At 44.5% G+C, this 72,089-nt stretch overlaps 3 long non-coding RNA genes across 4 annotated transcripts; 1 reads left to right on the top strand and 2 right to left on the bottom strand.

Moving 5' to 3' along the window:
* The first annotated feature begins 35,013 nt into the window (after nucleotides 1–35,013).
* On the top strand, nucleotides 35,014–43,346 carry LOC116238053 (uncharacterized). Of its 2 annotated transcripts, none has more exons than XR_004168864.2 (4): nucleotides 35,014–35,068; nucleotides 35,528–35,614; nucleotides 37,277–37,434; nucleotides 39,967–43,346. It is a non-coding gene; the product is annotated as an uncharacterized LOC116238053 (long non-coding RNA). The 2 variants fall into 2 exon arrangements; XR_004168865.2 differs by having other exon boundaries at nucleotides 35,528–35,643.
* LOC116238059 (uncharacterized) lies at nucleotides 41,881–44,746 on the bottom strand. The gene is made up of 2 exons (XR_004168868.2): nucleotides 44,677–44,746; nucleotides 41,881–44,470 (listed from the first exon to the last, which is right to left on the bottom strand). It is a non-coding gene; the product is annotated as an uncharacterized LOC116238059 (long non-coding RNA).
* Nucleotides 44,747–61,160: 16,414 nt separating this feature from the next.
* Nucleotides 61,161–69,629, bottom strand: LOC149916439 (uncharacterized). Its single transcript, XR_016469920.1, has 3 exons — nucleotides 69,449–69,629; nucleotides 62,896–63,125; nucleotides 61,161–61,353 (listed from the first exon to the last, which is right to left on the bottom strand). It is a non-coding gene; the product is annotated as an uncharacterized LOC149916439 (long non-coding RNA).
* Between the last annotated feature and the right edge of the window lie 2,460 nt (nucleotides 69,630–72,089).

Genomic DNA, 72,089 nt, shown 5'->3' with positions numbered 1-72,089 from the left:
CACAGAAAAGGAAAAATAAAACCAAAATGCTTCTTTTAAGGTATTCACACCCACTGACTCTAGTGAAGCGATATTAAAGAGGCAAAGAAAAGCCAATAAAGTAAAAAATAAAAGTACATTAAAATCACATTTGCTTTTGTACATAGCACTTATTTGCAGGAGGTGAATAGTCAGAGCCAAAGACTATAATCCTATGGCATGCACAGTTCTATGATGAGAGGACACCAATCCTGTCCCAGTGTCAGAGTGACAAATAGCAACTATTGTTAAGGCAGCAGAGTTCCCTTCTGGGAGGGAACAGCCTTTCTCCAGTGCTGGCTTTTCATGGCAGCTTCTTCTACCTGCTGCCCTTAGGAACTGGTCCTTGCTGTTGGTCAGGTGCTGAATGCAAAGTGTTCTCAAAATTCACCTTGTCTCTACTATCTCCCTCAGCATCCATGCTGCTTGCTTCTTGCTCAGATAGTCGTGGTCTTGGGTACCTCAATTCAGTGGTTGTGCAGTGACCCATCACTCATCATAGGGCCAGAGAGATTCTTCCCCCCCTAGAAGCCCTCTGGATGATTTGCTTACTGATATTTAAATCCCGTTTATACCACAGGAGCAGTTCAGGAAGGACTCAACAAGGGTCAGGGCTGAGCTACTGAATATTTGTAGCTCCGGGCTCTTTAGCCAGAGCTGAGTCCAGGATGCAGCTAAACTGTGATGCTCTAAAACACCTCTTGGCTGTTTCAGGCCTCAGGAGGGCTATTTAGGTTGTCTTCAGCTGTCTGCTCTGACAGTGATGAGGTGTCAGCAGCCATTTCAGAACTGATCTGGTGGCAAGAAAGGGGCTAATTGCTGACCCTCACTTACTTAAGACCTTCTTTCACTGCTAAACAAAATGTCTATGTGTCTCAAAGTGGCACAGCCCCTTTTTCTCCACCTGTTCTTCACTGCATGAGGGCAGGTTTTAGGGAAATTGACTTCCAGCAATGTGGAAAAATGACAGCTCCTTTTTCTTGTGCTGAAACACTCCCTGCCATTTTGGTTTTTTTTCCTTTAAAGACATAGGATTGAAATTTTCTACCAAACCTTGTGCAAGAAAGGCCCCCTTAGGCAGTGGTCCTTCTGAAGGCCATTCCTTGAGAGCACCACAGGAAATGGAGCACATTCCTGTGGTGGTGAAGGACTGCCATCCGTAAAATCATTAAGGTTGTAAAAGACTATTAAGATCACCAAGTCCAACGCCAACCCATCCCCACCGTGCCCATTAACCATGTCCTTCAGTGCCACGTCTTCACATTTCTTGAACATCTCCAGGGATGGTGTCTATACATCTTTCCTGGGCAGCCTGTGGCAGAGCCTCCTTCATCTCTGCTCCCTTCCTACCTCCATCCTACAAGTGCTGGAAATACAGAACTGATCAGTAAGGAACTTTTTGGTTGAAGAGATTAAACTAAGAGCTCATTTCATTGCCTCCTGCCCCATGTGGTGTCTCTAAGGATGTCTGCAGCCTTCAACAAGATTTTCCAAGGATTTTTTTTGCCTCAGGGCGCAGGCTTAGGGGACCCTTGCCCAAACTAAGCTCTTGACATGGCTGCATGGTGGTCCTGGCCCTACCTTCCGCTCCTTGCACCACCTGAGGATGCCTCTGGTCTTGTTCACTCCTTTTCTCATTCATCACTCCCTAGAGGACAATAGCACTTCAGAAATGGATTTAGGGATTCTCCACAAGGAGAAAACAAGGAAACCCAGCGACAACAACAACCTAATCAGCAAACAGCTGAGCCAGGGATAAATTCACATGGAAAGCCTGTGTTTGTTTATTACTAATGGGTAACGGAGATGATAACCTTTTAATCCAAAACCATAATGAAATATGCATATTTGTTAATGTGCAACTATAAAATGCAAATCTAGCAAACACAATGAGGAAGGGCAAAGAAAGCACTCGGCACCAATCCTAATTTATTCCTTTGGCTTCAGACGTTTATCCAAATTGAGTTGTGTATGTAATATAAAGTCAAATGAATATGTAATTGTAATGTATATGTATAACCATTTTCATCTCAAATATGCCAACTGTTTTTCATAATAGGAAGTAATACATATTTTGCCAAATAAAAGGTTACCTATTAAAATATTTTTATACCCTTTCCACCCCAAGCTTTTGTGCTCTTTGTAAAAGCCCTATTTACATGGAAACAATTTGTGATTTTTTTTTTTCCCTTTTCCAGCCACGCTACCCAAATTCAAAAGATCTAAAAGATTAACAAAGTAGAATAAGGAAGATTTTTACAGAAAGTTCTTTTCTTTGTCACTCTCCTCCTTTTCAAACAGCGCAGAGATTGCACTCCTAAATATCAATTTAAGACAACAGCTAAAAAGCCAGGCTATTTCCCCCTTTTATTTCCAGTCCCCAAAGAAACAGCTTTCCCCTCTTGCTGTCAGAGCAATTGCATATTCATCTACATATTCGTGCAGTAGCAACTAATCTTTATTGCTAGTCCTGGTCACCACTGCTTTTGTAAATCATCTCTGGCAGACTGAGAACCAGAACCGCCTTCACACCGTGTGTGTGAGAAGATCTGCATCAGTCTGTGAATACTGAGATTTGGGAAGAGACCAGGAAAGTAAAGATTCAAGACAAATCTTCTTTTCTGAAGCTCACCTGCAATTGAACCACTTCCTGCATTGGAGAAGTTCAGGTAGTTTTTCTTCTTTTTTTTAGTGGGACCATCAGCCTTCTGATTCCCAGGCTATTGTGTGATGAGGCGCATGCTTGACTGAAATTTATTATGGCTTAATTGCCTGAAATATCAATGCACTGCCAGGAAGTCAGTAGTGATGTTTCCATTGGCTTCAGTGAGCAGCAGACCGGGGAGTTGAGGCAAAGCGCAAAGGATTTTGTAATCAACCTTCACCCACTGCTTCTTATGTCCCTTCTGACTCCTTTATTCATTTTTACTAATGCTACCTTAACTTTAACCTGTGTTTATTTAGTCCTGCCCAAAGAATTTGTCAGTCTTCGTCCATCTTCTAAACAAAGCACTCACACCTCTTTGTGTTTTCTGACCCTCCTGAGGACTTGAGCACTGTACTGATGACCAAAAGAGCAGAGCAAATCCCATTTCTTAAAGCCACAAATTCTAGAAATTTAGGAGCTTTGGAGAAACATCCAAAGTTCTGGTGACATTAAAGCCAAATAGTTCTCTGTTAGCAGAATTGTTTGAGTTGAAAGAGACCCTTAAAGACCATCTGGTTCAACAGCCCTGCAATGAACAGGGACACCCACAGCTCCATCAGGTGCTCAGAACCCGTCATGTCTGACCTTGGCTGTCTCCAGGATTGGGCACCACCACCTCTCTGGGCAGTCTGTGCCAGTACTTCATCACACTTACTGTAAATAATTTCTTTCTTATATCCTGTCTAAATCTCCCTCTTTTAGTTTGAAACTACTTCCACTTGTCCTATCCCAACAGACCCTGCAAAGAGCCTGTCCCTTTCTTCCTTACAGGCCCTTTTAGATGCTGATTCTCTTTTAGCATACTCCTGAAATGTAAAGGAAAAAAATAATTTTGATATAGGGTTATAAGAGTCCCATGAAATAAGTATGGGGAGCCTGCAGAACTGCTCTTTTCCCTTTTCCCCTAAGCTGGGCTAAAGTAGCCTTACAGCAACACACCCCAAAACGTCATGTACCCATGGGCTTGTGGCTGCATCTCCTTGGCCTGAATCCAACAGCAATTGGAGGCAGAACACAGCCACAGACCTTACAGAGGAGCTACCAGAGGTCTTTGGAATGCAGCCCTGCTTCTCCCGAGCATTTATCTGCTTCTCAAATCATTAATGAGGAAAGCAGCCAGGAAGCACCATGCTTAACCTCGTTCTCCCCACCGGGACGATCCAGAGAGATGATGCTCTGCAGAAGGGCAGAGTGGGAGCAGAGACCCATTCGCTCATGAAGAAGGCAAGTGAAGGGGCAGGGGAAGAAAGGCAGCAGGCCAAATGAGAAACGCTCCTCTAGACGTCTTCCATCATTTCAGACTCATAAATCACAATGCAGATTAATGAGAAATTAATGCAGTGCAGAAATTACTGCGGGTGAAGAGCTGTCGGTCAGCGGTGGGAGTGACTGCATGTGAGACAAAGCAGGGAAGATCTCCAAAAAGAGAGAGGGCTTGGCAGCCCGGACGTGTTCTTTAATGAGGGAAGACAGAGAGGTCAGCGTGGGAACAAGATAGCACACGGCTGCATCTGGGAGACAAGGGGCACTATTTAAAAATCCTGTCAAAAGGCTCTCTGGACTGATTTGTATTAAAGCCTCTTTCACATCTACTAATGAAAAATCCTCCTGCATCAAATCATAATGTATAAGCTTTAAAAGAGTGTGTGTGTGTGTGTGTGTATTGCGCACAAGAGAGAGAGAGGAAAAAATCAAAGGGGAAGAGGTTAATTTCAGTATGCACCTCCTCTGTTTGGGGAAAAAAAATTAACACAGATGAGGAAAATAGCCTTCTTTACCTCCCATTCTTTCCTCTTCGATCCTCCTATGGCATTATTTTAAGCATTTAACTTTCTGATCGCGGTTAGTCTGGTTACATTTCCTCTCCATTTAGTGGTGGGCTTTGAGCACATCGTTTAGTTCTGCAGTGAGAGCGATGGAGCAGGCACATGATGGATGGTTCCCTCTGCTTGGGGCTAACAGGTAGCTCGGTGCGTTGTTGGTTCGAGTGCTTGGAAGCTCTCTGCAAAGCAGAGCATGCAAAGATAGAGAGTGAAAGCTGACCTTCCTCCTCATTATTTTATACTGAAGGAGGTGAGTGCTGTTATCTTCTAAGGTAAATTTTCTCTCTCTTCTCCACTATAAAAAGTGTTCTCACTGTGAATTCAAGCCAAGAAAGTATAAACTGAGCCCTGATGTCCCAGCCCATCCATGTAAATTTGCAGCAGCGGTGACAGAAACTCGTGGGAGTCATTTTGGAGAATGTGGACGCTCCTCAGCAGGTAGGGAGTCTTTATGCAAATGCCACAGTGGTACTTTCATTTATGGCTCCTGTTGATCCCACCACCCTCAGGATGCCTGTAACCATAGCAATGGGCTCAGATAGGAAGGTTCTCTATTGTGCAAAGAATAGACAGTGGCAGCTGATGGTATCAGCAGAAAGAAGTATCCAGACAGAGCCACTGTGGATGATGAGCAGATAATGGGAGAGCACACTCATAGCCGAGGCAGATGATAATCCGCAACAATTGTGGCCAGTCAGGTAGACAGCAGTGCTCAGACACCATGGGGATGGGCATAAGGAAGGAACAGAAAGGGAAGTGAGGAGAAATAAGGAGAAATATTCAGCTAGCTCAAATGTGAATACATCCAGCTGTCACTATGCACCATAGCTAATAGACCTATATGCACGTAGCCCTAACTCTTGCTCAGGGCGTGCAGGTCTTTCAGCTCAGCAGTGAGGTTGGGGCAATGACAACCTGGTTCTATCTTTTAAGGTATTTTGGGAGTGCGGTGAATGAAATCCTTGGTGTTCTCAAGAGACCTGAATGGTCCCAAGATACAGACAGACAGGAGATGTTGCCTTTCTTTGCACAGGCACCTGAGGACATGGCAAACTGTACGCCAAAGCATACAGATTTTATCATAGGCATTTTCTAATGCAGTATGACATTCCTACCAACAAATGTCTCATAACATCTCCTATATACTCCAGCTCTTAAATCCTCAGAGGTGTGGTGACCTTAGAGTAAAATCAACTTTCTTCGTGCCTAAGTGCACCACGTGTCCCTTAGACACGAGTGTGTTCATGCAGATATCCCCTCTGGTAGCTTCTTTGGCTCTTAAGACGTGTAGTCTTTAATATTGCACCATTTGGTGGAATTTATTTTTTTTTTTAATCTGCTCACGTGTGCACACAAAGGATAAAATACAAGTGGAGAAAAAAGAAATCATGAAAAGGACCCTATTTATCAAAAAAACAATGGCTCGGTAGTGGCGGTGAAATAGAGATGTTGTTACTTAGCGATAATAAGGGAAAAAAGCTATTGTCAAAATGATAAGGCCATTTCTGTTGTCTCCCCAAGTGATAATATCTCTGCTAACACTAGTGCCTGACTATTGTCACGATGTTTCATGGCAAATGTTGGACAGAATAAGTTATGTGCTAAGCCCACAGCTAATTCCAGAGCCCCCAACCTCACCTCCCCCGTATCCCTGTTGATACAACAGACTCTTCTTTAATACCATAGCAGCGGTGGTTTCTATTCCCCGTGGCTTTTCTTCATCTTCCTTTTAAATATAACACTGCTCCTGAGTCGGTTGACAAGGTACCTTTCACTGATAAGCAGCCCAACTTTGTCTTGTGATAGGCCATCAGAAAACCAGACTATCACATCTTGAAAAACGTAGGAAATGCTGTTCAAAATGCCAGCCAAATGAGTTGGGGTAAGGTTAAAAAAAGGGGAAAAAACGTAATAACACTGAAACAAGAATACAGAGATCTTCTGAAGATCTCTGGCAAAAGCCCTGATGTTCTTACAGACTCTAGAGATAAAATTTACCCATCTGCTCAGAGGTAGATGCTTTCCTATTGCTGGGGTTTGACATGAGTATGCCTTCAGCAGGACAAAGTGTCATTGCAAGAGGAAGAGCCAGTCCTATGGTGACCCCAAGCTCACATCATCTCCAACCCCACAGCAAGTTAAACATAATTTCCTTTTCTTTATATATATATATATATATATATATATATATATATATATATAATCATATATCATATATATTGAATATCTCTTTATATCATCATTCTGCTCTTGTTCTGGAGCAACCATGGTGCCACAGGCTGTGTCTTGGAGGAATGGGACAGGAGAACTCTGGTGTTCCAGATAGGAGGCACACGGATTGTCTCTTGGGCCATTCCTAAAGTCTGGGATGGTAAAGTATCCAGGAGACTTCTTTCCAACACCGGGAAAAGGTCTGTTCTCCACAGTTGTCCACCATAAGATACATGGCAACTTGCCAAACTTTTAAGTGCACCCTATAGTCAGTAAGGAAAAACCCAAATCCTATTCAAACTGTCAGGTTTTGACAGTCAACGTTTAGCATTTCACCAAGAAGCAGCAATTCAAATATGGAGTCATTCTCCCAACTTTTTTCTCCTCTGCTTGAAGCTACAGAAACAGAGCTCCTGGTGCACTTTCTGTGCATCTCACTTCCAAAAGCCATTGCTGAAGGTGGATCCTTGCCCTGTCCTCTACACAAACACGAACAGCCCCAGGCAAGTAAAATGCAGATATCAGTGGGATGGCCAGAGTGCAGCCAGCAATGGCATGGGACGTGGCTGTCCATCAGTCCCCAGCACGTGGCCAAAGCACTGTGTCTGGGCACACATGGCATTTATGAATTATTTCCTCAAATGTCTTTCCCCCTTCTTTGGAAGCTGCAAGAGTGACGCTGCCAGAAAGAAATACATAAACAAACAGAACAGCATCCCACGAGTTCCCCGTGGAAAGTGATGTGAGAAGTTTCAGCAATGAGGGCTGTGGAGAAAATAGGTTGGGGAAGGTTTGTGGGTTTTTTTTTTTTTTTTCCTTTTTAAAATAAATATTTGAGGCACACTGCGGGAGCTGAGCAGCAGTGTGGTAAGTATATCAAACACAGAGAATCCCCAGATTATCCGCTCAGAAGGCATTAGCTGGCTGCTGAACACAGCCATCTTGAACCTGCGGAGTGAAGGTGCAAAAATATGGAAAAGTAAACAAATAGAGTGTGAAGCAGCACCAGGAATTAAGCCATCCCAGGCAAGCCATCTGAATAAACAGGGTAAGGGAAATCAGTATTTCTGCTGCTGTCTGTCCGTCTCTCTTCTGCGGTCCTTTTCTCTCCTCCCTTTCCTGTGCCTTTACCTGCTTTAAAAGCAAGGTGATGGAGAGCTACGGTGCTAATCAGGGTGGGGGCAGCTTCTTTCTTCAAACAATTTCTTCAGCGCTTCACTGAAGTCATCCATCTCCTCTTTGTCTCTGCTTTGTTTCTTCAGAAGGCCTTTAAAGAACGGGGTGTACCATGTGGAGCTGAGCAGTTGGCAAACGCTGATTTTAAGTGCGTTTGTACTTTTGCTGATTGATTCTGGAATGATCAAAGATAAATAATCTCCCTGGTGCTCCTCTGTAAAAACTAATGAAACCTGGGGGGAAAGAGGGAGGGGGCTAGTGAGAGGCAGGGTTCACGTTTCTGGGGGTTTTTTTGATCACTTCACTGTAATTACTGCAATTTTTCCCACCCATTCTCCCTTCCTGCCACCCTCATCTCCACTAAATACATTTACTAATAATTAGACACTCTGCAAGTATCCTTACCAAGCGGCCTAACCTCAAGTGTTCCCTCACTGCAGCACTCCCTGCTCTGACTATCTGCGTCCATCTCATGAGCACAGGTGACCTTTAGGAGAGCAAAAGATTTGTTTGCCCTCCCTCCGATGCTCCCCATACCCAGGGACATAGGCAGGAGCAAGCAGAGAAAGGGAAGCCCCTAGAGCAGCCTTTGCTGCCCATCAGTGTGATCACAGTGTGTGCCAGTGCTGTTTGCATTGGATACATTCAGCACAGTCCCTGGATATTAAATAAAACCACAAAATTCATGGTGCTATTAATGCCATCTGTGGGATGAATAAAAGGTCTGAAGGGAACCTTTGGTTGGCTGTTTTAGCCTGCAGCCCTTCCTGACATCTCTGGGTTACCTATCCTGTTCATATAGCACTGGTAATGAGCATCATTTCTAGTTTGGCCATAAGGGGCACTGAAGTATATCTTCTCAAAGTTCGTGCTACTCTCTTAGCTTTGCTAATTCATTAAGCAGAAGGCAGACAGAAATATTGCTTGGAGAACAACTATGAAAGATTACAAACCTGTGAATTTAAAAGGTTTCTGCTCCAAACTTGTAGCAATTTTGTAGTGCTCATAGGCTCTGCGTGTCCAAACAGACTCTATGCTCACATATATATCTATATAAAATGCATTTAAAAGGTTTTGCTCTGCCTTTCATAGAAGGAAGGGACTCATAGGACAAGAAGTATAGGCCTTAAGTTGCATCGGGGAAGTTCAGGTTAAATACTGAGAATATTTCTCCAAAAGAGTGGTCAGGCTCTTGGAGCAGTCTGCCCAGGAGGTGGTTGAGTCACCATCCCTGGAGGTGTTCAAGGAAAGGGTAGATGTGGCACTGAGAGACATGGTCTACAGTGGTTGTAGGCACGGGTTGATGGTTGGACTAGATGATCCTATTGCTCTTTTCAACCCTTTTCAATTCTATGAGTCTGTAAAAAGGAAATTTGCAACCAGAGCACTCTCAATCATCCTCAGTCTCTGTTCTCCGTCAGCATCTGGAGCTACCACAACAATGTAAGAACCAAACCCCAGCAGCAGCACAGCACACTCATTTTCCCTGTGAGCTGCTCCCAACTGCTAAGAGCACATCACAGTTCCAGCTTCACAGAGATGAATGAAGACTTGAAGCTGGCACGTGAGCTCACCATCATGTCCATTCATTATCACATTACCATTTCCATGACATAAAGAATTCACGTTAGTGCCTTTCTCGCCAAAGGAGCAGCAGATGCAACCCAAAGTGTCTGATCCTGTGGATTGTGATAACTGTTCGGACTCTACAAACATGCCCAGCACTTCGGTCTCTGTTGGATTTGGTAGATGTTATCCAAACTCCAGAAATCATTCCTGAATATTGATAGGGAGGTTTTAGTGGGAGCATTCAGCTAAAAACAAGCCAGCAGAAGACAGGAAAGAAAACATAAGAAAGGGTCACGGCTGGATTTGCTGAACAAATGAGCTCTCTTGTGACTAAGAGATTTCATCATACTCCTCTCAATTTTGTTGTAGGAAGCAGCAAAAGACAATGCATGAGACCTTCAAATACAGGGTGGGAATATGCAGGCTAACTCTCAACAAGAAAACCCACCTAAAAGGGCATAATCAGACTTCCCCACAGGAGATCTTTTCCTACATTGCTGTTTAATCCCTCCTACCGTACAGCCGTGTGCTCTTTTAAAACAGATCGATCACGCATGGAAAACAAACCAAAATGGACCAAAACAACAACGAAAAATACAAGAGGGTATTATGGTTTTGTCTGTAACATGAAATCAGCTGGAGTGGAGGAGAGGATCAGAAGCACTCAGCTGGCCTACAAAATCCTTAAACTCTCTGGTTGCAGGCGATAGGTGCAATAAGCTGCGGATATATGTGAACCTGCGTGCTGAGTGTCCTACCAGCCTGGCCCTTCTCATTGCACTGACATTGCTTGGATAGAAACAGCACATCAAGGCCATGAGGACTGAAGGCTGCATGTGAGCAGAGAGGGATGTGATCCCCTCCCCCAGGGTTTTGCCATCAAATCCAACAGGGCAAGTGATGGTGAGAAGGTGAACATCAGCTGAGCTCTGGAGAGAGAGAGAATAGTAGATTGGAATGGCATGGCATGGCATGGCATAGGCAGATGAATCATTCCCATGAAAGAGTTTTGCAGAAGAGCTCACAAATGAAACCCAATTTACCCCAGTTTACTCCAGACTCCAAACCACAAGGTGACAATTATCTAAGATACGTGATTTCCTCCAAGCTCAGGAATGACCAACCCTTTTAAACACTTAGAACACTGGATCCTAACCTCTAGCCCCTGTGTCTCAGCCCAAAGCCTTTCATCCAGATCCCTTAAAGTTTAATTTTCACCCCGACTTCCCAGTGAGGAGGAGAACTGTGGCAGGAGGAGCTTGTGGGCTGGGCCTCTCTCAAACCTCTTTTATCAATCGCATTCACCTCTGACATAAAAATGATAAGGCAATGAACAATTAAAAATTAAATCTCAGGCTTGTCAGTGCAGGATCAGACAGAAACACTGTCTAACTTTACTCAGTGTGGTTTATAGCTTTTTTTTCTTGTTGTCTCCCTGCAAGCAGGTCCCTGGGCTATTTGATTTATACTTTGCCATCTGAAATGCATAAAAGATGAGGCACTTTCACTCCCCCATGAATCTTCCACATTTTTGTTCAAAATTTTACTGAAGGTGACATGACAAATTACCGCCAGAGTCAATTTGTGCTGGAGGAGGGCATCATTAAAAAAACAGAAGAATAGGGACAAAAAAAAAAAAAGGGTAAAGGGAGAACGGGGGAAAGAATGAGCTTGTGACCCCTTTGAATATGTCGTGCTCCAAAGTAGCACTACCAGAATGAGACTGGCAGACTAATTATCCACACGGCAGATTCATGGATTCAGGAGAAAGGGAGAACTCAAAAAGCTCATTTGACCCATTCACTGGGGCTCCTCTGCTTCTTGTCATCTATTTTGGAGGGGATGTGGGGGAAGAAAGAGGCAGGACGCTGCACAGAGTCACTCAGCACTCATCCTCTCCAAGCTTTTTGTGTCCCCATCACAGTGTCTATGCCCCTATCCCCTCTGCTGGCAATCTTCTCATAGTCCCATTTGACGTTAACTCCCAGCTCAACAGGCAGGTAAGAGACCATTTGTTTGTGGCAGGTGTTTCATTGTTTGCATTGTGTGAAGAAGGCTTTCGTCTTTGGTTCAGCTCAGAGCAGTCAAGTAGCAACAGGTAATTTGATACATCAAAATAAATGTGCAACACCTTGAGGTTTTCTGGTTTGTTTCAGTTTTGTTTGGGTTGTTGTTGTTGTTGTTTTTCTTTTTCCCAAGGAAAAGCACTGTAGTAAGCAGTATTATAATGAATCGTGATGCCATGTGTTACTTCTCCCACATCTTCACAAAGGTGTTGGAAGGGGAGTTTGTTTGTGCAGTGAATGGTGTCTCTGGTGTTTACTTCTGTATGTTATTTCAACACTTCTGCAGGCAGAAAACTTGTCTCCTTTTTGCAGATCTGGGGACATTTTTCTTTGCAAACAACCATTTTCACCACAAATGCCAAGGTATCAGCTGGGATCAAATTCTGAAGTACTTGTGAAAGTACCTGTTTTCACACATGGCTGCAAGCAATGTAAATATTCATGAGGTTATGCACAGCTCTGGGTAAGAGTGGATCTGGTATGCTTGGTCTCTATTGGTTCTGCAGGAATTTCACCCTATTTATTTTTCTACATCCACAGCTTTTTGATTCCTCACCTAGAGCCAATTCATTTCAGGGGTGACTTTATCCTTTCCCTTTCATTTCCTGAGAATATCTGTCACAGATGCTACTTTAGCACACAGATTACATTACAACAATTAAAAGATCCCGGGTATTATTTCTGTTTATACTTGCCTAACTGGCAAAAGCAAATGCAAAAGAACACATGGGTTTCAGCAGAAGCAAAGTCTAGTGATTTTCATAAATCTCTGCACCAGGCTTAGCAGATGCATCCTGCCTAGATGCACCTGGAGAGCTGCTGAATTTACAATACAAAGTATGTCTGGCTTTAAAAAGTCTTTTATTATTGTAGGTGTGCTGACTGCAGGACACAGTTGCCATATGCAAACATATACACTGCATCTTAATGGACATGGTCTGTTCTGCAACCAGCCTCTGGCCAGGTATGAGACAGCCAGGTTCACATCCATGCATCCAAGCAACATGATGTTAAACTGCAGCACTCAGCCAGGTGATATCCACGGAGGCTTCCTCTGAAAAGCTGTGCAAAGTGCAGCAGATCCCAAAAACTTCTGGATATCATGGGATCTAACAGCACTCCCAGTTAGATATCCTTGGGCCTTTTTAGCTGATTGCTGATTTTTAAAGGAATTTATTTGGAAAGGACTTTCCGAACCACCGAGTCTCCTGTTACTGAAGCAGCAAGATGTTCAGCACCTCTGTCAGACTTTGGTCTCAGTATATCTTTTGAAAAGAAGGTGATACCATAACATGGTGATAAAATGATCAGAACCTCCTAGCTGCCATCCTACATCTGTCTGTAGGTGGTTGATAACCTATTTTCCCCTTTGAAAGACATTTCTAGGAGTTTTGGGTTTGTTTTTTTTTTGTCTTTACTTGAGCCATTTGATTCCCCTTTGTGACGTACATCTCTTAGATATCATCTCCTGTAAGAAAAGAATTGCCCAGAAAATGAAGTAGTAAGTCGCAGTGGAATCAAAGCTAATGCCAATTGCAAAACAGCAGGCAGGAATTTGATGGAAAATCTAGGATCTATGGGGAGAGGACTTCATCCTGCTTTTTGCAGCTGGAAAGAGGCTGCTCTGGAATCCTGGGCTGAGACGAGCTCTGTCTGGGGGCTCAGGCTGGCACTGTCCAAGCCTGTCCACCATGGGCTAGAGGCTGTCTCCTCCACACACCTTCATCTGACCCCCTTCCTGATTGCTGCCCCTCCATCTCTGCCTTGCAGCCAAATGTGACACACAACCACTGCCCCCCTTCATCACACTGAGTACCCTCTGCTCTTGAATTCCTTTTTCTGTGAGCAGCATTTGTGGATGCAGATTGACTGAAAGCTGCGATACCAAAATAGATTCTGAATGACCCACCAGGAGCCTAGTACCCACTGAAGGATTGGAAACACTTTTCTCACTTTTTTCAAGGAAAAAGAAGCCACCTGCTTTTGTACTCTCACAGCAAGCACTGTCTGACAGGGCAGCAACCTGCCTTGCTGCAAAACTTCTGATCTATCTGTCTTCAAAGCTGTTAGACCCACGATGTGTCCACCTCTAACTGCTGATGGTGTGCATATCCCTTACCATCTTGGATGTCATCTCTTTTCCACCATGTCACTGGAATGGGCTATAGTCTTCCAGGGCTCTGTTGTTTGAGTGGAAGTAATATTCCTCATCTTTTTCAGGCTCCTCCTACCTTGTGTTATCTATTCTATATACATGCTGCTCTCTAATAACTGCAGTGTAAGCCCAGTAGTAGAGAGCTGTAGATAAGATATCAAGTGCAAAGGGCAACAAAACTGTGTATTTGGGATTTTTGGTGATTTTCCACTGCTCACCTTCCATGCAGGCTTCTAGAAATGAAGTCCTGTCAACACATCTCACTTCACTTTATCATAAAGATAAGAGATGCTGAACAAGTCATCCACTCCTTATTTCATTTCTCTACTTCACTAAGGATGCATGCATTACAAAGAACTTTGAGGACAGAGAGGTGTCCAGATAGGCTCCTTTCCTTTAGGTTTATACCTACAGCATCTTCTAAAGGAACCTCAGCTGTGCAGCTGGGACCCATCAAGCCTGCCAAGAAAGAAAAAGCAATTGGCAGAGCCCACTGCACAGTCCAGATGATCCCATTTTCCTGGGCTCAAATACATGCCCCCTCTCCAGAAGTTCAAGGGTATTGAGATCAGATGTTTTGCCTGACCTCATTATACATAGAGGGACCATCTGCCAAAGCTCAGATCTGGCTCAAGCTTCTTCCAAGTCCAAGTCTGGGATTCCGACTTGAACTTCTGCCTGACTTATTCAACCTCTGCCAGGACACAATGAAAGCATGGTGCAAGATACCAAGAATCCTTTCATTAGTAGAAGTGCTGGACCAGATTTTCAGCAAAGCTCAGATCCTACTCTGAACTCCAATTTCTGGACTGCCTTCAGATGTGGCCAACATCCTACAGATCTCTTGCAAACCCCAGCCTCTCCTTTCTTTCCTATTTCACACCCATCTGCCATGTTATGGAACCCATCCAAACACCTATTAGAATATAAACCTGACATGCAGTGCCTGGTAATGTATACATTGACCATCTCCACTTGCGAAGGTGTGTTGCAAGTGATCCCTTCCCAAGGGAATGTGGTCATCAACAGATCAACAGATTCTGCACACTCCCAGATTCCCTGTAGGTCTTACACAGGCAAAAGATTTCATAAACACTGAGCTGCCTTGACAAGACGCCTTTTCTCTTTCTTTTCCTTATGAAAAAAGAAATACATGTTTGAGATCTCATTGACAGCCATTCTCCCTTAACAATCTGCTTGACTCAACACAGGCCATGCTCTTGAGGCTTGTTAAGGGAGGGTTGGGGAAGGCATCTCTACACTGTTCTCTTCTTTCCTCCTTTCTTTAATCAAAGAAAGAAAACAGGGAAAGAAAAAAAAAAAAAGAAAAAGAGGAGGAGGAGGTGGGGGGTGGGAGAAACCAATAATGCCCTCCTCCCTATTCCTTGGTTTTCTTCTGTCTTCCCAGCTGTCAGATGCTCCAACATTCCTTGCACGTAAGTGTTTTGCTTCAAAAGTTAGAAGAAGAGAGCGAGAAAGAGAAACTGCATTGCACAGTCCCTGTTGATAAGGTTCAAAGCAGACAGAGACGCCTCAGAAGCACATGCAGCCTCTCCCTCTCTCCCTGCTACAAGGAAAGAAAAAAAAAAGAGCTAAATTCCATGGCAGAATTTGCTTTCTCCTGCTGCTGTTATCTTTCCTTGCACACAGGCTGGAGGTAGGGAGAAGATAGATGCTGTCCTGTTTACCTTGCAATTTCTCTCCACCCCCAGCCCCCTTTGAAATGCCAGCTCTAAGCTGCTTTTGCACTCCCCATTTGTAATGGCATTTTAAAAAAGAAAGATGTCCGGACACATTTGTGTGCTGAGTTGCATTTTTTTCTTGCTGTTGTTTTAAAACTTTCAAGAAGCCAGGCTGAGCCCAGATGAGGTTACTCAAAGCAAAACCCTGCCAAAAGTCTTCCTTGCTGCTAATATTTCCCCAGCCTTGTCATTATCTGAATTTCCCCTTCCTCTGCTCCTTGATATATCCCTCTAATTTTGTCTTCCCGCTCAGCACTGGAGCAGCGAGGAAACACCAGTAAGTTATCGCCATATTATTCATCTGAGAAACCCAGCCAAGAATTCTTGGGCCTAGCAGAACAGTCACAGCCATCTGTCTGTCTGTTGTGCTAGAGAAGAAACAAGCACGCAAAACGTAACCAAGAAACGCACACTGACATTTACTATATAGAAAGAAACCCAAGAGCCATGAAAGTCAGAAACTAGCCACTGGAACCAGCAGTCGCAGGGAATATTAAGATAGAGTTTCAGTCATTTCACTGAGACATTTCAGATGAGCCTGGTGCGCTAAAAGCCCTCCCTTTATTGCCTTCAGAAGGGAATTAAAATAGCTAAGAGGTTGGTATAGGGAAGTCAGTAAAAGTTAAAGAGCTCATCAGACTGTCCCCTCACTTCCCATCTGCCTAATAGGAGCATCAATCTGCTCAAGGCACAGTGTCCCCACAAGGGCACCCTAGGACAGGTCCAGCTGGCAAATGAGGTTAATTGATGCTTTCTCATTGAGGTGGTTAGGACTCAGGTGTCGCGTGGGTTCCTCCTTCCCTCTTCTCAAGCAATGCAAAGTCTTCTGGCAGCAGCTTGGTTCTTGCTGGCCGCAAGCAGTTTATACCAAACGCCAAATGCGTGCAGTCAGGAATTAATGCTAGAAATGGAGTTCCTTGCAATGCAGCGCAGTGCTCCAAGAGGGCAATGGGGGCTGCAGGCTGCTTGGAGGAAAGCAGGGAGGGAGGGTTATCAACTGAAAGCATTGAAATAGTCCTTACTGCTCCTACCTGGAGTTAGTCCCAGCACATTGAAAAGCTCTTCTCTCCCTTCCTTGGTGTTTTCGAGCCAAAAGACAAAAAACTGAAAACTCTAAGAGGTGAAGATCTATTCCAGCTTTTACTTGGCCTGAGTGCCTGAAGAGATAAGAGACCTAAGCTCTCCTCTGTTTATAGATAAAGGGCGTCATTACTGTTGAGCTCTCTCCAAGTTCATGGGTTTCATCTATGTGAAAAAGGGTATCACATGTGGTGGATATCATTTAATGTTTCCCTAGCCCAGATTGCCCCAGGGGTGCTGCTGAGGAATGACTTTACACTGAAAACAGCATCATATTTCTTCATCGGAAGATTCTGTTGTGGAGAGCACTGGGTGGTTTTCTCAACAGGCCAACTCATGCTTCATGAAAATATTCACAAATGCTTGTGGTGTCGAGGTTTATTCAGTTATGGCCATCAAAAGTCATTTCCTCATGAGAAAGAGGAACAGATGGAAAAAGAGAGACTAGGATGTGCTGGAGATGGCTCTCCAATGCTTGTGGTGCATCAGAGGAAGGGCACTGCACAGCCAGCAGAGATAGCCTTCCCCAAGGCATAGCTGACACACCCCTTGCCTGGGAGACCTGGCAAGTGAGTCTGACATCATTTCATAGCTACCTGCATGCCTCTCCTTATTAATTCACAGGCATAAGAGTTCAGGAGGAAACTCCAAAGCTGTAATGCACACTGTAATGCACAATGTGGGAACACATGGATAAAAGCCACAATTCAGAATCTAGTTCCACATGTGCCCATCTCAGACTCTCTGCTGGAAAAGAAGCATTGGGGGCAGTAGAAGTTACTTGAGAATAATGGAAGGAACAGACTTATACTTTGACTCACTGAAAAAATTGAGTTTCCTTACCAAACAGTGGAATAGCAATAAACTTCCCAGTAGGTAAAAGCAAACCCATGCTGGTTACCACTGTATTTTCACAGCTGGCCTCACCTACCCTATCTTGCCTGTGGGCATGAGATCAATTTGTTCCACGAGTCACCTAGCTCTTGGTGCCAAAAAACTAAAGTTCCTGCCCATCTCATCTGAGGCAGACATTTCAAAGTTAAACACCTAGTCTGTTTTCAATTTTTCCTTCAAATACCAGAAGAGATTGTACCACATTATGGGCTAATCGCCTGTCAAATTTAATTTCTTAAGCTGAGGCTGCGTTAGAGCCAAGTGAATGAAAAGGAAAAAATATCCTGTCCAAATCCACTAAATTATTATTTTTTATGCCTGTGTAGTTACCTAGAAAAAGGAGCTTTTTCTTAACCTTTTTTTGTTTAACTTTATGACAAATATGTTACTGACAGACTAGGGCATTACATGCAAAATTTGGTCTTCTGATAGGTCTTCATGTCCAAATTGTGATGAACTGAATTTCATGAAAGTAACTCTAGGTCCAGCTAGGAGCAAAGTCCTCCTCTGTAATTATTACTGAAGATCAAACACAGACCTTCGACTTTGCTCTGTTGGAGCAAGACTTCTCACTTCACACATATCACCATCCACCTAAGGATCACATAGTGACATAAAGGTTTAATGCTGATCAGTCCTAGGAAAGGGTCTTGCTGATTTATCTGCTTGTTGTCCATCACAGCATGATAAATGTCATTAACACAGAGAGAACCAGGGCCTGAGGTGTATTTTGTTGCAAACCTAAAACTATGGCCAAACCCAAGTTCTCATTCCTCAAGATTTTGGTGGGTAGGTTTCAAATTTTGACAGGAGGATGATGGAAGTACATGTGGATATAAATCCACACATAATTGAAGAAGATTAAGAGTTTCTGTGTACCAGTCTTGGGTGGGAATGTCTTGTAGCTCAGTTGTTAAAATATCTAAAAAATGGGTCAGAGCATGGCTTAGCCTCTTGGTCCTGAGACTGTAAGAGCAAGAAGGACAAGAAATGGAGAAAATGGAAAATTGAGACCAGAGCTGTTGAGAAACTGGAATGAGAAGGGAAATCTAAGGCTTCCTGAGGAAACTTTAATTGAAACAGAAGTAAAATCAGAGGCTTCCAGTAAAGATAGTAACCATACAGCTATCAATAACTATGATAGCTTTGGGGAAGGGATTATGTCAGCGAATCTAAAATTTCCAATTTTCCAATCCAGGTAGATATCAATGGCATTACTTTTTTTTTTTTTCTTTTTAACTTGTTGAAGAAAACACAATACAAAAGCTAGACAAATTACTTGGGAGGAAACATCTCTATGAAAAAGGAATTTACTTTGGAGAAATGCCAAAAAAAAAAGAGGAAAACAAAAATTAAGATTGCCTGCAAACCAGCTGAAAACCTTTGATGTAAGTGTAATTATTTTTGATATATTATCAGAGAGACCAAGTCCAGCTCTGATTTGCTAGTGTTTTTCATCTGAAGATCCCAACGTGCTTTATAGCCTCCCACTGCCTTCTTTCTTGTAGGAAAGCAGACGAGAAATTTGTGACAGCTGAGTGCCTCGAGTCATACAGCCAACCAGTGACTGACAGAGCTACCAAGTGTTCTACCTCCCAGATGCAGTCTAAGTTATTAATTTTCTCATGTGAGTGTAGGCTGTAGCTAATGAGAACTATGAAAAAAAATTGATTCCCAGCTCCCACCGCCTTCCAGAAGTGTCCCCCCCATTCTGTCAGTGGTCATCTGCCCCAAAGTCTCTCTCATTTCCACCCTGCATATCTTGGTTGGCTCAGTCCTCTCTGCTCACTGCTGATTTAACTGCCTTCCATTGCACTGAGCATTGTAGCAACACTTTGCGTAGCCAGAGGTAGAAGTATTTAATGGGGAATGAGGTGGGTGTTTTTGAAATGATAAGAATAATTGTAAAATCTGCAGTTATTTTTTTGAAACTATCACTGGTAAACAGGCTACCAGCCAAGAGCATGAGACCTAAATAAACCATGCAGACATGGCCTGAAAGAAAGGCTTGAGGGAATCTTACCACATTCTTCAAACATTTTAAGAGATAACAGGCCACACCTGAACACAGTGGTTTCACACATGTTAACCTGAGCACAGAGAGATAAAGTTTTACTCTCATGTTTGTATAGAAGAGCAATACTGCCGAAGTCTCTACCAAACCCACATTCCTCCTGCACCCACTCTGCTTTCATGTGCAGCTCACCCACACTAGGAAGGAAAAGCACCAAACATTCCCTTCTGGTCAGCTGGAGAGAGACTGCCAAAATGGTTGGACCTTGTTCAGCAGCTGTCCCTGATAGATTCATTCTGCTGCTGTACATTCATCCTTCCATTCAGATCTACTGCCTCTGTCGAAGCAGGTCTTACAGTGTAGTTTTTTGAAGGAATTGGTTATGCTGCTTAAGGCTTTGAGCAGCTCAGCGCAGCAGGATTTTGGTGAGCAGCTTTGTGGCAGGAAGGGCAGTGGTGTCAGGTGAAACACAAAGCTCACCAAACAAGCCTGGAAATACGACTGTCCTCCTCCCCTGTTCTCCCCCCTTTCCTATTTCAACACACAGAAACGCCAGTTTTAACAGAGCCGACTTAGAAAGGCAGCAAGCATAGCAAGCATGAAGGTCTGAGTATTAATCTGGAAATAAGATGAATAAATAGCCTTGGGATAATGCTTGCCTGCTATCTCTCCAGCCACAGCTCCTCACCTCTCTGGGGAATTGCTGCACCACGTACAAATCAGTTACTCTACTGAAATTATTTCCCTTCTCCATGGGCACAGTTTCCAGGACCCATGAAATCCACCTCCTGAATCCACATCCCGAGCCAGACCTGAAGAAGGAACCTGGGTTCCAGGCAGCACAGGGCCACCCTTCCCTCCAGTATGTCCCCAGAGTGGACAGCCAAGGACATAGGTCCCACTGCAGGATCTCAGTGTTCCCACCCCAACGTGGACACAGCCAGTGCCTATTTTCTCTTTAGTCTCTGTTTTCCTTTTGACTCCTCTGAGAGGTTCATCAAGTGGCTGAGGGTCAGGCTGGAAGACAGACAATAGGAGAACAACCTTCAAGCCAGTGCCTTAAAAGAAAGGTTTGAGCTTCTGAGAATTAGGGTAATGGAAATACCTGCAATCAGACAGCTCCAGAGAGGAGCTGCTCAAGAGAAATCAAGGCTCAGAGGATGGACTGGTGTCAACAGTCCTATTATCAACAAGAGAATCCTTCTGAAACCTCATTCACTTCTGCAGGAAAACTGGTCCTCCAAAGGTTAGTGTGAAAGGAAAAGGAGGGTGGGGATGCTCTATATGTGAACCCAGGCATCCTTCCTGAGTGTGAGAGAAACACCGATTCACTTCAAAGCCAGCCTTGTTTGCATCTTCCTTTGAGAGGAGAGAGCCCCAAGGAAGCATCTTTAATTAGAGTGCTTCAGAGAGACATTCTATGCTGAGCGGAGAGGAGCAACAGGCCAGGAACCAGGGACTGGTTGCTAATGCCAGCATTACAATTAGGCATAGCGGGTCTTGTATGGTACCAGAACCAATTGAGAAGGGACTGGGAAAAGTTACCATAAATACTTTGTAATGAACAATCTCCTGCCAGCCCCCAGGGAACCAAGGGGAGGTGGGAAACAAGTTGATCCCTAATAGGTTTTTTCCATCTCTGATTTCTGTGATGTGCCATACACAAAGCAAGGAGCAGCAGCTAAAATCAATGCACAGCCCAAGCTGAGCAGAGAGGTTTTAATCAATCTCAGAAGCTATTTATTGTGAGGATCCAACAAAGCGACAGATATTATCGCTATTACACATGAAACTGGAACATGGAAAACAAAAAAAGGAGCATTGAGCTCTTGCTTTGAGGGGGCTGGAAAGCGTACCTGTTTCTCTCTTAGACTTAATAGTAGCAGAGCAAGAGATGATAAATCAAGGAGGGGAGATTGGGGATGATTCAGTCCCAACTACTCATCAATGCCGAGTTTAGAACAGGAATGAATTTGCTTCCCTAAGCTTAGGAAGAGAAGACAGTGCAGCCCTTAAGGTGAGTGATGTTTTCCATTGAGAGACCTGGGTGAAATATGAAGGAGCTGCAAGCAGGTTGGCTTCTGGCTGGAAGGACAGTATATGAGGGCAGATATTTGGGGCATGGAAGGACGAGTAAATAAATATCTTATGTATCCATCTGAGCTGCAAGAGAGAACTGGCCATTATCTTTCCCTCAGTGAGGTTTTGAGAGACTGGAGCTTCAAGATATTTGCTACAAATGCACTTCTTCCAGAGAAAGATGCCCACTGTGTTTCTGTCCCATCCTGTGGGGGATTTGCCTGTCCCATTTGGACACTGGCCTCGCAACAGCAAAACATCTTCTGATTACTTTGACCCAACCAACCTAGAATTTCAGTGATCAGCATTCCTTGCACCAAGTGCCAGAAACAAGTTAAGACTCTCATTGTCAGTGTTCCATCTTATAACAGCAGTACTTGCAGGTTGGAGAAATAAAGAAAGGCTGCGTTGTCCTGTTGAGCCCTCATATTCACTTCAGCTTGTCACATCAGAATGGGCAGCTGCATATAGAGGACAGAAATATATGGAAGACTGACCTTAACCCTAACCCTAACCTTGCTGGTAGACATGTGGGCAGGAAGGAGAAGAGAGGTGCTATAGAGGCTCACCTGGACATGCTTGGGGAAGATCCATCTCCTGTCTTTTTGGTCTGCTTTGGTGCCAAGCAGGACCTAAATGTTCCTTATACAAATTATGTAGGGAAAGTCATGTCTGGATCTCCTTTCATTAGAGACTGACAATGCGGTGCAACAGGAGCTGCTGCCTTGCTGCCTTTCTGCCCTGTCCTGACTCCTGTCAGCATATATGTATTTTCTGTCCTCATTTTCACTCCAAATCTTTCTCCAAAACCGTGGCTGTGAGAAGTGAGCAGACTGAACAAGCACATAAGAACTGCAGAAAACCCAAACACAACAAAACAGTCATTAATCTCTCTTTAAGGTATCTCTTCCTCCATACCCTCCCCAAAACAGGAGCAAGGAGGAGGGAAGATCCCAGAAGAACAGCCTAACGATAAAAATATAAGTGCGGTTGCTAAAAGCCCAATCTATTTTCAAATGATGTGCTCTAATGGAATGTTGCTGTACATCTTTTGATGAGACAGGAGTCTATTTAAAAAGACAGGCGCTTTCGTATGTGCTTTTAAACCCCGTCTGTCAATTAGAACAACATCAAGGGTTCAGTGGTTGGGAAAAAAGATGACAGTAATGAAAAGCAGGGAGGGCAGCAGAAGAAAAGAAAGATAAAGACAAAAAAAAAAAAAAAGTAGAAAAAAGAAGACAGGAGGAAAAGAAAGAAATCTGTATTAAAGAAAAAAAAAGGTAATGAAAGCAGAGCAGAATGAAGATTCACAAAGATTAGGGCAGAATAAAGATCCATAGAACAAGATTGCACTCATTTGTTCCCCTCAAATTATATATTCATTCATAACCAAAAAGGATGCTGAACACAGGGAAAGCAGCAAACACAATGCCTCTCAAAATCTGATTCTCCGCATTACTCAGCATCTGAAGAGCAGGGGAAGAAAATGGTGCTCAGCCCCTCCCTAGATGGATCCTGTGCTGGAGGCTCTCCCTGCAGCCCCACTAAAGATGCACGCAAATGTAAGGGGATAATTTAATCTCTGAGAGGCACTCGGACACCAAGGTGAGGAGCACTGTAGGGAAAAAGCACATGAGCAAATTTATAACTGGTATTAAGTGTAGGAGTGAGAGAGCAGTAAATAAGGCACTGGGCCACAAACTGAGCACAAGAGGAAACAAACTGGGATGGTGCTCCTTGGAGAAGAGGTCAGGCAATGCAGTGCTGTGGGTGGGCAGAGTGTTGGAGGTGGCTGCAGTGCACAGACACCTCTGGGCATAAAGAGCAGCTCCTGCCATGCTAATGGTGCTTCTAAAATAGTTGTGAACATAGCAGTTCCATCATTAAAAAATAAAAATAAAAAAAAATAGTAAATCCCAGAAATTCCATCATTTAACACCATTTTGCCCCCCCCCCTCCCAGTCTTGGGTCACTGGCGTGTTGAAAGCCCTTCGATCCAACACACTGACCTCTGTCATTTGGGCTAATGACAGAGATGGATAGCAGTAATAAGCTGCTCAGTCTGCCTGGGTAAGGACCACGGGGAGGTGGGACATACGTGCTCCTTTAACCCAACTGCTGGCAGCTGTTCCCAGTGGGCTCCCTGAGCTCCAGCACCCCAGCACCCCAGTGCAGTACGATGGAATCCATCTTACCTGCATGTTCTCAGGGCCATGGCCATATTGGTGGCTCTGTCCTCCTCCTTGAGCTATTGGTGGCTATGAGATGTCTTCAGGGTGGTCACTGAGGTCATGCACTGGCTGCTTGAGCTGTGCAAAGCACCAAACCCCATGCAGCACAGTGCATACACATCACAGGTTTGGGATTGCACGCTGCTGCCTCTCATACACACCTGAGGCAATCTGTCTTGCAAGAAAAACAGAGTTTTCAGTAGAACAAGTTGAGTTTTTCACCTTTTGCATTGCAACAAAAGAAAAGCACTTGGCAATGAGCAGTCCTGAGCTTTCACTCCTCTGTCTGGGATTTAGAGATTTCTGTTTAGTTAGTTTCTATGACTATACATTGTTTATCACCACAGTTGCAGTGAGCCTTTAAAAAGTCACAACATTTAACACACCCACTTTCTCGAGAATATAAATAAGTCTGTCTTCCCTCTTCCACTTCGCTGCCAGTGGAGCTATTCCCAAAAGCCAGGGCACTGTTTCTCCGGGTTTAATCGCAGCAGACCACAATGGCCCCGCAGGAAGCCATAAAGACACAGTAACCCAAAGGCTTGGGGAGGACACAAGGCACAGTGCAGAGGTGGAGATTAAGCCATTCAATCAGCATGATGAGGGAACCTCTCCCGGATTGGACTGAACTGGACAAGCACACCTTGTTGAGCAAGGCTGGGGGCTTTGCATGGCTTTACTCACACAGCATCTAGAGAAAGGCACTTACAGTCTCTCTTTTGTGTGCTACCCCACAGTTCCGATGTAATTAGCCTGCAGGGAGAGAGGTAATAAAAGGAATATGCTAATGTGAAATACTTTGTATTTTTATGCAGAATTGGCTGATGCATGGTAACTTGTTACCTTTCCTTGTATCTTTCTTATATACTGTAATCCTCTTTCTGCATAAAACTCTGCTTGTTCACCATGTGTCTTCTTAAAAAAATGCTTTGCAAGTACTAGCCTTGCAAAGATATTACTGGTGTTAAATATTACGGTTGGGGTTTTCCAAGCCAGGCATGGGAACCAAGAGCCCCAAAGGCCCTTGTAACTAATTCCTTTACATCTAGCTCCATATACATAACAAAAACATCACCAGGAAACCATTAATGGCAGAGCTGGCTGCTGCAGAAAGCTCACAGCCTCAGCAGCAAGAACCTTTTCTTAGACCTTAGCACCTGAAGGAAATCTTTCATGTTCACCAACGGCTGCCCAGTCAGCCCTTATGTTCCAAGGTGCCCATTGCACCTGCAGAAAAATGAGCATGGCTTCATGTATGGAGGCCATTCCCCACTTGCTGTCCCCATGACAGAGGCCACTGTCCCCATCCCTTGAGAACTTGGCTCTGTCTGCATAAGAGCTCAGGCTCATTGTGCTGGGGAGAAGGGGACCACATGGGGTTGGTTATGCCAGTGTGGGATGCAGGATCCCACCAGTGTGTAGGGGTGATGGGCTTGGGATGCCCGGAGGAACGGGGCCCTTCTGTCCTTGAGCTTTCCTTCCCACACAGACCAGGGGCACCCACTCTCCTACTGCAAAGCTGAGATTTCTTCTCCCTGCTTGGAGATAAATGCGACACAGGCCATGAGGTGCTCAGACACTCTGTCAGAGAGGACCACGTAAGTACCTCGGTAGAGTGGGTATGTTTAAGCAGCCACAGCTCAGATCTTCAGTCATCATTACCCAGAGAAACCAGCTGTTCTTCTGCTATTTATGATCCCCCCCTTAAATCTACCCTCCCTATGACTCAACCCACAGCCTTTAAAGTGTGCAGTGTATTGACATTTATATAGTACATTTCATACACTTCCTCTCAAAGCTTTTTACAAAGCCATGAATTACATACCTGTCACCCACTGAATTCATTCATCCAAAAAAGAAGCAGTCATTACACACTCGGCAATATGCCTCATAACACCACCCGCCATTGAGTTTGTGTATGTGTGCACCAAAGAGATAAAGTTACTTTAATGCCATCTCTGCTACTAATGCAACAGAGGGCAAGGAAAGGGAAGGGTGGGAGGGGGAGGGGAGATGTGATGGGTGGGAAGGCCTGGGTCTTTCTCCGCACCTAGATGTGGAGATGTGGAATATATTTACTTCTTAAGAGGCTGCAGCTGCAGGGAAGTAATTATGTGAGAGGCAAGGTGCCTTCATTCTAGTCTATGGGGGTGATAATAAAACAATACTTTGCATTTGTTTTTCTCCATTCATTCTGGGATCCCAAAGCGCTTTTTAGACATTAATTAATTCTCATTTACAAAAAGAAAAAAGAAAAGCAATACCACACTACTACTCCAGAGCAGATCTCATTTTGGAGATGGAGGCACTGCTAGGATGAAGGTTAACGTTGAGGTAAAAGTTAGCTTAGGAATAACATACCACAGGGCTTACTCTTTTAGGGGGAAACTCAGGACATGGTCAAACATGGGGCCATTTGCAGGTGTTACCTGTTCTATAGTAATGGAAGCTTGGAGCAACTCAAAGTATTGAGAGGTTAATGATTCTCGTGTGACCAGTTCTGATTTTTTTTTTTTTTTTTTAATCTAAGACCTTTAAGACATTTATCTTCTCAAATTCTCCTGAGATTTCTACCTCTAATTGGCACAATCATCTCTGCTCATTGCAAGCAATGGCTTGTGCAAGAGTCACCACACCACGCTTGCATCAGAGTCTCTGTCTTCTACTGACTTCCAACTCCAAACTTCCAAATACGATCATCCTTCTTTAGAGGACAATATGTCTCTTTATCTGAGAGAGCTGAGCAATCAACACACAGTGCTAAGTGAGAAAACATTTTGATTGTCAAAATCCAGTCCCATCCCTCAGTGGAAAGGGGCTAACACTGTCTAGAGCATGTGAAAAAGTTAGGGATGGAGAGCAGCATATATATTCAGCTCCATTCAGCGAGGCAACTGATCAATGTACCAAACCAAGTCTTAAGAATTTGATTTGATTGAGGAACTAAAACTGAACTGTAGTAATGTGATAGTCCTGGTCTCATTCAGCCTCTCCAGTATCAAAAAGATCCTAAAGCCAGTCAGTTAAACTAAGGAACATAGTTTAATGTTTTCATCCTCATTTTCCTTCTCCTTGTGTGGTTATTGTAATAAGAACTCTCACTAGGCTAAGTACCCGCACATTCAACCCCCAGGCATACTCAAGGACATGAAAAATGTTGCTCCAGAAGATGAAAGAGTAGAAAATAAACTATAGGAAAAGCAATCTGCCTCCATCCTCACCTATCCTATTTAAAGAGATGGTAAGAGGAAAAGTGATGTTTTTTTTGCCTGGTATCACCATTGGTTAGGTATTACAGATGAGCAGAACAGCTTTACATTGCAAGACAGTCAGTCCTTAGAAATCCTGAGAAATCCATTGTAGAAATACCATCAGCTCAAGATTTCCAGTCCATTTCCTAGACTGTTTTGTCAGCGGTTGTCAGCGTATCCACAATGGCTTCTCAGGAGAGCTGTGCTTTTGCTTGAGGACAGCCCAGGCCTCTTACCAATTTCTTCAGTCAACAATAATGAAAGGCATCCAGATCATGAAATGTTGAACATTTCTGGTAAGCAATGACGGCACCAAAATAGCAAGCCATCTTTGCATTTTCTGAATGTCTCCTTGCTTGGAACACAACCTGCCAAGCACTCTCCTGGCTCTGGTATCTTCCATGTGACATCACCACTCAGCCTAAATCAAAGCACCTATGAGGATTGATTAGACAGACCATCCAGGAGAAGGTTTGTTGTACAGACAGGTAAATGAGAATATGCAGAGCCTTATTAACATCCCATCCTCTGTATCATTGCCTGCAGTGTGGCATCATCATTCATTTCTAAGGGATTTCTGCTCTGTGCCAGCTAGATGAAGCAACTATAGTTCATTCAAGGTCTTGCTGTGTTATACACTGATAGAGATTGTGTATAGTTACAGTGATGACAAGCCCCTTGTAGAGAAGTATCCCGTCTTGTTGGGTATGACTCAGGCCCAGGATTTGTAAATTCATTTGCAAACACTGTGTGGTTTCTCAACAAAAGCCTCTTTCAAAATTCAAGTCATCAATTTATTAGCATTAGTACCATTTAAGCCCTCCTCCCTATCTTCCTCCAGGCTCTGACCAAAGTTGAATGGTGCAACACTAACATACACAGTATGTTTAAAAGGCTGCAAAACTCATCTGGGAATCAAACACACCGGTCTCCAAATGCCATCTTCTCCCATTCTCAACCCAAAGACCCCCAGGGAACAAGCAGGATTCAAATTGCTGACCCTCACGTACATTCCAAAGCAGCAACAGTCTGTCTGTAGAAGTAGCTTTCCTCTGCCTGCATCCACAGAAAAGCACAAATGTGGAAATTCTTTTGCCTCTGTGCACCACTTCTCAGTGGTGTTTTGGAGACTAAATACTTTCAAAATCTCTCAACAAATGGCAAAATAGAACATGGAACAACAAAGATGGCATTGCTTTAAATCTAGCTAGATTGCAGTTATTACAAAAAAATATATTTTACATTTCTTTACAGCAAAGCATTCAGCAGACTACTGCTGAGATTTTAAAAGCAATATGTTGGATTATATGCCTTATATATATATTATAATACCCACTAATTTAAATGAAAAATAGAGATAGGCATTTAAATCTCCTATATATTCCATCTCTCCCCAGCACAGACAGGCACAGACTCTCACATGCACACAGAAATCCCTTTGGCCACGTGGTGGTTTCTGTAGTGGAACTGCTGAGCTGGTTTTTTGGAAAGATCAAAGCATCATTGCCAACTGGCAGTCAAGAAGCATGAGTTCTCTAACTGGAAATGCAGGAAAAAAAGGAGAACACCTATGCCCTAAAAAGGATACTACAGTTTCTTTGGGAGTTAAGATTTTGGGGTTGTTTGGACAGTTAACTCCTTGAGAGAAGGATTCACCATCCCATGTTTGGTCAGCCCACATCTCAGCCATGACCACAATTTCAGCCTTCACATCTGTAGTGGTGCCACTGGGGATTCCCAAAAGCCCATCTCACAGTTCAGACCAGGCTAATTCCACCTGTAAGCACATTGCACGTCGAGTGCCGTGCAAAGGAAAAAGCTGCTGCGTGAGGCATGGTGTGTTGTAGATGAGGGCAGAGGGGGCTGAAAATTGTAGGAAATTTAAACCTGGTTCCAGTTCACAGTGATGTCAAACCACAGGAAATGAAAGCAGAAAGTGGAGATTTATGAAAAAAGTGGCAGGAGTCATTATTATGTGTGCTGTATTGATTGAAGAAGATCGTGTTGCCCCCAAATCGAAATGGCTTTTACGTGTTTGGGCCCATCCTGACAAAAACACTTTCTTCTCTGTTGATGAGGCCATGTTGCCATGGCGATGCAGGGCTGGATGCTTGGCAAAAGCACGTTTCGATAAGGCAGGTCTAATGGATATATTTTCACAACATTCACAGTTCCTTTCTGCTCATTTTCTCCTGAGCAGACTCGTCCACATCTTCCATTTTGCCACTTGATGAAAAAATATCTTTTTAATCTTTTAATTTAGCTTAGATTTCCCTCCCTCCAGCATCAGAGCTTGGCAATTAAACTACTTATCTGAGATGCTCCACACCAAGGCCAAGTGCCTGCTTTTCATTATCAGGTTGGGTGGCTTGTTTTCGCTTTCCATCCTCCATGTCTGGACCTCCTTGCTGCTCGCAGTATGGTACAGATGCTGAGATACAGGGAGTGTAAAGTGTCATGCCCTTGCTACTGGAAGAGGCCTTGAGTTCATCTCTTCTCCAGGAGAGCTTTTTAGAAATGCTTGGGCCATAAAGCAAAATTATATTGGCTGGAGCACACGCCAGACCCTGTGTTTTCCAAAACCACAGGTTCTGATGCAGTGCTAGCAAGAACAGAGCAAGAGTTAAACATTTTTTATATACGAATACATACATTGCCCCACAAAAACAAGTTATTTCATATCCTTGGTTACCCAAAGCGTGACAGATAAATGGTGAGGAGGGGGCTTTTGCCTCTGTGACTTGGGTGCCTGTTGCATTTCCATTTGAACATCTTTTCCCCATTCTTTCTATTTCAATATCTCTTGACTAACTTCAGGAATCTGAGTTTCCTTTGCAGGAATAGCCAACAGGAACATTTGCTAGAAATAACGTTTACAGAAACATCCTATTTGAATGTGAATAACATTTTGAAAAGATACTTTCAAATACTGAATTAAAAAAAAAAAACACTCTATATTTATCCCACGTAATCTATTTATGCCATGTGGCCTCTGTGACCAATTAAAACTAGTCAGCCCTCTTTGAATTGGCAATACTATTAATGAAGTTCTGCTGAAGAAAAGAGCAGACCAAGGAATATTTGCATCAGCAAAGAATTTCAAACAACCAATTAGCTGGAGAAATCAACACTGCAAGCATAAAAAATTCACAAACATTAAAAGAGGCAAAATTCATCCAATAAATTATTCATTATGAATTATTTGTCCAGTTTCCCTTAGATTTGGTTTCAGTTATTACTAATTAGTTACGGGTCCCTTTACTTACTAGGTCAGACTTGGTTGGGAAGTGGTGGAAAACCATTATCTCAAGCAGTGATTTAATGGCAGCTCCTGGGAGCTGGAACTCAAAGCTTGAATCACCAAGTGACTCTTACGAGCTCTCTTGTTCCAGCTGTCACCAACACAGCATGATTTTCAGTGGTGACAGTCATCAAACACTGCATTCATCTTTCCCTTCCCAAGTCACGACCGAGATGCTGTTGGGTCAATATTTTGGAGTTGTCATTGTTCAATGCATTCAGTGAGTGCCCCAGGGACTGCAGCCTCTAGGGCTGTCAGTCAGACTTGCTGCAAAGCTTGGGATGTTTCTTTGTGCTTTTGTACATGCTAGTGGTCTTGGAAAAAGAAAACACAAAACGAGATTAAGTATCATAGGGTTTCTTGTTTCTTTGGCTTTGCCTCTATCTGGGCAGTATGTTGTATAAAAGGGCTTTGGCCCAGGACGTGGGCTGTGAGATGTGAGGCAAATCCAGTAAAGGAATAATCATCCAATAAGCAAATTCATTTCATCTCCTCATGCTTCAATTTTCCCATCCACAAGACACTGCTAATGATACTTCCCCTGCTCTAAGATCTTTGGATGAAGGGAGCTACATATGAGAAAAAAATAGAAGAAAAGAAAAAAAAAAAAAACCCACAGCATTAACTCTTTAACAAGGCTAATCCTCTTTGTCTGCTCTAACCACAGAAGCATGCAAAGCCTGGTGTTAGATGTGCTTCTGCGGTGCAGAAGAACTATAATTGGGAGCTCAGAAAGGTACAGGGGAGCAGAAGCAAAGACAGCCAGCAGCAGGAAATAGCTATAGTAGGAGGAGAGATGAGGTGGAATCCCATGGATCAGAACGCCCATCCCAAAGGCAGGATGTCTTGAGGTCTACAGGACCATGGGTGGTGTAAAGGCAGTGGAGCAGGAGCACTTATTCCCCATGTTGCATGATATAGAATGATTTGGTGGCAGATTCAAGACATGGGGAGGATTCTCACTTTGGGGAGAATTACAGGCTATACCTGCTTCAATCCATCCTTAAGATAAATGACATGTTTTGCTTGGTTTTGAAGACTCGTGCACAGCTCTCTCCTAAGTAGCAGAAGCTTGCAGCTACATATATATGCCTTGCAGAGAGATAATACCAAAATTGAGAAGACATCCTGTTAACAGACCATTTGCATTTTCATACAGCCACATACAACCAGGGCTAAACACACCATTTATTTTGGTTACTTTGCTGATTACAGGACGGGAGCCTGAAAAGAAGGTCTGAGTAGAATGAAGCCTTCCTTGTAGATTTTCTCTGTGGAGTTTCCACGTGGTCGCGCTTCATTGACAAAATGAGTCCCAGGAAGGTTTATTCATTTTGCTGCTTATTGTTTTCTCTAACAGGTGCGATCGCTATAATTAGATCTGTACAGCAGCATTTTCTTGTTACTCGAATTCCTTCTGTCTCTCTCGGATGCTCCTGGCTATAGCACTACTGTGGCTGCTGCTTAGAGAAGGAGTGAAAATGAGTTGTTTTCTTTCCCTCCTTTTTCTTCATTCATCCACATTAAGCCAGGAGAAACATAGCCTCTGCCTCTCACAGATCATTTGCTCCTTTCCCTCCTTGGGCTCAAAAGAAGCTTTGGTGGCCAAGGTGGTGATGGGTGGATGGCTGGACTGGATGAGCTTAGTGGACCTTTCCAACCTTAACGATTCTATGATTCTAAGGTGCCACCAAATGCCCTCACTCATAGCTGAGACAGGCATCTCCCTTGGAAGCGCAGTGTGGACCAACAGGAGGTACACTCACAAGTGCATAAGAGCAGAGCTGGGGTGAGGCTGATGTCCAGCAGCTCAAGGGGTACTCACTAGATCTTTTGCTCATTTAGAGACTGCTTGTCTGTCTTTGCAATATAACCCATCAAACAAGTGTTATAGGTAGTGCCCATGTCAAATATTTGGAAATGTATGGTGCAATCAGTTTAACCAGCAACAATCAATCCTTTCCCAAGGCCTTCACCAAGCATCTTCCCCCCTCAAAAGAAGTAAGTCTGCCCAGAAAACAGGAGAACACACAGCTTTTTTGGCACCATACTGAAGTGAGATATTTGCTGTCATTTTCCACCTCTATTATATGTGTAAATTCACATGATGCTACAGAGTGGGGTCTTTCTGGGAACAACAGGGTTGCATTTTGGCAGCAGCCTCGAGGCCAGATCAGTTTGAGGCTATGAGAAGCAACAACGCGCTGAGAAAATGAGGCTCTCAAGATAACAAGCGAGGGGCATGCGCTGCTTTCAGTCAATCAAGACCAAATTCAGCCACGGAGCAATCAAGCTCAATTCAAACGACTTCTGCATTATTATTGTTATTATTTATCACTTGAATTATTGGAGCACCTTGAGGAGGCAGCTGAAATGAGAGTGGAGAGGACTGGCGCTGTATTAAGGTATAATGAGAACATGCAGCCCAGGCAAGTACACAGGCTGCAGAGATGGGGCCAGAGACCAGAAGAGAGGTGGGGCTGCAATTGGGCATTAGCAAGATCAGCCTTGGCATGTTTTGAGTAGGCTACTCAGTATCCAGCAAGTTCAAGTCTCCCTCCGTAGATGGTAGAGATAGAAATATAGCAGAGCTGGAGTCCAATATAGGTCCTCTGTGGAGTTGACTTTTCCTCGCTGGTGAGCAGCATGGGGATTTCAACCTCCTGGAGGGCCAGACAACAAACACAGAATCATAGAATCATAAAATTTGGAAGCCATCAACCCATCCCCACCATGCCCATCAACCATGGCCCTCAGCATCTCCACGGTTCTTAAACACCTTCAAGGTGACTCTACCACCTCCCTGAGCAGCCTGTTCTAATGTATCATCATTCTTTCTGAGGATTAGTTTTTTCCTCATATCCAACCTGACCCTCCCCTGGCACAACTTGAGGACATTACCTCTCATCCTATCACCGTCACTTTGGAGAAGAGGCCAATCTCCCACCTCATCATCACCTCCTTACAGGGAGCTGTAGAGAGTGATAAAGTCTCCCCTGAGCCTCCTCTTCTCCAGACAGAATCGTTCCAGTTCTCTCAGCCACTCCCCATAAGATTTGTGCTCCATATCCTTCACAGCTCTCTTGCCCTTCTCTGGACATGCTCTAAGGCCTCAATTTCTTCCTTGTAGTGAGGGGCCCAAAACTGAACACAGTACACCATCCCAAGCTCGGTGCAAGCCAGTAGCCTTCATAGCCCTTATGCACAAACCACTCGTTTCCATCCAATATCCTACATGCACAGACACACATTCCTATCATGCTCCAACAGCCCTTCATCTTTGCCATTGTACGGCTACAGACTGACACATCTCAATAAACTCATTGTCTGCTGTGTGCCTGACCCAGAGCTTTCCCCAGCACCCACCCCTCTCAGTGCTGAAGCCAAGGATCCCATGGCACATGTACTAGGGTCAGTCCAAACGAGCAGGAGACAAGTCCCTTCCATCTACCTGGCTGTCTTGTGCACACCAGCTGTCATCTGTAAGTAATATGCTAGACATGTTTCTTTTTTCAGTTAAAAAAAAAAAGAAAAAAAAAAAAAGTAATTTATTTTCTAATTACAAAAGAATATAGGGAAAAAAAGAAAGAAAGAAAAGAAAAGAAATTATGACTACCAGATGGCAAATCACCATTTAGCAGGAGCAGGCAAAAAGAAGACTCAGTCAATCACGGGGTAAGTGATAAGACACCAGACTGAACCACAGAAAAGAAAGGCAGCTCATTACACAAAGCACTAAATTATTCTTCCTGGGACTTCTCCTTCTTTCCCCCTTCTATTTTTTATTCTGAGCCATAAAGCAAGTAATTCCACTGAGACCCTCTTTTAAATGATTAACATTTCCATTTTAACTTTTGTTTTTGATTGTGTCCCTGCCATTAATCTTTCTGTCTTTTCATGCACCCTGCTGTTCAACCTCATCTTCTACCTTTCCCTTTTTCTGGCCCATCTCCCCCCACCACCGAAATTAGCCTTTTGCTGGGGGGGGATCAGGCCAAGGCTGGGGCTCCACTCCACGAGACATCATCTGAGACCTGGCAGCACTGCAGCCAGCAGTAGATGCTCCATCCCTCCAACAAGGCATCTAGCTGAGATGAGCACCTTGTATGTGCTTATGTATCTGTTTGGAGGCAATTTAAAAATCCCAGGTAAAGTGATAATCCTGAGATAAACCTGGCCAGCAATCCCTGCCTGTCTGTGATGGGAGCTGATGATATCCATGGCCAGCTGAGAGCTATTTCTGGCTCTGTTCCCTTCCAGCAAGTAGCTAATTCATCACTTGCACGGCTCTGAAAAGTTTTGGGCAGCACAGTGCCTTTGGCCAAGAACACAGTGGTGTCTGCTGCTGCTGTTGTTGTGCCAGGGGAGGTTCAGGTTGGATATAAGGAAAAAATTTCTTCTCTGAAAGCGAAAAGGCACTGGCAGGGAGTGGTGGAGTCACCATCCCTGGAGGTGTTCAAGAACTGTGCAGATGTGGCACTGAGGGACATGTTTATGGGCATGGTGGAGATGGATAGTGTATGAGAACTGTTGAGTCACAGCCTGAACTACTGATTGAGCACCTGGAGGAAAGGCCCTGTCAGCCCTGGGAGCACAGGTGAAGGTAATTCACCCGTGATACCAGAAAGGGTGGAGCCTGGCTCTACTCCTCTTAGACCTCATTTAAGGGCTGGCAGCCACTAAGAAGGGTTCTTTTGTTGGAGATCTCTCTTCTGTGGAGTTTTAATGTAAGCCTACATCTTCAGAGAGAGGTGAGCATTCTTCTTTTTGTAACATCTTCTCATTGTGCTGGTGCTGTTACAGGTTAGACAATTGGAGTTGGTGATCTGGAGGACTTTTCCAACCTTAATGATTCTGTTTCCTATTCTGCTGTCTGAGGAGCCTGGATGCAGGAGTGACATTAGGCAGCAGATGGTAGGATACGTGCATCTCTGTAGATATCTGGAAACAAGATAATGGGGGGAACACTGGTTATTCACCAGTGACACCACCTGTTTTGCCACTGGTCCCAAAGAGCTGTAGGTCACACCACAGGTGGCATCTCTTTGAAGTCACAGGTATTTGTCTGTACTGCACCCAACAACAACCAGGGACAGCAGTGTTACGGGGCCAGAGGCAGACTTTCCATTCTGCCTCATTCCTCAAACTTTTCTCAGCCAGGCAGTCCATGATGGAAGCCATCTCCCCAGCAAGGTGTTGTGTTTCTGCAGGTGCTCCCTATCTCTATTTTGCAGAGAAAGCCTGAGAGGAGCAGGCACTGGCACCAGCAGCAGGAGGAGCAGCCCTGTGTTTCTCTGGTGAGGTGCAATTTGAAGCTGAGGATTTTGTGAGTGCATAAATCCCTTCCTACTATGCGCTTTCTTGCCCTGTTGGCATTTATGGCTTGTTGATGTGTTTGAGGAGCATTAAGCAAAATACAGATAGCCTGGCATTTTATTACTCATATTTCTCTGCTCTTAATGACTGAGTGGAGCACAACTTGCTAATGAACTAGGCTGAAATGAATGCATTTGTGGCACTAATTGAAATACACCCAAGGTCTGGCTTTCAAAAAGGAGTAAAATCTCCAGCACTCTCAAAAGAGCCTTTTTTCCCTTTAACCCTTTCCTGCTGTCTTTCACTACAGCTGCATCTGGGTGTAATAGAACATGGCAGCTTATGCCTACAGGAACCAGGTGCTTGAGGTGCAAGATGCTGGGAAAAGGGCTTGGTGGTGTTCTTTGCCTATAAAAGCAGCTCAGTGGGTACAGCACAGCCCTCAGGCGGCAGAGGGTGTGGAGTGGTGGGGAGATGGATCTGGAAGTGTGTGGCTGGAGGGAGGTCAGGCTCTTCCTAGCTTGTAGGCTGCATGTATCCATAAGGAGACTAGTAATTGTGTGATGCAGGTTGGTATTTTCTAGAAGCTATATAGACAAAAGATGAGGCTTCAGTCAATACATGAAGTACTTCTAGCAAAATAGGGAGAGTGTTAGCTTTTAGCAGCGCAGGGACACTGCTTAATTGTAGGTGCTTACAAACATGGATGCTTGCTTGTCAATAAAAACCAAATCTTGCACTTGAAGAGAAAACAAATTAAAATTAATTAATCAGTGGAAAACACTTCATTTGAACTGGGAAAAAGCAGATGCAACTAGCAAGTCTAGGTGGACAAACAAGATAATCAAATCAATACCCCCACTTTTCTGACTAGCTCACAGCCACAGGCTACAAAGTGAGAACAGGCATGTGGATCCACTTCATTTCTATTAGGTATCAGCTGGTTCTGTAATTAAGTGGAATTTGAGCCTGCTGGGGAATTTGTTGCCCTGTCCCTGGGTGCATCTGCCTCTGTGAGGGCAGTAGCTCATCTGTGCTGCTGGTATTCCTAGCACTCCTCTTGCTTCTGCATGGATCTTTCTTTCTCTCCTACCCAATGCAGAGCTTGTTGCAAAGTGTAAATTGGAGGAGGGTGGTGGATGCTGGAGAGAAAAACCCAGTCCATTGCTGTAGTTAGTAATCAGTGCAATTGTCAACAGGAATAGCTGTAAATGAGTAGGGCCAGGTGTAAGGTTTAGTTAATAATGCTCTAATTGAGACTAGATTGGTATGTCTTGACATGGGCAGGAATGAGGAATGCTTTTATTTCTGTTTTTTGTTGCTGTTGACAATTTAAATATGTTTCTTAGATTTTTACAGATGACAGTTACGTTGCTGGTATACTGAAATTGTGTGCCCTCTGTGGGGATGTCAAACTCAGATTGAATATTAGGAAAAACTTCTCAGAGTGGTGATGCATTGGCACTGCTGCCCAGGGAGTGGTGCTGGAATCACCATCCCTGGAGGTATTGAAGAACTGTGGAGATGTGGCACTGAGGGATGTAGCTATGGGCATGGTGGGTGTGGGTTGGGATTGGGTGTAATGGTCCAAGTGATCTTTCCTAACCTTCATGATTCTGTGGTTCTCATCCATACAACCCCAGCAGTGCACCTGTTCCTGGAGGCTGGAAGCAATGTTGCTTTTAATTGGCTAATGTTGCCCTATAAAACTTGAGCTTTAAGACTTGGAAACCTGATAGCTGCTTGGAGTTCCCTTGGAAATAACCAGAGATGGCCCAAGAGCACCTAAAAGGAAGAGCGTGTAAGTTCTGTTTTCTTTAATTGAATTTTTAATTATTATTTGATATTTGCTCTCTGCAAGAAGAAGCTAACTTTGTCCTCGGCCTGGCTAGAAGCTGAGGAGAAGGCTCATAAATATTCATTTGAAACTGTTGCAAATTAATTTCACTGCAGTTCTTTGTGGTTTTGCTTCTCACAAGCATTCAAGTGAATGTGTTTTGGTATAAGGGGTGGTAAACAGAAAAGGCAATTAAAAAAAAAAAAAGTGTAACAAATATTTGCCAAAAATAATAAAGAGAAAAGTTATTCACTTAATTTACAAGCAGATTCACATCAGAGCAGGAAGAACTGCTGTCACCCCACTGGGACCATCCAATATGCTGCATCACCTGCATATCCAAGTGGGTCACACTGCACATTTCAAGCAGCAGAAGTGACTCAAGTTAAACAAATGGCTTGGAAATTCACAGGAAAATTTTAACAACAACAAAAAAAGGAAAAATAAACAGCAGAACTGCAGCAGTTCTTCCTGGATTCTGCTGGTGAATGCTCAGCTTTTCTTTGTTGCATCTACTTTTTATTTAAATTTTTTTTTGCTGCTTTTTAGTTACACTTCAAGCTTTTCATTTAGGCAGCTGAAATATGTATTTCACCTGCAGTATTTCTTATTCCAGAGGTGAATGTGGATCTGTTTTGAGACTGGAAAAAAAAAAAAATCACTATTGCTGTGAGATTCAGGGTCTTTCTGCAATACCAAAAGCTTATGAAAAGAAAAGTTGAGTCTTGTTGATCAGGACTGCATATGTGTGTTTGCATTTGCACCTTAATGTTCATTGCAATGATTCTGTTGCCTCCTCACCCCCCCTGCTTCCTTCACCCAAGGTCTAATTAAAACAAGAGTGCACTGGGCTGCCTTTTGGTCTATTTCATCTGCTGATATTTTTTTATGTTAAATCCACGAAGGAAATCTCCTGAAGGCTTTGAAGACTTGGGCTGTGTGAATAAAGATGTCACAATGCTAGACTTGGGGTTTCTTAATGAGGACAGAAGATTTGATGTCAGGACACTTCAGTGCCCCAAGGAAAGAGATGCTCTCCAACCAGCTCCCTTTCTCACTGTATTTTTTTGTAGCCTTGTTGCAAAGGCTAAAGCTTTTTTCTTCTCTGCTATCTTTTATTCTTTTTCCATCCTTCAATGAGGAAGGGGAAAAATGAGGAGGAAATAGATTTCCATAGAATCATCTGAGCAATGAACAGGGACACCCACAGCTCCATCAGGTGCTCAGAGCCCATCCAGCCTGACCTTGGCTGTCTGCAGGGATGAGACACCACCACCTCTCCGGCAAGTCGATGCTGCTGCCCAGTTCTACAACTCCCATCATAATTCATATCAATATTTCTTTACCTCATTTTATCTCAGTGCCCTACACAGACTTCTGCTTCCCCCTTTCCCATCTAGGTCAGTGTAAACTGCCCTCTTTTTGCATCTGCCTTCCTCTCATCTCAAAAGTTCTGACTTAGGGAAGTTTGCTTTAGCGAGACATGAGGGAGCCTGTGGGAACAGTAGGGTGTCATTAAGGCAGAGCAGGGTGTTCTCTTGGCCAAGTCACTTTTTTGTTGGAGAAAACTTCCAGGTTTCTGGGGAAGAGGTGTTTCCTACATGTGGGATGTGCCTGTTAGTGATAGGCATCTGCTTCCCTTTTGGGTGTGAAATTCTCTGAGAGAACATTGTGTTGTCAGAAGTTTGTGCCTACATGAGAGACCAGGAGGAGTACTTCCTTTTTGTAACAGAGAAAGAAAAGTTTGGGGCAAAGCTGTAAATCCAACCCAGTGGCAGCAGAAGCCAATTTAGCTCCTAAGGATACAGTCTGTGTACTTCTTCATTAAGCTCAAGCATAGCTGGAGTCTTTGCTTCAAACCTCAGAATTTCAAGCTCAGCATGAGTCAGTTCCAAAGTGCTGAAATATTTAAGCTTTGTTTTTGTTGTTGGTTTGTTTTTTTGGTTTTTTTTTTTTTTTTTCCACTCAGGAGCTGGATTTATTGACACTAAATGAGCTGTATGATTTCTCTTCTGAGAAAATCCTGATGTCTGGTGTTGGTAGTGATGATAATGATTGTTTAAAATTAAGCTCTTTTCATTGACTGGCCACACCTACTTAGTTCCATCCTCTCCAAATAAGACACAATCTTTTTTCTCCATCAGGATTCCTGCTCAAAGCCTATAGCCTTCTTGCTTCCTTGGGTAATGCTAATGCATTTTAATAAGGACATGAGTGCACACTCACTTCATTAGTTTGTACTTTGCAATTGTCCAGGCCTGTAGGCTGCTGGGAGATGGCTGGAGGAGAGAGGAGAGGTGCCATGTTGTAAAATACATGAGCAGGTGCAAAGATGGGTGCTCTTATAGTAAGGGGAATGTGAATGCTTTTGCTTTGCAACTTTGTGAAGAGTTGTCAGCCCTTCCCTTCAGAACAAATCATGGTTCGTTGGCTGGTTGTTGGCTTTTTGACATAGTTTTTTAAACAAAGTGTATAGCCCCATGTGTATATTCTCAGGTGGAGACTTGTGCTGAAAAATACAAGATTTCTCAGCCTTCTGTTTACTGAGCAAACTTGATGCAGCAATCAAAGGTGCCCACTGCTGCCCTGTTGGAGAATGAGCGTGGATCCAAGCAGAGAAGAAGCTGTGCTGGAGTTGCTGCAGAAGTTCTGCTTGGGCTTCAATTCTCAAGTGAAACCCTCTGCTGCCTGCTGAGCTCCACCCCTGTAGTGATCTGACCTTAGACCAGGGCCTGACTTAGTGCTCAGGACTGTATATTCAGCAGTGTTGTTTGCTCAGGGGCTGGCTGTTTTTAAAGTAAGCATGAAGTAGGACAGTATAAGAGCATAGGTTACCTTCTATTTGTGTATATTTTCCAAATCATTTGCCAGAGCACCTCAAAAACATATTCTTTAAACCCAGTAAAATCCTAAGGAAGCACAGGGCCAAACCCCAATACCCCAGAGACTGCCTGACTTGGTCTCTGGCTATGACCAGCTTTTTAATTTGAGGGCACTTGTCTGGATCCCTACCACGATTATACCAAAAGCATCCTTTCCACAGTCAGAGGATTAAGCCCTGCTCAGGTTTAAGGTCTCCTGCTCCCAGTCTGCATTAAGCCATCTGGTTTGTGTGCCGCTGACCTTTGTCAGTTCGCATTAATTCACAGGGGTTGATGAAAGAGTTCCAAGCTGCAGAGCTATGAGTCACTGCTGGGACATAGATGGGTAATGAAAAAGCTGTTCCATTTTGTTTTGAATACCAGATCTTCACAAATAAATCTGTTTGGACCCAATCAGATTTCTATAAAATTCCTTTCCTGTTACACTAATCTGTTTGCTGGCATCTTGAGCTCCACAGCTCAGCCACCAGCTGCAGGATGGGATTCTGTATCACCTTCTCTATTCCTGTGGTGCCATCCTCCTTCATTTTCCTTGTGCTCCTGAACACTTGAGCATCTTTCCCAAAGTCACCTTCTGTACAAGCATTCCCCTTTCTGTCTTACAGCAAACCCAAGCAGCTCAGTGTCTCTGCATCAACGGATCTAGCCAAAATGTGTTAGCAACAGGCATATCATGCACAACCAGGCCAGGCAGCTGGGGATGCATCCAGCACTACTCAGCCTTTTCACACATGGAGCCCAGGTCACTGCAGCAGCACAAATGCCATCCAACAGCCCTGGTTTGGTTTGCTGAACATCAAGGAGGCTGTTGGTATTCACAAAAAAATACCCACAGAGTTTCTCCAATTCATTCCAGAAAGTATTTTCTTTCCTGCTTTGTTGGTTGGGTGATTGTTCAGTTTACTCTGCTGCTCTTTCAGGCAGCTACAGTCGTAAAGGGTTTCCACGTGACCAGGCCTGTGCCATCCAGAAAGAATAGTAAATCATTGCAGTAAGCAGTGTGCTAGCTCTCCTTCATGGGGAAGTTAGCCATTTGAGCTTGACTTTGTGAATAGCATCCCTGGAGGCTGGGAACACTTTCCAATGAAAGGCTTCCCTCTTCTGGACTGTGAGCTTGGAAAACTGCATTTGGTATGCTCCCATCTCAGCTCCTTCTGCTGTCCTTTGTGCCTTCCCAAAGCATTACTCCAGGGAGAGATAGGAGAGATGCATCTCTTGGCTGGATCTGCAGAGATGCACAATTGTAGAGCATCAGCAGAGGTGTCAGAGATATGGATGGATGGTCAGAGGTCAGGGTACCCCAGGGGACTGACCTCTGACCTCTGTTATTAGAACAGATGTAAATATAAGAGGCCTTGATCACATCATTTGTAATTAGTCAGCAAAATTGATGTGAAAGTAAGTAATAGGAAAGTGTTTAAATGAGATGGTGTTTAAATGAGATGGGAAAAGCAGAGTTACTCAGCGCTGGCTGTGCTGCTACCTTCCTTCTTTTCTTCTCTGTTAGCAATTAGTTTTAAGGAGGAAAAGAGGATAGCCTAGTGCCTAAGGCTGCAATACTCCCACATGCTTGCTTCTACTGTTAACTGTGTTGCCATCTTTGCTCTGGGAAGGATAGTTGCTGGAATGGTATCTGGGGACTGGAACAGTCTGCCCAGGAAGGTGGCCGAGCCACTGTCACTTGCAGGTGCTCAAAGCATGTTGTGGTGTATTCAGGGACATGGTTAGTAGGCAGTAATTGTGATAGGTGGACTGTTGGACTAGATGATCTTAAAAGCCTTTTCTAACCTTAAGGAGTCTATAATTTTGATCCACCATTTGCATCCAAAACTGAATATCTGGAGGGTGAGGGATGAGGCAAAGACAACAAAGAATCTCTTCACACCAAGCACATACATATAAGATGGAACATAAGAGTGATGGTTAAGGCATCCAAGGGTTATGCCTCCAATGTTTCTCTGTTTATTGCTGATGAGAGGGTTGCACATGTAACCTTTGTCATCTGCAGTGTGGACAGTGAGGAGAGCATTCAGCTCAAACTGCATTTGAACAGACATTCAGATCTCAGACCAAAGCACACATGCATCCTAGCTTAGATCTCCCCATTCTTCCCAGGATCTATAAAGCAGGTGAAGGAGAAACATTTGCCAGGCTTTGAAGTATGTGGAGCAAACCACAGCAGTGCCCCTTGCATGTCAGTAATCCAGTGCAGCTGAAACCACTGCATCTTCTCTGTGGGTGAACACTTTCAAAGCAGCCACAGACCTTGGAGCAGTGAGAATTTGTCCCTGAGGAGGATTTCAGTGACCACAGGTTGTCCTTTAGTGCAGTGTACAACTGAGTGTCCATTTGCCAAATCCTCTAGCACAAGCTTCTTAGAGACGATGATGCTGGGATCAGGTGGGCTGGCAGAAATGGTGCCTATTCAGCAAAATTCAGCATCCCTTTTTCCCCCTATAGAAATTACTGCCATTTGAAGTACCCACCGGTGGCACTGTGAGCCAGACCAGCTGTGTCTGCTTAATTAACTCAGTGCTCAGATGAGGTTGATTCACAGAAACAGGGTGGAAGGGATGAGTCAAATAAGGTTTTCACCTTTTTTTTTTTTTCCCCAAATGTGCTGCTCTGAAGAATTTTGACCAACATCTCCCCCCAAAACCCCATGCATAACATAAGAAGGCTTAAGAGATCTACCATTTGTTGCAACCTCAAAGTAAGCATTGTACTGACATTAGCATCTGTGTGAGGAGTAAACAAGAAATGTCACACAGCTCTCAGCAGTGAGTTCCAGCAAGCATCGTGATGAGGTTGCTTGGTGTTGGAAAGGATGCCACAACCATAAAGCACCCGTTTAGCTCTGCATTGGGTTGGACTGCTACTCATGCCTTAGCTTTCTGGCCTAGAAATACTCAAAATCAAGTGCAGTATACATTGCTTCTACTGTGTGTTTCCTTTCACACAGCATGACCCGTTTCCCCTTCTCCATCTTGGCCCTGTTTAGCACATCTCATGCCAGAGGCTGCCCCAGCTGAAATCTGCATTTCCAGCTCTGTAGAGAGAATCACACATCTTTGGCTTTTTTTGTTGCTACTGCCTTTTCAGAAGCAGGTTACCTTAAAAATTCTCATGTTCTTAAAACCTTACTAAGTCCTAACTGATGAGCAATGACCCATGAAGGTCAAAGCAGCAATGATTCTTGGAGGATGTTCTACTTGATGGAGCCAGTTATTCCCCTGACACACAGCACAAGAGTTGGATTGCCTTCCATACAGCAAACATGCACATTGCCAGATCACAGTCTTGATTATATCTATATCAACCTGCTTAAAATACCATTGGCTGCAATTAAAATACAGGCATGGACCAGATGCTGCAAGCTGTGCCTGATAGTTCCTGCTTCCAACACAGAACTACTTCTGCTTCAAAACTTATCCTTCATCTTCCTCTTTCTGACATCCTCTGTGATGGAAAACAGTTTTCTGCTAACTTTTTTTCATTGTTGTTTTCCTCTAACTTGCCCGCAACTTCTGATGGTCTGGTTCAGGCCTACCCCATTGCACCATCATTCCCTTAAATCTAAAAGCAGGATGCTCATTTCAGCACATCTGTCACTTGGCCTTTTTTCTCTCTGAGAATCAAATAAGCAATATCCCACGTTCCTCCTCCTCTAGTGAACAGAGCTTCTGATGCTTGGCCTGGGGTTAATTGTAGGGCTAACCAAGTCATGAAAAAAACATTCTGGGAAAATGCAGAAGATTTCTTGCTTGGTTGGACTGAGCAATCTTTCTTTTTTTTAAATTCATTGTCACAGGACAGCCAAGCAGATCTCTATTACAAGATAAGTTTCTCCTTCCTTACAACTTCAGACCACAAAAGACACACACTTTGCTTTGGCTCTTTTAAAAAGTTGACTCAACTTGCCCTTTGTTCCAATGCTGAGTCAGGGGAGGCCAGTCAGCAAGATCCAGAGCATTTCTGCACCAGCTGTAGCTTGTCAGCTCAGATTGTAAGTGCACCCTCAGAAGGGGCAAAAGGCAGTTTCCTTCTGTATCACCTCCATCTTGCTGATGATCATTTGAGCTGAAAGGAACCCTTAAAGGCCATCTGATCCCACCTCCCTGCAATCAAAAGGGACACCCACAGCTCCATCAGTTGCTCAGAGCCCATCCAGCCTGACCTTAGCTGTCATCAGGGATGGGGCACCACCACCTCTCTGAGCAACTGTAACAACCAGAAAGATCAATGCAATAGAACAGTGTTACAGGAGATACAATGGCAAGGGAACCAGCATGATAGAAATGTGTTACAAAACAAAAATGCTCACCTGTCTCTGAAGATCTAGGCTCACAAGGAGAAATCCACAAGGGAGGGACCTCCAACCAGAGGTCCTTCCCCTGTGGCCATCAGCCCTTAAATGAGGTCTAAGAGAGGTGCAGCCAGGCTCCACCCTTCCTGTCACACAGCTGAATTGCCTTCACCTGTGCTCCCAGGGCTGACTGGGTCCTTTCCCAGGTGCTCAATCAGTGGTTCAGGCCATGACTCAGCAGTTACCATACAGCAACCTGTGCCAGAGCCTCACTACCCTTATTGTAAAAAAAAAACTTCTTCCTTATATCCGGTCTGAATCTCCTTCAGCTTGAAATCCTCGAAGTGATGGAGTAGGAAACTGCAGCCAGAGATTTCCCAGTGCTTCTGGCCCAGTTAGGTACCCTGAAAAATCCAGTTGAAGACTAAATCTGATGGAGCATCCCTTACTGCCCAACTACTCTCTGAAATTCCATTACTGCTTTCCCAATTCTTCCCTATATCAGAACTGTTCTGACTTTTCTCCCCCTCATTCATGTTCATCCAGCCCACACTTCACCCATCCTTGAGGAGGATGCTCCATGCAGGAGGGGAGGATCCCCTGTTGTGTCTTACAGGTACATGTGGGCCAGTACACTCCACGGGAAGAGTCAGTGAACACAGTTTTAAGCAGAGGGTATGTTAGGGGGAAGGAAAAACAAGAGGAGCAATAACAACACTGCTGAATTTTGGCATCCTGATGCTGTAATGGCCCTGAGGGTTCACGGCAAGGCCCCTGCATATGCTGCTGAGCTGCTGGCACAGTGTGGAGCCCAGTTGTCCTATGGTGTTTGCACCCCCTTGCAAATCACTGAAAATGCTAGAGAGCTACTCTTCTCCACAATGACTTCATTTTTAAAGGCTATGTGATAGGAGCTGATCCTTTCCATCAGTTCTTTTAAACCTCATGCTGCTCATCAGCTGTTGGTGAAGAGATGGCCAGACCCATCCTCTACCCTATCCCCCATTCTGATACACTGACAGACATTGCAGTGCAGGGAGGGCTCTCTTCTAGGGAGCAGGGTCGATGTTGGGGCTTCAAACTGCTTTATAAACTTCTCAGTTAAAAGCCATTGGAGGAATGTAAAATATTAGTGGTATTTTAAGAAAGTGTGTGGGTGTGTAGACACAATTAATTTTCCTTTTTATAGGCCTACGTGGAATATCTCCACCTCCAAGGAAGATGTCTAGGACTGTGCATTGCTGGCACCCCAGAGCAGGGCACTGCTAACAGAAAACACCATTGAAATTAACAGTGTGGTCAGGCAGCGTCATCCCGATAAATGATCACACGAGTGAGGGAGGCGTCAGACTGAGAGCCTCTCTGTCCTTCCCAGGCTGAAGCAGCTCGTTTGTCCTCGTTAAACGCACACGGTAGCAGTCGTAAGGGATTTTTGTCACGTTAGTCCCCTAAGATCAGAGAGGAGCTGATGCGACTGCGTAGGATTAAACAGCAGAGGGTATGCGCACTCGCGTACATGCAGGCAGCGTGTCTGCTCCCATGCTATGTATTGTTATTGACACACTGCACCTTAATGGCTATAATGTCAATGGGCACTTTGGGACCTTTACTTGTGGATTATTAATGCATTAGTCCATAGCTTTTATGGGTTATCGTGTCAAGAGTGGTAGGAGTGGATGCCTGCAGTATATGGGCAGAATAAAGATATTTCTTAATCAGAGCTGTGTACATAGCACAGCTGTGTGCTGAACCTTAGAAGTCCCATTTGCTTCTGTACTGTACCTGCTTCCAGCATGGAAACAATGACACCAGTGAGGAAAAGGGTCTAGAAAAGCACTCCGGGGAAAGGAAGAGAGCTCATGCTGTAACGAGGCAGTTGCGCATTGCTGTCCCAGGCTGGGGGAGATTATTTCCTGATACCCTGCAGCATGAAGATTAATAGGCTCTTTATTTTATTGTTAGGAAGTGCAGGTGCTGCCTTTATTTATATAGACGTGCGCTGCTCTCTTGGCTGCAGGCTCAGCCCAGAACGAGCCCTCCCATAGGATTTTGGGGAGAGGAACTTTCTCACGCTGTTCCTGCCCAAAGCCAATGTCACGCCGCATTTGAATGCGTGTCCTTCTGAATATGATGGAAATTGCATGTGCTCAAGGGCTGGTTCCTGCTATTTTAAAGGGCCTTTTTGAACACAGCATGATTTGCAGGGGAGAGTGATGCCTGGGTGCAAGAGGTCTCAGTACATAGAGTATGTATGAGGGCTGCTCCAAAAGTAATGCCTCTCATTTCATTTCATTATGTTGGCCCATAACATCACAGGCGGATGTTGGTGATATGACAGCAGAGGTAGAACCTTCCCACCAATATTCTCTTACATTTTTGTTGCCTTGAGACAAATGGCAGCAGAGGAATAGTCTGACAAAATGGAGTCTGATGTGGAAGTGCACATATGAAGCAAAGATGTGTCACTGCATTTCTCAGTGTGGAAAAAATGGCACCCATTGACATTCATTGACACTGAAAGTTTATGAAGACCAAACAGTGGATGTGAGACAATGGGTGGTGCAGTTCAGCAGTGGAAAGATGAGTCGTGTTCCTGACAGCCATGCAGATTTCTTTGAGTAAGGCATGCAAGATCGCATTCATCATCAGTGAAAATACATAGCTAATGGGGGTGAGTATGTTGAAAAATAGTGGCTGAGAATTTGCTCTACCAAACAGTGTTTTTGTGCTCTTTCTATCTGCTGTAATTTTTATGGAAATAAATAAGAGGCAGTACTTTCGGAGCAAACTACATTTATTTGCAAAGCCTTGTTGGACAAAATGCGGTGTTTAAAGCTGCAGGTGAAGAAGTATAATGTGCTGAGGCTCTGTGAAAGGAGCCCTGGTGTGCTAAGTGGAGCAGAAGGACAGAGACCCACCAGCAGGGAGGGGACCAGGGACACACGAGTGTGGTCAGAAATGTCCTGGCTGACATTTAGCAACGCGGTTGCACCCAGGACAGGACATTGGAGCAGTGAGTGATGGGCAGCTCAGCCGCAGTTATACAAGTGAATGTAAATGGGTTTGCTTCGGACAAGAGTTGCCATCCTTTTGTAGTTACTACTGCTCCTCTATGATGAGACCTGGAGGAATTATCTGCGTAACCAAACCGTTGGGCAATGGAAGCCATAATCATCCAATATCAGAAACCAAAACCACATCACAGGTGGTTTTCTTGCTCATGGGAGGGGAAAATACCGCTAACACATGGGCTGCAATGGCAAGAAAGAAGCACTGTGGTCTGATCCCAGGGGCTGCTGTTCTGAAGAGCTGGAGGTGAGTGGTGCCATGACATGGGGGGAAATCTCTTATTTGCAAACTGGGAGACGTCCTTCAGTTTCTCAACTTCTCATTCCCTTGGCTTCACATCTCAAGGAGGCAAAGAAATCCTTCTGTTTTCCTGACGGTACTGAATAGAATTTGAGTTTCCATCATGTCATATCTGGGCCATGGAAAGGCCCCTGCCTTTATTGTGTGACGACACAGAAATTACCGAGTAATTACAGGATTATGCAGCACCCTGTAAATTAAATGTTACCTCTCTACCTTTTATAGAACAAAAAATAACCATGTAATTACCTGGTGAATTAAGCTGTTAAGGTCTCATGATAATTATACATGGAGTCAAAAGCTCCGAGTTCTTCTGGTAGTTACAACTAAAGAATCATCTTTCATTTTTTAAACATATGTTGCAGTTGGATCCCAAAGCCTGCACATTTCCATTTTAATAACACTATGGCCTGCCCAAATGAGAAGAGGCATATGTCTCCCATCTGAGTGTGCAAATAGAGTGAACATATATATATATAAAATAGATTGGACATATGCAAAAGTGACCCAGGTTCATACCAGAGAAATTATATGGACTGAAATGGAATAGCAACACGATTAGTTGGACGATAACGTTTAAAATTGTGTTTAGTTTCCTAGCACTGGAACCTGTTTTCACAGGAAGCAAGTCAGCGTGATGCTATTTTTAATATCCACATGTGATTGTATTTTGAAAACAGACAATCAAAGCAGCCATCGGGAAGCTCTGTCCCCTAAAGGGAGGCTGGGGACTTGCAGCGTGCATGGCTTTGCTGTTGGGCTGAATACCCACCTCCCAGCACTGCTGGGAAGATATCAGAAAGGTGCCTGCAGCTGCTGAAATACAGGTCAGGTTTTTACTTGGCGTGAGGATTTGCAGCACATATCAATTGCCATTTTTATTCTGTATATCTTCAGCTCTGGTCAGCAGTACAAATGCCTTTTCAATCTTTTAAGATTCAGGTGTTTATTTCAACTGCTCTACATAACTTCTTTTTTCTTTAATTTTTAACCAGAAAATAAAAGCAGGCTGAAGTGTTTCAGGTTTTCTTCTCCTTCAGCTTTTCTCCTTCCACATTGGAACAGTATCCAGAAAAATCCCAATGAACTTCAGTGATGAAATAATAACTGTGTCCTCTCTCTCTGTCTTTCTCTCCTGTGCGTGTCCTCCCAGGTTAAAAACAGGCATTTTTGTAGGTCCCAGAATCAGATTCTTTGGCTTTGTAATTTTAGACCCCTAAATCAAAAACAGGGGATATTATGGTATTCTGAGCACCATCTGAAAGGTGCTGCATGCTCACCTCCAGCTCTGCAAAGAGGCATTACGTGCACTTCTTAGCTAATTTTATAGCTTGCTTTGAAATATGCAGTGTGTTACATAAGTGCTCACTGTGGTAATCATGGAAGAAAATACCGAACCAAGTTTAGAGCTGGGTTTCTCCTTTAATGAAGCTTAGCACTGACATTTTAACTATTAACATTGTGTCTACAGTTTCTATTGCAGACCTAACTATTTCACCTACAAGTCATCTCTAATCCAAACAGTAATTGCTCCAGGTACAAAATGAATTGAAGTAATTATCTTCTAATCTATTTTTTCTTATTATGCATTTATTCTCATTTTGGTTTCAATGTGATCAGCAATTCCCTCTGCTTTGCCGTGTTTAAATCCTGCAGTAATGCTGCATGCTGAACACAGTAACATGCATTTGCTTCAAAGAGTCATTTGTATCCCCTGTAAGCAGGCAGGTTTTCCTGGAGAGATGCAGTGTTTCAGTGCAAACGAGCTTTTTTACATGTTTGTTGCATGACTTTTTTCTCCTTGTGTCCACTGGTGTTTGGAGTTGCCATCCGGCGAATAGTACAAAGAACCCCTTGGGGTTAGATGAGAAGATGGGGGGGGGGGGGAGGAGAGAAAAAATCACGCTGCATCTCATTCCTGGTCTCTTGCGTAACATCCCTTCATCCTGACACAGATTACTGCCAGCATTGTGCTCGCAGGTTCCTCTGCCTTAATAGCCTTACGTCTCATTCCGAGAGAGATCAAAGGGAGAGAAGTACCAAAGGGCTTACATTCAATTAACAGGAAAGGGGCAGGCTTTCAACGTGCTCAGCAAAAGCTCTGATTGCAACAAACTGCTGACTGAATATCATGTACTATCGCTATCAGCATGTGTAACGCCAGCCCTTTCCCTGCTATGCTGGAAGGTGGTCTGGAAAGGCAAACGGCATTTCTGTGCTGCATGGGGATGGAGGAGGCTGGCGTGACCCACACCACCTTGCAGGGATGCTCAGGAGCTGCTTTATTTTCTGAGAGCTCCAGTATGGAAACTGTCAGCCCCTGACCAATGCATTGGACAAACTGAATGTTTAACGATGAGCTATTCCCTTCTGCCCTCTTACACAGATCTCAGAGTTGGTGGCTTAGCCTGCAGCAGTCAGGAGTCCTAAGGCAACAGCAGAGACTTTTGACCTTTACTGTATATTTAGAGTGTATTGCAACGAAATAAAGCTCCTCTTGTTTCTCAGAGCAAACTGCTTCCTTCTTTCCCCTGTCTGGGTATCTGTGACATCCACAAAATCCAAATGAGCATCTGACAGCTGAGTTGTACCCCAGTGATCAGGAGTAAATGGAGGAATGAGGCTGTCCTATGTTGGCCCTTTGCACACAGAAAGTGGGACTAGACACTGCCACCAAGATGTTGTATCGTGAGGACCAGAAACCTCTCGTTATGGCAGCCCCAGGACTCTACACTGATGGCAGCCTGGTTTTACGACTTTTCCATTTTACCTCATTAAAGGCAGAAGAGAGAGCTGCAGAACGTGCAGCTGGATCGTAAACACCAGGAAGGAAGAAAACAAGTGCATAAAAAAGATGGGGCACGGAGCATGGGGATTTTACTCTTTGAGCACTGCGATAGCACATCCCATCTACTACACTATCTGGGCTCACTGCTGTTAACTCCAGGTACATCACAGAGTCATAGAATGGCTTAAATTGGAAAGGACCAACCCCATGCTGTGGGCTGGTTGCCGCCCACCAGATGAGGCTGCTCAGGACCACATCCAACCTGGCACTGACCACCTCCAGGGATGGGAGAACACTTTGATCTCTTTTCCCCAAATTCTGCATATGGGACCTAGGAAAGACCCACATCCTGAGTATGATGTTACTTCTGGAACTTTTGTAGCATTATTTTTTTAGAGCTCTGAGACAACACGGATTCCTGTGGGTATTAGAGCACCCTCTGCACCAAGCTGATTTCTGGGATAACCTGCAGGCAGAGCTCGGGTGGGCTGCCTACAGTCCTGTTTTGCATCCTCTTCACTTTCCTTCTAACACAAACATTGCAGAGCAGGAAGATACACGTACACACAAATCATCAGTTCCAAGGGATTCCATACCTGCTCTTGCCAGGAATATTCACTGCTACTTTAACCTTTCAAAATTTCCTGCTTTACTGTGGGAAATGACCACTTCACACATTTCTCACAGGTTAACAGTGCTATAAAGAGCTCAGCTGGTCAGCAGAGTCAGAAAACACTGAAAAGGTCAAAGCATGCAAGTGCTACAGTGGTTTCCCTCTAATTTAGAGCAGCCTGTGACCTTCACTTAACTCCTACTTTAAATGATTGCAAATTAAGTTGGGCAACTTAACCTGAGCTTTAAAAATCTAAATGAATTGAAAGATGAAACTCTATCAAGCAGCTTTCCATCAATGTCAGACAGTGTCCTCCAACACACGTACACCAGACAGACACTTCTGCCTGTGAGCCTCACTCACGCAGCTGAGATATATTCAAACAAAGCCCCATTAACTCCCCCAGCACTAAATGACATCCATGCATTAGTACCACTGCATAGTTGTCCTCGTGAACAAAGGCATATCCGACCGGAGCTCTTTTCTACAAGGTGTTTTTTAATCTTCTTGGCTTATACAGGACTTACAGCTATAATATATGGTGTTTGCATAGCAGTCATAGCAAGGATTTCAGCACTGTAAATCCATCACCTGCTTTCCATCGCCTGCACACTGGCGCTCATGCCAAAGCTTTCAACTCCAGCAGTACCCAACCTCCTGGGCTCTAGGGACCAGTTGCCCACCAGTGATTAAATGCAATGATGAAACAGAAGAAAGCTCTGTAGCAAAGCATAAAAATCTCAAAAGTCTCAAAGCTTCTCAATCTCATCCATCAGGTGACAGGAGAGTGAATGTAGCCATGGGGCACAGACTGGAAGAGCTGTGCCTGGGGGCCTCTGTGGGGCCTCAACCTCTAAGCAATCACTGGTATCCAGGAGCAGCAGAGCTGGAGGCTGCTGTCTATGGCAAGGGAATTGGATCCCCAAGTGGCACCATGAATATTTGTCCACAAGAAAGGAGTCCTGAATGAGGTGTGGGTTTGTTTATCAGCTCCTCCTTTTTATATTCTTTAATGTGGCCTTGTTTCCTTTTACTTCCTGCTTACACACCTACCTGATCTTTTGTTATTCCACAGCAACTAATGTGAACAAAAAAACATCTGCTGAGAAGCAAAACCAGGAGTTCCATTTTTTTCCAGCCACATAAATCTATATCCTAATAACTGTAGCTAAAGCAAAGACACACGACACACCTCCACAGGTGCAGGAGAATCAGAGAATCGTGGCATTGTTTGAGTTGGAAGGATCCTTTAAACACCATCTGGTCCAGCTGCAATGAACAGGGACACCCACAGCTCCATCAGCTCACACAGCTCAGAGCCCATTCAGCCTGAACTCAGCTGTCTCTAAGGATGGGGCACCCACCACCCCTGTGGGCAACCTGTGCCAGAGCCTCACTGGCCTTAATGTACAAAACTTTTTCCTTATATCCAGTCTTAATCTTCCCTCTTTCAGTTTAGGGGAAATTAACCCATATCCCCTTGTCCTATCACAACAGATCCTCCTAAAGAATCTGTCCCCTTCTTTCTTATAGACCCCCCCTTAGATACTGAAAGGTTGCTATCAGTTCTCCCCTGAACCTTCTCTACATTCCACAGAACAAATTCTTAATTTCACTAATAATCCCTTTTTTTACCAATTTCATTGATACTGAGATAAGGCAGCACTGCTGAGGAAACAAACTGTCCTGTGAGCAGCTTAGATTTGCTCAGTGCCATGGTCCAGAAATGGCTGCTCAGTGTCTGATTTACTGGCCAAGAGGATACTCTACTTTCTGAATTCCCATGGAGATGGCCTGATTTCCATAGCAACTGGATTCTCTCTCTTCCCTTTCCCTTTAACAGGTAGAAACACACTTACGTCCTGAAAATGCTAGATTGTTCTGAGTATTTTTATACTTTCAGATGCTAGTGCACTTTCTGGACAACGTGTTGAAATACAAGCACCTTCATTATATTTTTGTATCCACCTTTTGAACTGGCAGTGACATTATCTCCCATCCCCTTCTCTTGAGATTTGTTATGATGTGAGTACGAAGTATTCTTTTTTGCTTTCTCTCCTCTTATTCTTCATTACCATTCCAATTTTCTGTCGGACAACCTGCAATGCAGGGTGATGACTGTTGAAGAAAGCTCTTGGGGAACAGAGGGTATTGATAATATCAACCAGCAGCAGTATCCAAAATGCATGTGATGTATTTCTAGAGAGAGAGGTTGGTATAATCTCTGCTCCAAAGATGGATTAAAAATGCATGCTATAATTCAGCATGTCAGATAGGAGCTCGTGTTGGCAGTAAGTATATGCATTTTTTGTCACCTGTTTGCCATGTTTTTTAATGGCTTCACATTTTGATTTTATATGCTAACATGAAATGTCCTCTTTTTAGCTCTGCCCTTCAAGTGCATCTGCTCCGCTTCTCCTCTCTAGACTTCAGCTTGAATAAGTACAAAGAACAAACAAAACCCACAAAGGAATTGGCTAACCTAGGAATTTCTTACAGCCACTGTAGAGGGATTTGTAGGGAATAAAAGAGAACAGACCCCGCAAACCATCTCCCTGAGGATCTGCAGAGAACACGTACTGGACAAGAAGTCACTGAAACGGGCTTTTGGTTAACATGGCAGTAACATGGCACATCAGTCTGGTTCAGGGAAGGTAGTGCTACAGACGCCATAAGCCGTGTGTGGGAATTTCAGTTTTAATGGGTAGGGCTTGTACACTGATTTGTGAAAGACTGGAGAGCTGAATCGCTCTGGAAGTCACCTGGATTATGTGCAGTGCTGTAGCGCCTGGAACAAAAGCTTCTGTGTGGCAGTGTGTGACAGCACAGTCAAAGGGAGGGAAGCAGGAGGTGATGAGTGCAGATCCCGTGTTTGCTCAGATGGTTGCAGTGAGTGGAGGACATTCCTGGCAAATGGAGCATTTGGGGGCCCCAATGGTAAGGGCAAAAGAAGCAGAGAGGCTGAGCAGTGCTGTAGCAGGCACACTTCCCCTGTAGACACAAATCACAGAAACACTCTGTCTGCACTGAGGATGAGTTTCACAGATACACCATTCACCCAGCAGTGCAGCCCATGCCCCACTGCCTCCTCTACCTGAGCGCACACTGCCCTGGCTCCCATGAATTGGCTCTGAAATGGAGCAGCCCAAGTTACTATGAGGGCATCCTGAGGTCCTGACAGCACTTTGCCAATTCACTGACCTCCATTATGTTCTGAATCATGGGAAGTTACACCCAAAATCAGCCTAAAAAGTTGACTGATTTCCCCATAACCTCCAATCTGACCTGCAGACCCTCACCCACCATCATACAAGGTTTTCCCCACCTCTCCACCATGAAACCATCCCTCCACCCTCCTCTCCCCCTCCCCAGTTAATGCTGAAAGCCAGGAAAGAAAGCATAGCAAATTGAAATAAATGAGAGTGAGAGAAGGAAGGGGGAGGCAGGAGGGGGAGGCGAGGAGCGAACTGACGGGTTCTGTCACTTCAGGGGTCTCGGGGGGAACAGGGGGGTGGCAGCAAGGCCAAAGCCTGATCCTCAGTGATGTCGGGAGCTGTGTAGCCTGTGACCTTCAGAGCACTTAGCACTGATGAGGAGCATCTCAGTGATCAGAGAGGGGCAGGAAGGGCAAGCAAGTGTGTGGGAGTGATGTGGGTAGGGGGGCTGCCTCTTTAAGATGGTGAGGACAAGGGGACTGGCACTACCGCAGCTCCCTTGGAGCATCCTGCTCCTCCCAACCCCACCCTTGGGCTCCTCAGAGAGATGCCAGCCAAGGGCCCATAGAGGGCACTGATTTGTCAACAAACCAGTGAGAAATTACACATTTGGGTAAAAAAAGACAGGCACGAAGGGCCCAGCATCCTTCTGCAGCTCCTGTAGGCGGGTTATTTCTGAGTTAATGATGGACTTATTCTTTTTTTACTTTTCTGGTCTCTCTCGGAAATGCAAACATCGTGGGGAGGTGGGAGAGGTGGCTTCCCCTTCCCGTTTACTGAGGAGCAGATGGCCCCACAGCTGATTTCTCCTTGCTTCCCTCTGTCAGTAAAAGATACGCAACCTAGCTCTGAGAATACCACTTCTTGGCAAAGATGTTCCTGAAAAATAGCAGGGAAATTCCCAGGACTGTGATATCATGCTTCTCCATCCTCCTTTTTTAGTTCTTTTATTCTACTCACAGAGGCAAGGTGCACAGTTACAGCTGGGTTCAGTTACTCAGACAGGCAGCGCTCAGTCCATACGTGGCACGGAGAAAGTCCAAGGGGAAGGCTGCAGACCTCTCCCCAGGTCAGCATCCCTTGGGGCAACTCAGTGATCAAAACCCAAACTCACCATGAATCCATGGCATGTTTGTGGAACTGTGAAGAAGAAAAAAGTATCTCATTGACCTCCCTTTCCTCTCCTTCCAGCTCCCAACTCATCCTGTTACTCCTATGTCAGAGAAGAGGCCCATTACCAGCAGCTCTGCTGCAATGTCTCTTTAAAGGAAGTGTCAAGAATAAAGATTTACCTCCAGGTTTTGGAAGACAATTATTGCACGTTAATTAAATATGAAATGACACTTAAGAGCATATCCATTGCCTTAACAGCGACTCTCTGTAATAATAATAATACTTAGCACTTACATAGCTCTCTCCATCTATATAGTGCTTTACAAACATTAACTAATGAATCCTCACAACCTCTGTGTGAAGCTAAAGAGGCTGCTGACATGATGGGGAGGGGGGAACAGAGATGTATCACGGGAATAACCTCCTCTTGGTCTGCTGATGCTGCTGCTTTCTAGGCTTCTATGCTATACATTCTCTCTCCTTTCTGCTAGCCTTCCCTTAATCGTGCTTCTCTCTGGCACCATGCAGTGGGCACATTGCACGGTGGACATCAGCAGCACAGTGAGGTAGTACCAACAATCACTGCTGTAGAAAAGGCTGATGCTCCCCTGGATTTGTTTGCAGCTGGAGTTCTTTGGATGGGACCGTGGGAAATACAGTTCTGGCTTTGGATATAAACATCTGTAAAATGAGCCCAGAATATTATTTTGAGCTGAAAAACCATCTCGCCTGACTAGTGTGCCTCTGTAGGAGCAGACATTCCACTGGTAGATGTGCTCACCTTGCTCCTTCTGAGTTCCCTCTGTGCTGGTTCATCTTTCAAGACCACTGCTTGACCTGGAGGGGACAACAGCTGCTCCTCCAAGTCTGTGTTTTCTATTGCATTTACATTTTCCACAGTGCAGCTGCCTGTGACTGTACAGTGTCTTTGCTGGAAGAAACTGGAGAGAGATAGGAAACAAGCTTTATTCTCTCCACAAGGATGAAAGACCATGACTGTCCACAGATTCCACCACCATGTTCCGATCCCCATTTTCAACACTTTCCTTCCCCTATCTCCCTCAGCAGGCCTGGCTCTGCTCTGGTTTTCAGGCAGCAAAGCCCAGCTTGGCCCATTTTTCCAGTGCTTTTCCTGTTTTTCCCCCAGGAAGCATTGATGGGGCACCATGTGCATGGCGTCTTCCACATAGAAACATAAAGGCTGGAAAAGACCATAAGATCAAGTCCAACTGTTAACCCATCACCAACATGCCCACTCACCCATGTCACTCAGTGCCACATCACTCAGTGCCATAATCCACAGCAGCAATGTGTGGTCAGGTCTGTTCACAGAGAAGAAAGTCACTGTCTGTCCCTTTTCATTTCTGCCCAACCTGCTTCCAGACTCTTTTTTTCCCAAGCTCATTCCTCTTTAAAAGGTAATAAATATTCAAAATGTACTTGCTTAGATTAACAGCTATGCACTAACAGCTTCAGCACCTACAAAGACAATGCCTGTGCATATCAGCTAAGCAGTTGTCAAAATGCATAGCTTGTAACATTTAAGGCTGGTTTGGAAGGAGGTCTCAAGGCTACACTCTACAAAACACCCTGCATTGGCCAAGGGGGAAAATAGACAACGTGACCTAGAAAATCTTGTCATCTTCAAAGTTTCCCAGTTCTGTTGCTATTTATTTAGCACTGCAAGCCCACCAGATCTGTTTCCAAGTCATTGAGGGTTGTTTTTTTCTTCCAGAAATGTCTCAAGCAAGCCTCCGAGTTTGAGCATGCTAATATTTTCAGACATAGTCAAGTCAGCACCAGTGATTTCAGCTGTGTTCCACGATAACTCCCTGGTGGGCTTCTGGGGGTTGCATTCAGATAGGAATGGTGCACTTTGTAGCTTGGTGCAGTATCAAAGATTGCCTCTGATGTTAAAGAGAATGTAAATCTTTCTGCATATATCACAGTTATCTTGTCTTCTGCATTGAAAAGCCCTTGAGAATTGAGTAGGAAAATATATATAGTGTGTGAGAAGTCACCTGTCCAGCCCTAAAGGTACAGACTGATGGAAATTAACCTCAAATAATCTATTTATGCCTCACTCCTTCCTGTTTCAAAAATTGCCTTCCCCTGCTTTTACTTTGTTTTGCAAACCCAGCCCCAGACCTCAGGGGCTTTTGCAAGATCAGGTGATAAGAGTAATTCTGGGACTTTCTTTTAGTCACAGGCAAGTGACAAGGTTGGGTGTGCTTGAGTGCAGGCCTCAATAATGGAACTTCTTTGGAGGTTCCCCATGAAATGCCCTCATGTAGAATCATAGTATGTCTTGAGTTGGAAGGGACCCAGAAGGGTCATTGTGTCCAACTCCTGAAGAGTCATGTAGGGCATGACCCTCAGACACCTGCCCCATGCACAGAGGAGGATTGGCCAGCACGTACGTGTTGATCTGCACCTCTACAAGACAGCAGCAAAACACATTTGATCCAATTCATCCAGGGTTCTTCTTTCATACCCCGTGGGCTTTCTCCAGCCCTGTGCCCAGGCTGGTTGAAAACAGCAGCTCTCCCACCTCATTCTCAACCTCAACGCCTACACAGTCTGGAGCTGGGCTCTTTCTCCTCCTTCACGAGTTAACAAATCGGCCGTTCCCTGAGAGCGGATAATTTCTTCTTAATGGTAGCCATTTCTCAGCACGTACTTTGGCTGCCAGCTTTTGAAGGTAATTGCATTGTTATTTAGGAAAGTCAAAGGTGCATTCTTGCAGAGAGGCTCTGGCTGCGAGCAGGCATGCAGAGGGCTGGCCAGGAGGTGGCTTGGCGCTCTCTGTTACAGCAAGGTGTCACTGCAGGCAGCCAGGAGACAGGGATGGATGTGCATCTCCCTCCCACTTCCTTTTCCTCCCCAGAGATGAATCAGTAGAAACTGTTTGCTATAAAGTCTAGATGGTCATTCCAGTGCTGGAAATACATGACACAGAATGTTCCTTTCCTGATAAGAAAGTGATGTCACAGATGACCTTATTAAAAAAGGTAAAAACACTTGTTTACTTAAAGCACTTGTTCAAAGAGAGCAAGGAAAAAATGTGGCTTTAGGATATTTTTCTTTCTCTTTTCTCTTTCCTTCTAAATGAGATTGAAATACAGTTTCACATTTGCAAGGCCCAATGCCCTTTCTGCCAAGAAATCCATTGACAGTCCAATCAACAGACATGTTCTGGTTACAGGAATCAGGCATCAGTCAAACGCTTGAAAGCCAGATCCAGCAAGTGCAGCAGATAATAGTATTGAAAACAGCCGGTGGGGGAGATGAAAAAGTAATTGGAGTGTAGGTAAGAGCTGGTATAAGCAGCATGGATCGGCATATTGCTGACACAAGGAAGGGAGGAGGCAGAAGGGGAGAGCTAATGAGAGGGGTCGTTCGAATGATAGAAGTTGCTCGATGCGTCAGGCTTTTGTTTTTTTGAGAACTGAGAAAAGGATTTATCTGTGCAGAGGGCAGTCCATCCCATGGGATTTGGATGCCAATGACACCACAAGAGCTGGTTCAGCCTGGGGTTTTGCAGGATAGGCGTACAGTGAAAGGCCATGTGGCATTCATGGGTAAGATGATGGGTTTGGACTGGCTGTGCAAGTGCCCATGGAGGCAGCTGGAGGTCTTTTCAGCAGGGATCGGAGTGGGGTTAGCTGACTTACCACAAGGCTTTGGGCAGCCCCATGCAGTGGGGGCTGTGACCCCCCGGGGAGACTCATTACTGGGAGCAAAGCAGTGCTGGGCTCCGCATGCTTGGGGCTGCATCTCTAAACACCATCGTTTCAATCTCGGCAAGCTCTAAAATTTGCTGATTTCATCCTGAATGTAAAAATCTAGAGAAGACAGGAGTGAAAATGAACACAATAGAATTTGATTGTATGGACTGTATCTCCTAATATATTCCAGAGCCCTCGCTACTAAAATACCCAGGCTCTGATTAGAGCAGTGAGCGCAGGACAATTACTCACTTCCTATGGGTAACATGACGAGCAAATTACCTGAATTCCTTGTAAATCTGTAACCCTCTTCTGGGACTCAGCACTATGGAAATTGCAGAAAGGGGCTGTTGATCTCATACGCTGTGGTATGCACTCCCTCACATACCGGCTTGGGTGGGTTCTCTGTACATTTCCCTGCCCTGTCTGGTTCATTTCTGCATCTCCTAAGATTCACCTTCTCTGCCCCATTGCCCCAGGCTTTCAGCTCCATTTCCTCAGCATTTCTGGGAGCTGCTCACTCCTGGGCTGGGGCTGGTGGAGGAGACAGGGAAAGAATTGAACACTATGTAGAGACAGCACAAAATATTCCAAAGTAATTCAGATCCGACTTGAGCAAGTGATAAATGAGAGCAGCATGGCAGTGACAGGTCAATCAAATATTTATAGAACTTCATCCATTAGCATTGCGGCAGCAGAAGGAGGCAATGAAGTCAGGGTGCTCACAGACCTGTGATGGGAGCGGATGCTCATCAGCTTCCCCAAAATCTGCCCATGTGCTTCTGTCTTCTCTCTTGTCCTGGAGGGCATGGGAGAAGACGAGGCAGTGGGAAGAGCTAAAAGGGTGCTGGGATTATGCAGCACTGTATTTTAGAATAAATTCCTCTGATCTCCTTGGGTGGATTAATATATTTGCATACTGGCAAAGAGATCCTTGCACCAAAACAATGAGAAAGCAAAGTGCTGTGTGTAGGTGTACACGTGTGTGCGTGTGTGTGTGTGTGTGTGTGTGTGTACATGCTGGCAAAGGGCATCAGGTTTTGCAGTTCTCTGGGAAAGTAGTTGTTACAATCAGTGAAATGCCAGAAAAGGTTAAAGCACAACTTTAAACCGCCCAAGGAAGCTTAAGGAGAGAGCAGAGTGGAATGGGAAAGCCTATTTTTAGGATCACATGTTATGATTTGATTAATATTTTAGGAGGCAGTTATCATATGCTAAGAAGCTGACGGATTATTAGTAGCATCCTAATGTCAGGGTTGTAATGAGGGGATCCCAGCCAAATTTCTGCCTCCTCACTTTTCATCAGTCCCATAAGCTGGGGGTGCAGAGCTGGTGGAAGGAGGGTCCACCCTGGGGCTCCAAGTAGTAAAATAAGAGCATGACTTTAAGCTCAAGAAGGATGTGAAGGACATGGTTAGTGGGCATGGCTGTGATGGGTTGATGGTTGGACTTGGTGATCTTACTAGTCTATGATTCCATGATTCTATGATTCGATGATTGCACTGGAGACTCTCTTCAGCCTGAGAATAGCCTGATAAGCCTAGTCACATAAATGTGTGTCATGCATCCCTTCTCAAGGTTCACATTTCCTCTGACAATTTGGGCTTCACTATGAGTGCTCTACACTTATAGATAGTGCTTAATTTGTGCTGGATCTGGGACTCACCTGATACACTTTCTGATACTATTTGTTCAGCTCCCGTGAATTCAGGAGGAATCTGGGAAGGGAAATGAGCTCCTTCTTCTTCATTCAGTGCTCTCTGACAAAGTTTCATTCATCTGCCCTGGGAGCAGTCGGGGTGCTGTGTGTCAGAGGCAACCATTCAGCCAGGGGTGAGGCAGGGACGGCACTTGCAAACAGCCCATTTGCTGGAAATTGATGATCCAAAGTTACATGGGGGATTTGTATGAATGGAAGGAAAGACAGACAGTAATTGGGATCGGTGGGTGAAGTGTCAGCAAACAGAAGAAAGGGATACTGCGGTGACAGTGATAAATGCTAGCAGCTTTTGGTCTCATCTGGAGGAGCGAATTGGAGTGAAGACTTTGTAAGAGAAGGAAGGAATGAAAAGACAGCAGTCTGATGGATGTTACAGAGAAAAAGGGCTCAGAAAACAAATATTCAGCAGAGTATTTTTAGGGGATGATTGGAGGCAAAGCACAAGGGTCTTTCCCCAAGACTGAGAGGTCACTGTTTTTCACACCCCTAGGAATAAACCAGCAGGTTAGAAGGGGGATCCTCTTGCCAGCCCCTCCATCCCCGTGCTGGGACATCTCCCAACCCACCCTCATCCTCTGACAGCCTACCCATGGGATCAGATGCCTAAGAATCCCAGCTGGGTGTCCAGAACCGAGCAACAAGGCATCCCACCAGTGTGAGCTCCTGACAGGCCCTTGTCTGCTGACCACTTAGGGCTGCTATATTTTTGTCAGACACCCCACCAGATTTGACTCAGAGGGAAATTTTCCTGCAAACCCAACTAGTGCAATAACAAGGTGTCATTTCTCTGACCCTCACCACCGTTCCAAAACACGTCTCAGACAGAAATGGCATCTTAGTGCTGCTGATTTTAGAAACGTTTGCTTTGGAGGAAGGACTCAGCACAGAGGTGATTATCCCTCCCCTTCTGGCAGGTTCAGGACTCTAGCAGCTAGCAGGGAAAGTCAGAGATGAACAGCATGTAAAAGAGCTCCAGCAAATGCTCCATCCCAGAGCACCGGGGACGTGCCTCTGTCCTGCTCATTCAGACTGCTGAGGATCTTTGCCCCTTACAAGAGAAAAGCTCCTGGCTGAGGTAGCACAGACATCCATCTAACATGCCCAGAGACAGCAGCGCAGTGACAGGGAGAGGGACTGATTCTGCTGTCAGCAGTGCCATCAGAGTCAATGGGAGTCGATGTTTACTTCTGTTGTGCTGCCTCATGCAGACACTGATAAATGTTATGAATTTTAAAAATTGAGATTCACATTAGTTTCCTTTAACTCATTTTAGATTTTCTGCTTAGCTTTATTAAGTGGCTTTAAAAGCAGTTGAGCTGCTCGCAGCACCACTGCCCTGCCTTGTACCTCAGTAACAACCAAAGCCCAGAGTGCTTGAGGGGAGCTGGAAGGCGCTGGGGATTGTAGAATCACAGAATCATAAAGGCTGGTAAAGATCTCTAGGATCATCCAGCCCAAACCCAACCCACCCCCACTGTGCCCATAACCACGTCCCTCAGTGCAACATCTCCACGGCTCTTGAACACCTCCAGGGACGATGACTCCACCACTCCCTGTGCAGCAGTGCCATTGCATCACTGCTTTTTCAGAGAACTTTTTCCTAATACCCAACCTGAACCTCCTCTGGTGCAACCTGAGGCCATCGCTTCTCATCCTGTCACTGTTACCCAGGAGAAGAGGCTGACACTCACCTCACCACAGCCTCCTTTCAGGGCACTGTAGAGAGCAATAAGGTCTCCCCTGAACTTCCTCTTCTCCAGACTGGACAACACCAGTTCCCTCTGCCATTCGCCACAAGACTTGTGCTCCAGACTGTTCACAGCTTCAATGCCTCTCTCTGGGCACATTCCAGGGCCTCAATGTCTTTCTTTAATCTTCCCACTTCCTTTTGGAGGGATGCACTGCCAGGCATCATGCAAAGCTGAAAATCAAGAGTATGTCTGATGACCTCAAATACAGATAGAGGAACATTAATGCCAAAGTTTTGTTTTCTGTGTCCAGAAGGATCATACAGACAGACATGTCTGGGTACTCCCACCCAGCAGATCTCAGGCTGATCTTCTGCACATTACTGTAAATTGAGTTCAGCCTGGGTGCTGTGAACTCAGCATCTTCCTGACTTTAAGAGGCCTGATCAAGCTTCCTCCGAATCAGGGAGAAGATGCCAACTAATTTTGGGATCAGTCCCTGCAGGCGCTGCTGTAATATCCATAAGCTGCAGTAAAACAATCCATATCTCTTCTGTTCCACCCCAAACTCTGCTTACCACCTGCCATTTCATTTTGCATGACACAATTATCATTTTTAATAATGCCACCGCATTTTCTTGGCTATAAAGAGCCTCTGGAGACCCAGTCTGAAAGAAAAGCTTCCCCATCTCCTCTTCTCCATGCCTGCAGGTGTATCTGTATCATAGCAAGCCCTTCCTAAGCATCTCTTCAAAGACACTCACAGCTTCGTCTCCTGCAATCTAGATGCACTTTTGACATTGCTAAATAATTATGCAATTACACAGTAAACTGGTGGTGGGAGATATGCGAGTGGCACAGCTCTGTTCTGGTGATTAAAAACAGCAGTCCCTCCTATTGTGAGCTGCAGCAGCAAAGCTCTCTCAGATGCCTGAAAACTGAAGCAAGGGGAAACTGGACTTGATATGGTCAGGAGAGTAATGCTGATTTGTGGGAGATAGAGACTTACTCACTCAGGTTTATTTTCAAAGAGTTGACACCGCTCATCTGCCAGGGACTGGGACAGAGATAAAAGATGGAGCTGCTCTAAGCAACCAATGGCAACCCAGTGCTGCAGGATGGGGATTTGCCTCAAGGGACTTAACCTTCTTCCCCTATTGGCATTTTATTTTTTGTCCATCGATTATAACGAGACGGGAGAGATGGAAAACTCATGTAATTCTCTGTCCTTAGGGCTGTGGCCTGGGCAGTAAGTGCTATCTAATTTAATAAGGATACATTGCAGGCTGGTTCATTTGGGCTCTCCTCTATCCTTTGGGAGCCTTGTTGGAATGAGAAGCACAGAAATGAATTAAAACACTCTTCTTTCAAACAGTGATCCACAGTTTCCCAAGAGTTGGGTGATACCTGGTGACCACAGACCCACCTCAGAAGGGCTCATGCCCCTTTGTGGGCAGCAAGAGGCAGAGCTGGCCAAAGCCAACAGCCTGTCTCAAGAGCCATTTTGGGTGCAGCTGTGCCAGCCTCCCCTCCACCTCTGCTCTTTACCTCCCATTACATTTCCTCAGAGCCCACCTATTGGGATAAGAGAAGAGTGCTGTCTGCAGAAGAGGGCTGATGTGCCAGGTAGCAGTGGCAGGTGGGAAATAGATCCATTACAACCCAAGATGAAGCATCTTCCCATCCAAATCACCTAACTCATGCAGATAGCCTGAGAACACTGTTTAGATAGGAGATTTTATTCAGATGGCATATTAAACTTATTTTTCCTTGAATTTAATTTTAATTAATTGTGCTGCCAAGGGTGAGCTGAAATGGCCTCTGTTCTTAATTTTTTCTCCCCACAGTGGATGTCCTTAAACTCCTTTCTATAATGATATGATTGCAGCTTGCAAAAAGCCAGTCTGGATTTATTATTCTGCTTCTTCCCTTGTCCTCTCTAATCCTAGAGAGAACATTGCAGTGACTGCTGGTTAGAAAATTAGTTAAGTGAACTGTATACTGTATTCTCTGCCTGTATCGCGCCTTATTAGGGAGAAAAGATAATATAGTTCCCCCTCTCCCCTCTGCTCACCCTGCATTTCATCTACAGCTCATGTAGGGAACATTTCGGCTGACTACTGCAGCCTGTTTGCCAAATGATGCCCATCCTAAAGCCCTCAAGTTAACTCTGGACTTTTGGTGAAAAGGGAAACAAGTGGTATCACATCTGCAGAGCAAGATGGTGGAGAGACCTGCCACTGATGCTTTGATGCTAAAGAAACAAACATACTGGAGTTGGCACCAGGCAAGTGACAATCTATCACCTGTCTCATGTATAAGCAGTGCTTCTCCAGGCAGTATTTGCAACACAGCACTGCAATTCCCTTCGGGCCCCTGCAGTTGAAGTCCTCTAACCAAATGCTTCCAATCTGTTGGGTCCCAAAGCAGAGTGGTGCCATGGTGGTGAGCTCCACCCCATGTAGGCAGTGCAGCCTGGCAGCATGATTTCTTGTCATCAGGTTACTGCCCAATATGGGGACCTCGTCCTCCAGGTTGTTCATGCATCATGTTTGGAAATCAAAAATGTGAGAGGGCTGCAAATGGAGCCACGTACAAGGTAGCTGACCTCTTCAGCAAAGTGTGGACGAGACACCCTACAGCCTGTTTAAAAATATTGTCAAAATTAAACTGTATGTTTAGCGGGTAGAAAGCCAAAAATGTCCTTGTAAAACATTATTGCTATGCAGTTAATAGTGGGTTTTGCTTGTCCATACGGACCAGTTAAGGGAAGGAATTTTCCCGAACTAAGCCAATTTATTACACAGGGGCCATTTTAAAAGAATATCTGACAAAGGGATAGATGAGCCTGTTATGAGAATAAACTCCCAGAGAACTAAAAGTACAGCCCCAAGGAAGGCCAACTTGATAAGAATGGAGAGCTATTAAATGAAGATACTCTTTGTGTTCCAAATCCAAATATATCTCATGCAGGAGTAGAGCTTTCTAAAACAAATCCCTGTGACAGATGAAGGATTTAGGCACAGCCAGGTTGCCTGTTTAATGATTCCCAGCATTTACCCCACTGAGGGAGGAGGACCTAAACACTGCTGTTCAGAACCTTTTTCATGTGGATTAGAGCAGCCACAAATGACAGAAAACTAATTTTGCCTTGTTACCTCCTTCACAGCTCATCTGTCCTACTTTTTAGTTATAAAGGAATGAGTAATTCCAAAAAAAAAAAAAAAAAAAAGAGAGAAAGCTTCAATATTTATAGATGCTCTGGTCTCTTTTGGGCTCGATGAATATATGTGAGCCATGAGCTTAATTGCATATTTTAGGCACATATGTAATTCTTCAAATGTACAGGAAAACCTTGCCTTGGAGGCAAGGAAGGTGGCTCAAAATAAAGTCATACACTCTTTCCTGCATTAGGCCACATTCCATCCTGCAGGGAACCCTTCCTGGTTTGTTTCTGGTCGCTAGGAATCACTGGTGAGTAAATGAAACTCCCCTTGGGATTAACAGAGGCAAAATGTATTAGGGAACCTGCTAGGCTATGCTCAAATCCATATCAGATGGGCTTTAGGAGCAGTCTTAGAATCATAGAATAGCTTGGGTTGGAAGGGGCCTCAAAGATCACCAAGTTCCAACCCCCTAGCTTTGGGGAAGGTTGCCAATTAGTAAATCAGGCACCAGATAGGTTGCCCAGGGGCCCATCCAACCTGCCAGGGATGGGCATCCACAACTCATCTCATCTGCATACTTGACCTTGTTTCCCTTCCCTTGGCACAAAGCAATCCTCTTTCCCCAAGTAAGTAGCGCAAGAGATGCCCTGGGTGTTAGTAACCATCCAAGTCAAGAGTTACTTTAAATCTCGGCTGAGTTTCTGACTTCTGTTCTCCTGAGCCACCAGCTATGGAAATTTTTTCATCTCTGATAAAGCAGATTAGCTACTGGAAATGTCAGAGAGAGGCTACAGATGGCTGCACTGTGGGGAAATATTTCCTTGCTAGCCTGGAAGCTGCTGAACACCGGACCCCAGGAGAGATGCTCCACAGTCCATTGCATAAAGTGACTTGGCCTGTGAGGCTGATAATGCAGAAACACCCCAGTGTGCTCTGTTGGAGAAAGTTAGCTAACAGCAGTGACTCCGACCTGCAGACAGCTATGTAAGGAGGCGGGGTGGGATTTTTTTTTTTCTTTTTCCTACTTCCATTTCTTTCTTCTTTAATTTTGGTAATGGATCAGAGTCAAATGAACAACATCTGGCAATTAGCACATCCCTCGCCTGGCTCCGATCTGCCACTAAGTTCTGAGTGTTTGCCTTTCTTTTTAAATGGGTGGCTGTCAGAGAGAATTAAATGGTGCCTAAAGAAGCATGCAGACATTATAATTAAAGGCACGCCAACCCTGACAGGTAGCAGGGAGTGGAGTTCAGAATTTCAAATTTTCATAGGAAAGGGGGCTGTCAGCACACGCATGTGCAGTTGAGCTCCGTGTGTTTCCCCCAGCTGATCTATCCCCAGGTGCTTTTTATACACCCATACTTGCAATTAATTGTCTCTTTGCCTGCTCCATTTCAGCCCAGTACTGCAAAAAGGAGTATACTTTAAATCTAGAAATAAAACTGGAATCCATTAGCTGTGATTGCATGTGCTTCTGTGGGGCTTTGCTGTTAGAAAGGATAGAAATGATTTAATGGAAAACAGAACAGGGAGCATAAACCTGCCAGCACATGGAGCATCCTGAAGCCATGTAGTCTGTAATCCAGGGCAAATGCCTTCCAGCTAGGAATGACATGCCTGGTACTCTGGGCACTTTCCTGCCAGGCCATATTATTATAATTATGATCTTCTCTTGCTCCAGGATTTTTTATTCTGCTCCTAATTCAAACAGGGCCAAATCCTCCTCCCCTCTACGCAGCCCCATCCAACTCACAAACCCAGCTGACTCTTTTAAGGGATAAAGGGAACGTGGAAACTGGATTCATATGCTCAGCTTTGACCCAGGTGCTGAGAGGAGGGCAAACATCACGGTAATAGGATCTAACCTGGTCTCACAGCCCTTCTCAGAGGACTGCAGCTCTGGGGCTACCAGTCCAGCATCCTTCATTCTGTAGGCTTAGGGCTACAATTTAGAGCACCAATGGTGGCAATCACTGCTGCCCAATTGATCTCAGGGCCATGCTGGTCTTACAGAGGTGGGCAGAGCTGATGGAGTGGGCTGTGCTGCCATGGAATTCCTCAACTAACTGCAAATTTGGATATCACACCAGGTAGAACCTGCAGGTAGAGTGCCATCTACCCACATCTTCCCTTCTAAATCTGTATTTGTCACAATCTCTACTGCGTGGTAGTTCTACCTGCCACCTGGGCAGGTGAACAGTGTATCTGCTTTGTAAACCTCTTGTGCCTCCTTTCTGCTGTGAAGGGGAGGTGGGATGTCCCATTGGTCTGGGTTCACCTGGCATATCCATGTCATGGGGTGGAACCTGGGGCAGTTCAATAGGCTGTGACAGGTTGCTTTGGCACTTGTAATGGGTTTAGATAGCAACACTGAGGGCTCAGAACCAGGCTGATTGGTGGGACTGTGCTCGGGAATAACCTCCCTCCCTGTCTTTTTGCTGCAAAAATGGATGTATGATGAAAAATGACAGAAGGAATGTAAAGCTGGGGGATGAACACCCCAGGGACGGTGCTTCTCCCTCTGTTCCACACCTCCCACCTTGCTCTCTGCCTTTCTCATTCCACTTCTGATACCTATCTTTTTTTTTTTTTTCACCCCCTGCTTCCCCTGCTCTCCTCCCCAATCTCTCTCCCTGATGGATGGAACCATTAGCGGAATCACTGTAAATAATGTGTAAAGTTAGAAGTTACAACAAGGTATCTCATTAAAGCCGCTTCACTCATCTTACTTCCCAATTAATGTTTAAGGCTTCGCTGGAATGCGGTGACAATATGTCACAGCATATCATTGTGGCAGGCGACAGGATGTTAATAACCCACTGGCCCTTAAAGGAGCCTTTAATGTCAGCTGCAGAAGAGTAAATAACATTGGTTTCTCCCCCACAGCCCGTCCCCTCCCCCTTTTTCTTTTTCTTCTTTTAATTCACTGCAAGAATGAAAGAGTTTGTGCTGAGATAACATCATTATCTCATAAACCCAACTCCCTGCAGAGGCAGAGCACAAAAGGTGTTGCCCAAGGGACTCTGGGATTTTCGGCGCTGTGACAAAGTTGCTCCAACTCCCTACCCCGAAAATTCAAGAACTCATGGAGTGTTTGCCTTCACCAGTCTTTCCACCTCCACTCAGAGCCTCTTTCCTTTTTAATAAAAGAAATTCCCTCATCTTTCTTTTCTTATTAGTAATTTCTACCCCCTTTCCATACCTTCAAGCCCCTAAACACAACTTCACAGCATCAGTGTAGTCAAAAGTTTCCTTTCATGTATAACGGTTTTATCTACCATTATAGTAACTTTCTTCCTTTGACTACACTGCTTTCTGGGAGATGAGTCATCTTTGCCTTTCATTCCGCTAACTATCCGTTCACTTTGAGCACAACTGTCACTCTTTACCTTCCTGTTGCCATGTGATGGGTGGGACTTGGGCTCCCCTGGTCATCAGTTGCTACAGGCTCCAAATGGAATCGATCCCCACTGAAGTCAAGGAAATTCCACTGGTTCATCCTAGAGCTGCCAAACCTGGAACTGAGCCCCTGCGTTCAGAAGAGGTGATGTAGCATCACTGTCACCAGTCCATTTCTCTCTGGAGATGTAAAGATCTGTTAATCAGAATGTGATGAAACCAAATGGCCCATTATTGGAAAACCATTTTGTAGATGTATTTCTCCCATGAGGAGGAGGAGTAAAATTTTTTTAAAATTTACAGGAAAAGTATCTAGGACTTAAGAGAAAGAATCCCACAAGCATTTTGCTCAGTTCAGCCCCACATCTAATATGTCACATCAGGCAAATTACACATGGATTTTTCATGGTCTCAATTTCCTCCTTTACAGTGGGTCTAAAATGTTTGCTCTGCACACCTGAGTTATTGCTTTACTGTTTGGAAAGGTCTTTCAAATTTCAGGATAAACAGTCAAGTCTTGTCACTGTATAAATACTTATTCTATTTATTGTACAAGGGATATTATAAATATATCCCTACACTTCTGTTCTAATAATCAGAAAATTCAGAATGAATATCAATAGGAGGCAACCAGCAAAGAGATTAACTGTTATTGCAAAACACTCTAAAATTAAATGTTAATTCTTTCAGAGATATAAAACTTCATTAGTTAGTCCCAAAATTTTTGGAAGGCTTTATTCTCTTCCAAGAGAGACCTGTACAACCAAGTCATATTGCATCTTTATGTCAGCCTGAATGGACTGCAATACATCCTACACAACAGAGAGGTTGGAAAGTGTTTGGGAGAGGGTCACAAGTACAAAAGGACTTTGGAACTATAACAGAATAACAGGATGATCATGTAGATGAGTCCAAAGCAGACAAAGTTTGATCCATGCAACCTTGGAGACAGACTTCAGTGCTGACGTTGCGGAAAACACAACTCTGTGGAAGGAAATGGAGCTCAGCGTCCCATGGGAGTCACCAGTAAGATGGGAACTAGGAGAGGTGTGTCTTATGGGGAGCACAGGCCACAAGAGGTTTGCCATAAGCCAACGTTCTTGCATAGGAGGGCCTCATGACCTGTGCCTGAAGCCCTGTGCTAGAACTTATTCCCTACATCCTGTTGGGTCATCTGCAAAGGTGAGGAATTCAACTACCTGGTTCTGTTTCCCCACACTGCTGGAAGTTTAACAGATTGGAAGTTCACATAGCTCTTTGAGATCATCAGCTAAAGGCACTACAGGAATGCAAATGTGCTCAGCTCCTTCCTCCTCTCTTCTCTAGCTCAAATACATTATTGATTTGCTCAGTGACCAGGGGCCACTTGTCAAAAGTATAACAGCATTAGCAGCACTTGACGTAATAGGGGAATGGAGAGATCTGTGATTAAGTTTAGACAGCCTTGTTTGACTTAGTTAATTGGTTAAATATATTCAGTTACATGTGATGCTTCAGATTTCTGGCTCCAATAGGGTGTAATATTAATTTTAATTAAAGCTTAACAGAGTTGGCCAAATATTTCTATTTTCTGAGTATTTTTCTTAATAATATAATTCATACTTTGCTGTAAAAGGAAGCAACTGAGGCCTGAAAACTTTTTATCTGACCATGAAGATGGAAATAGGCTACCATTGAGAAGAAGATAATTTATTAATTTTTTTTCTAATCTGAAGAAGAAATAGGCAAGAACTTGTTAAAATCCCCTCCACTTCAAGTTGGGATCAACCTATGTCTTTCTAGAGAGATGTTTTTCTCCCTTTCTTTGATAATCTAAAACTCTTGTGAAACCCATAACTGCAAGAAATTGCACCTCCTAAGTTTGCCAAGGAATCTTCATGTTGGCTGTTAAGTCTAGACAACCCCCAGTCTGATATTTCCTTTCTGAAGATCTGCATCCGCCAAAAAAGGAAGGTCAAACAGCATTCTACAGTCTGCCTCTATCCAAAGGTCCCCAAAAGTGGGGACTCTTACCGCAGATCCCTGTGTGTTTCCAGAGACAGAGCTCTCTTAGTTCCCTCTTTATCAGACTCCCACGGGACACTGAGGCCAATCTTCTTCAGTTTAGCATTTCTCTTGGGAGAGATTATCTGTGCTGGGTACAGGCTGACATGAAGGTCGGATTTACAAACAGAAGTTCCATGTGATCAAGAAACATCCCTCAGCTCTTGCCTGAAGAGGCTTCAGTCTGGCTTGTTCAATTGCTTTGGTCCTTGGGCCATAAAGGTCTCCATCCAAAGCTGAAGTTACAGGAGGAATGTGCAAGTCCCAATCACACAACCTGACTAGTCATTGGAGCAGATCTACCTGACTTCCACAACATGGCAAGGCACCCAGCAGGTGTTCAAAACAGGGAGGTGGCTACCTCCAATGAACCATGTTGATGTAATAATTACAAGAGTTGGTATCGCTTTCCTAATGACAGCAATTGAAAGTGCAAATACAGCCAGAGCACATTAAAAATAGCCCACTATAGCAGCTGCATTAGAGGACTTTTCCCAGTGCAGAGCTCACAGGACCGCCTCTCTGGCTTTCCTGCCAATTCCCAACCCCTCTGCTTTGCATTTCAATTATTTTTCCTTCTCTCTCCTG

Source organism: Phasianus colchicus, chromosome 11, assembly GCF_987193195.1.
Source record: "Phasianus colchicus chromosome 11, bPhaCol1.hap1.1, whole genome shotgun sequence".
Taxonomy (NCBI): domain Eukaryota; kingdom Metazoa; phylum Chordata; class Aves; order Galliformes; family Phasianidae; genus Phasianus; species Phasianus colchicus.
Note: the sequence above shows the minus strand (reverse complement) of the source record. Positions and strands in the feature narration are given on the sequence as shown.